This window comes from Letharia lupina (assembly GCF_014066315.1).
Source record: "Letharia lupina isolate WasteWater1 chromosome Unknown contig_11, whole genome shotgun sequence".
Classification (NCBI taxonomy): domain Eukaryota; kingdom Fungi; phylum Ascomycota; class Lecanoromycetes; order Lecanorales; family Parmeliaceae; genus Letharia; species Letharia lupina.
The window spans coordinates 2,963-73,088 of NW_023502980.1; the positions used below are offsets into that span (position 1 = coordinate 2,963).

Here is a 70,126-nt window from a genome sequence, read left to right on the forward strand (position 1 = left end):
AAATTAATTAATATATATAGAAGAATAAGATAGAGTTAATTTAAAAAATCTTAAATTTATATATATAATTAATTATAAATTTAAATTCGCTACGCTCTTTAATTAAATCGACTAAATTAACTTAATAACTCTTTTACGTCTTCTTATTAAAAAAATAGATATAGATTATTTATATATAAAATAACTTTTTTATTTTCTATTAAAATTTTAAGATTTTTATTTTAAATTATAGAATAAAATATAGACTTTTAGATAAAAAAAGAGTTTTTAAATTTAATCTTATAATTATTAAAGTATAAGAAATTTAAATATTACTTATTAAAGTTCGCTCGATAGTTAAATATTTCTAATTAGATATATATTATTTAATTTTAAAATAACTTTTTTATTCTCTATTAAAATTTTAAGAATTTTTTTTTAAATTATAGAATAAAATATAGACTTTTAAATAAAAAAAGAATTTCTAAATTTAGTCTTATAATTATTAAAGCGTAAGAAATTTAAATATTACTTATTAAAGTTCGCTCGATAGTCGAATAGTCTTAATTAGATATATATTATTTAATTTTAAAATAACTTTTTTATTCTCTATTAATATTTTTAATTTTTTTTTTAAATTATAGAACGAAGTATAGACTTTTAGATAAAAAAAGAATTTCTAAATTTAATCTTATAAATATTCAAAGATAGAGAATTTAATTATCGTCTATTAAAAACTTATTTACTTTATTAAGAATACTCTTTTATATAAGCTTAGATAGTCGAGTAATAATAATTTTAATAAATTTCGAAATTATTTCGCTTCGTCCTCGATTTAAATCTATTAATCTCTCTCGCTAAAAAATTATAAAATCGTAAAATCGTAGAATTCGTAGAATTTCAAAAAAATGTAAAATTAATAAAAAATTTATAAGTTATAAAAATAATAATTATTATTATTATAATAAAAAGACTATAATAGATATTAGAATTAAATTCTTATTAATTTAATTAAACTTAATTTAAAGTTAATTAACTTTCTAGAAATCTATCATTAATATAACTTCTCTTTTTTCTATAAAAAACTTACTACTTTTCTTTTAAATTATAGAACTTAATCTACGCTTTCTAATAATTTTAAAATTTTAAAATTCGATCTTATAATTCTAAGTAAATCTTAAATTAAAATATTTTTACTTCTCGAAGTTCGAGAATCGAATTTAATCTCGAAATTAGATTTAAAAATAAATTACTTTCTATAAATTTAATTTATAGACTTAAACTTATAAATAATATTAAGATTAAATATATATAATCGAATATATAATATTAAATTCTAACGTATATAAAGAAGTTTATAATATTAAGTTTTAGTATATATAAATAAGTCTAATATATAATATTAAATTCTAACGTATATAAAGAAGTTTATAATATTAAGTTTTAGTATATATAAATAAATATATAACGTTAAATATTAATATATATAAACGAATATATAACGTTTAATTTTAATATATATAAATAAATATATAATATTAAATTCTAATTAATATATATAATAGAATAAGATAGAATTAAGCTTAAAAATCTTAAATTTATATATATAGCTAATTATAAATTTAAAGTTACTACGCTCTTTAATTAGATTAGCTAAGTTATCGCGGATAAATAAATTAGTATTTATAATTATTAAAATCTCGCTCTATTACGTCTTTCTTATTAAAAAAATAGATATATATTATTAATATATAGAATAACTTTTTTATTTTCTATTAAAATTTTAAGATTTATTTTTAAAATAATAAAACGCTATTTAGTCTTATAATTATTAAAGCGTAAGAAGTTTAAATATCGCTTACTAAAGTTCGCTTATTAAAGATCGCTTATTTACTTACTCGATAGTCTTAATTAAAAATTCTTTTTAAAAAGATCGAAATTTTAAATAACGTTAACGTAAATTTCTAAAATCTAAAGAGATAGAACTTATTATAAGATCTTTAAAAAATAAATTTCTAAGTTTTATTATAATCGAATAAGTCTTAATATTATAATATAAATTTAAATACGTTAGCTATAGAAATTCTACGTAAATATAAACTAATTAAGCGAAAATTCTATTATAATCTTATAAAAGTTAATTTTTATTAGAATTAAATCTTAAAGTAATACTTTCTCTATTAAAAGAGTATATTTAATTAAAATCTAGTCTATTAAATTTATTATTAAAAAGAAATTTATTTAAGAAATTTAATTATTTTCTATTATTATTTTCTAATATCTTATCGAATATAGCTTAGTTTAATAAAAAGAGAATTCTATTTATTAAATTCGTTATTATATAGAGATTTTAAAATTTCGATATACTTAATTTTTTTAAATTTTTATTTATTTTTAATATATGATTTAAAAATAAATAGAAGAAAGATAAGAATAAAAATTAATAAAAAGATTTAGATCTTCGCGTAAGAGTTATAAATAATAATAAAAGAATATTAATAAATATTCTTTCTTTATCTTTATCGAGTTTAAAAATAAAGATTACTAGTCGAAAAGATATAGAATTTTTTTAAACTTAAAGTTTTTTAACTTTTACTTCTTTTCTTTAAAAATTTATATCTTTATAATCTATTTATAGAATCTTATAGTTCTTAAAGCTCTATAGCGAGACTAGTCTATTTTATACGAGACGATTTTAAAATACGATAATTTTTATATAAAATATCGAGTAGAATTAGAAATATTCTATATCTTTTAAGATAATATCTCGAAAATTACTTAAATTCCATATTAAATATTATATCTTTTCGACTATTATAATCTAGATTTATTTATATAGAGCTAAGTTTTAAATATAATAATATATCTTTTATACTAGTATAAAATATTTTTAATAGTATTATTAATATATATATTTAAATATCTATTAAATTTATTAAGATAATAATAATTTATATATAAAATCGATACTTATATCTTTAATTATATCTTTATCTAAATGTTATATATAAGTAACGTCGTTAAGTATATAATTCTAAATCATAGATAATTAAATATTCGATTTCGAAACCGCTGACTGCTGTAGATACTCGCAACATCACTTCAGATAGCGGCAGCAGTGACGTCGTTTACTGTGGTCTTTGTGATAGCCGGGTAGTTCAGAGCGCGTGTTATTCAAAAAATCTGGCGCGATGGTATCTGCTGAGCGAACGTCTTAGCCAGCTCCGAGATTCTCCCTGAGTCTGCGCACATGAACTTCTTGGATGGCGATTGAAGTATCACTGTTAGTAACTGTGGGACCTCTGCTAAGCAAAGTAAGCAAGTGCTTCTGACATTCCTCAAAATCATTGAGAAGCCCGTTGGTCTCTTTTTTTCTGCTGACGCAGGGGGTAAAGATCATGGCACGGCTGACAGCTGTTGGTCAACGCAGGAATTAATATCCGTCAGTGCTCTCCAATCGGTGCTTCCTGGTAGAAGCTACTTTTCGATTCGGCCGAGGATTCTGGCAAAGGCGAGCTGAATCCAAAACTGAGTGAAGTTCATGTATTCCTAGTCATTACGTAAGTCAATGTAACACACCTTCGTTCAGGTGTTGGTTATCGTGGTTGCATCAATCCTTGCCTCGTCATTGACTGCATTATCGCCACTTCTTGTATGCCTGCACACCCACCCGCTTGAAATATGACTAAGTAAACTTCTGTTGAGTTCATCTCAGAGTCGGCCTCAATGACTTTCGTGCAGGTCTAGGCCGTGCTACGGTGATTTGATGGCATGAGGAGCCGTGAGCTGCACCCAGAGTAGTGTTCTGCGACACCATGGAATTTCAGCTTCCGCGATTAGACCGCCTGTTGACCGACGCCCGCCAGTTTTTACTTGTCCTTAATTCACCAAGACTGTACTTGCACGAGCCTGGCCCGGGTCCGAAAGTGCAGCATCCTACTGGATGATTTAAGCGCCCCCCCGAGTAGAAATAAAATATGTGCACACACCCTTTCGGCGATCCTTCAGTGATCAGAAGGACAGTGTGGGAAGACAATCTTCTAGGTCTGCTGCTGCACGTTTATTCAAAGCCACCTGAGATCAATTAGATTCATCCTGAATGGCTACTTTGGTTGCAACTGGCGGTCGCAGCCCGGTCTCTGGCAGTGCATATCCACCCCAGGGTAAGCGCTGCCTGCACAAGCATAGCAATCATCATTTAAGGCTTCACAATGCTGGATTGTGGTATCTTTTGGCCGCTTCACTGCTTATGCGCGCTTCAACTTGGTATGGCAGTCTCTCCGATATGTGGTTTGACATCCAAATGAAGACTTTTATTGTAGCTCTCTGATCATTCCCGGTCCGCAAAAAGGAACCACTTGACCTAGTCAAAGATCTAAGTCGACACACGGACGGATTGAACAGCTTTGTTGAGGTTGCATTATCTCCAAGCGGTGAGCTGTCACACTTAACCTCTGCTTCTCTTTCTAGTATTGATCAGTAATAGTGGTGTCCAAGAAACCTTAGAGTACCGTCTAGTCTTTCCTCATGTTAGATGAGTCTATTCCTCCAGCTACTCTAATGAGTACTCCTCCTTATAGAGTCCGAGCTTTCCCGGCCCACGTGTTCTAAGTCGCAGGTTCGAGAACGGACTTTTAGGTTGCTCCCCACTTCGGGACAGCATTTTAGGCTGCTTACTGTACCCGGCTTACTCACCGAGCATCTCCGAAATCGATGTCTCGCACGATTTTTCAGGGACTTCCCCACAGGAAAGGCACATGCCGTCCCCACATTTCTAACATAATCTCCGAGCGTGATCGCCTCTGTCAGCTTAATAGGTCCTCTTTTGGGCTGTTCCCACACCCTTACATCCACATTATGTGTGTCTAGGCCCTTGTATCCCTGGTGTGTAAGAGCGGTAAGTTGTAGGATTGGTGCTTCCAGATCTGTTCGGCAGGCATCCGCATGCAGAAATGAATCCGGAACTCTGAGATGTGAGACCATCCACTACATCCGGTCTAAGACAGTAATGTCCGAAGCTCGCCAGTTTTTCATTTTCCCTCAACCACTCAGGTCTAGATTCTATGTCTAGGAAATGATGAGGAAACCGCAGACTGACATAAAAGCATCATACCCGCTCACTTTACACAGCAACACAGACAACTTTCACTTACATATAATCTCCAAAAAGTATCATCGAACACTTTTCGATCAAACGACCTCTCATCAACATGAAGCTCACTCTTCTCTCCATCCTGGCTGCCTTCAGCGTCACCACAGCCAATGCCGCGGTCACACTTCCGTGAGTACATTTCAAGTCTTCATTACCTTTTCTCCCCACAGCCTCGAGACATACTCGAATCGCTGAACGTCTCTCAATCTTTGCTTCTTGCAATCAAGGAACAAGGCTAACTCTCCGTAGTTCCACAGTGACCGTGACTTTGACTGAGCCCACCGCTGCCCCTGTCACCATTACGCCACCCACTCTTCCCCCTGTGACGGCCACGATCACCATTCCGACAGTAAGCGTCATTACTGTCTCAATATGCACTGCTAGCATCCCAACTGTGACCGAGACTGTGACGTGAGTAGCGCTACATTCTGATCCAAAACCCCTCTACGCTTCCGTGTAGTGTTGCTGACGTGAGGCGATTAGGCTTTAATTGGCGGCGCACTGGACTGCTTGGAGTCTGCGATTGCTCAGTAGTAGCAGTTGGGGCCAGGAGATCACCCAGAGGAGCCTGTGGGGAGGAATTAATTATTCTAGTCTATTCAACATCAGACCTCAGAATACTAGTCAATAAAAACGCAATTTTTCACGGCGTACAATACTTTCGACCCGTTTGTCAAAGTACAATCCACGCGCTACGGTGTCATCGTTAATTCGTGCGAGTCTTCCAGATCATACTCCGTAGTAAATGTATTGCGAGTTTTTCCTTTGTCTCCGAAGACACTCCTGTGTTCTCTCTCGTGCCCCGAGCTCCTCGACAAACTGAACCTCCGCCCCTTCTCCTGTCTTTTTTTCCGTCACGGAATAACTTATACCTGTAGCGCAAGGCAGTAGACGCTCCTCGAAAGCACTTCATAGGAAACAAATGTATAACTCTAGAGCCCAGTTCTTCAGTCAAGGAAATGATATCAGCAGGACGAGTGCGGCATTTCTGTAGTGGGCGTCGATAAAAATGCCATTGCGACCCTGTACTCCCTCACTAAAGTTGAGGCTGACTACATGCATCTTGGCCGCAACAGAGGAGTTTAGGCACGTCCTCCATTTCAATTTGAAGCTTGCAACGGATGTGCGAAGTCTCAGATAAGCGGAGATACTCCCAACAATGTTAGAGTACAGATTTGACAGGCTCCGGATACTCAAAAGGAGTTTAGCGACAGTGGTCGACGGAAGAGATGCAGGGGACGCACAGATTATTCTGGCGAATCGGGGTTATTGAGAGGCCCGGAAGGAAAGAACGAGAAGGACGATGCGATCGGCGGAAGACGGAAATGTCCACATCGCCTCCACACCTATCGAGCCGTCACTCATCTAGGCTACAACCACAATATTGGTGACTCTCACAAGATTAAGATCGTCTTCGAGCACGACTTCAAGGATCTTTTTGGTCGTTGGCTCAGCCCACCGAGCGACGAATACCTGGTATCGCCTCGGGATGACTGATAAGGTTACGGGGACTAGTTGTCAAGATCGTACCAAGTAGAGCTGGCAGATGATCTAAGTGGAAAGATTCGTAATCGGGAAGCTGTAGCGTATTCGTCGGAAAGGTTACAATAGATAGAGGAACAAGGACGGTTTAAGAGCTGTTGTAGGTGAGTCAAAATCACAGCTGGAGTTGGAGCTGACAATGATGTCAGAATTGAAGACAATCGGCACGCATTGCATGTTTTGAACTACCTCAGGATTCAAGCTGGATATTTTGAATCTCGTTGTCCATCTCTCCTTCATCCTGTGACCCATTCTCCCTTGCTGCATTCTCCTGCTTGGCCTCCATATATGCATTGTGCTGCGTTAAGAAGTTCTGCAAGTTCTCATCCTCTCTCTTTATCTCCTTCTCAGGGAAAATGCGACCAGGTTCGGGGCGGACTCCTGAATTGTAAAAAGATCAGCAACTTTCATTTGGGGAGAGATGGGGAAGGATCTAACTACTACTCAAATCACGGCCAACAAAGTCCCATGCGCTTCCATTGCTCTTGTAATGGTCCAAGGTTTTCTCCATCTCCTCTTTGGCCCCAGCCGCATCTCAAGTCGCTTGAGAGCGGAGCGAAGCACCTCCATGTCATGTTCTCTAATTTTGACCCCACATGCCATCGCGTATGCACCAAGATACACTGCGTACTTATCCGAGTTCTCAGAGAATGGTTCGCCCATCTCGCTCTCGTAGTGCATCAAGATCTGTGAAAGAATCCGTTGTTGAACTTGTCCAGGACATATTGGCGGCTGACTGGAGAGCGGATGTCGAGCTTTAGGTCGCCAGTCATCACGATGGATTGTGCGTAAAGCAAGAGAGAGATCGTATTTGCTGCTCTCGTAAGAGTTAAAGATACAGGAAGACATCTTAAGTGATGGTTCGCTGATTGGAAAGACCGCGGAAGAGAGTCAGCAATATCGTTTGGGTGAAGTGGGCCAGAGATCCATACTTGCAGCGTATGGTAGTGTATCGTCGACGGATGTAGAGTCCAAGTTTAGAGATACTAGTAATGTTCATGAGGTCTTTGGAGAAGTTGGATTATGGATGCTCTTGGGTTCACAAACTAGGAATTGTCAGATCTGTTTCACACCGTGTTGTCGCCCATCCTATAACTTTCTGCCATTTCAGTTGACGCCTAGAAACTTAAGGCCAATAGGATGAGCTGTGACTAGGTGGGGGCAAAAAGGAAAGTCCAATCGGAGTTAGGTCTCCGACTCCTCATTTGGGCGAAGGCTCTTCTTCATTTTATTTGGTAGCTTCTTCTAAAACGCTTCGCCGCAGCAAGTGACGACTGGAAAGCTGGAAGCCAATGAAGTGAGTTGTGATACGATGAGAAATGTCCAGATTTCGGTCGGAATCGGTTCCTTTACTGCTCACGCGCCCCAAATTTATGGTTAACACTTTGGCAAAGGGCGCTAATTCTGTTTCACTTTGCGGTGTCCACTCTCATTAGTCCTGATCTTGAGGCCAAAGTTCCTTGCTTTATCGGCGTTTACAGTATCCTTGGCCCTCTCTCCCAGGCAGTGCGTTCCAAGAGGGCGGCCCACGCCACCTCTTCTTTCCTTTGAGGAAACCCATCTCAAGCCGCCTTTTTCATCGTTTTTACGGCGCTTCCGTTCTAGTGTGCTCTCGTATTTCCGTTCTTGTGTGCGTATATTAGCGCCCGACAGACACCAAACACCCACTAGTAGGTTGCCATGTATAGTACATGTTATCTCGCACTGCCTGCTTGTCAAGCGATCGGCTTCGCACCGCTTGAGGAATCTTCTGCATAGCACAAGGATCGACATGTTCAATTCCGTCCTTTGCTATTAGCCTTACACAACCTACGCTTACCAGGCGTATTTCGTATCAGCAAATCCCCAACGGTCGATTCCGTGGCGTCTTGATAGATAGATTCGCAGTGCTGCCGACGTGTGAATCTTCCGTTTCCTTGGTCTTGCTCTTGTTTCTTCGCCCCGTCGGGTGAGGAAACCCGGTAGTCCAATCGAGTGAGGACAGTTTCACCCCGAGAAGACCTTGCCTGATATGTGAGTCGTCCGCCTCTATCTTTTCATGCACAGAACCTGTCTCACCCGCAAGCTTGACCGAACCCAGTCCTACACCGAAGGCAGAGCATCCATGGCCCAGTAACTATCGGCTTTTTGCTTCTCTCCAGCTTTGCAATTTGCATTGCAATCTGCATTGACAGACCCTTTCTATCTGATGGAAGTTTCAATTACATCCCTGGGTTGTAGCTACATCAACTTGCCATTGCTCAGAATGCAATTGAACTACTTCGACTCGTATCTGTTCAACGCTGTGCTTAAAGTTCCTTTTCGTCTTCACTGTCCCACATCAACTGCATATCATGCGAATTAGATACTCATTCTCCATTCCAACCGTCTGCTGCAACATGACGAGCTCTGAGCGTCTCTATCTTCGGCCAATTCTTTTCATGGCGGCCCGTAGCAGCCGTGAGTGACATATCTCTCTCAGTCTTCAACGACGCGTCTTGTACAGACGTCACTATCTAGTGCGAAGTCTTCATCTTCAGTTCGTAATATCCTATTGTCGTCATGTATCCTCGTGGGAAGAACGATGCTGGCTGGCCAATCGTTGAACACCACTTCAACCTGCAACATTTACCTCAATCATGTGACTAGCCCGACAGACCTAGCTCACGTAAAGGCTGGGATGGAACGCTGGGGTTAAGCTTGGGAGATTCACAAGTTTAGATAGATTTTGAAGGTTACTGGACATGCCACTAATTCAAAGATGTGTCTGAGGATGATGTGCAGAGGAATACTTCCGCTCTCAAGTCCTTCTCCAGCTTGACTCACTTCTTTGAGGCGCTGTAATGGTACGACAGATAGTCCCAAAGACGCCCCACCGACGCTCTTCCGCCTACAATAGCCTCTCCAGGTCATCAACGATTGTTCGAGATCTATGAACGACGCTGCCGCTACTCGTAACTCGATGATTTCGATGCCGAGAATCCTGGCTTTAGCCTTGGCGGATACCTTACCTAAGGTGGACATGCGCTCATTTTCATTTGTGGTCATTATTACCTAGCAGTAGACAAAAATCCCGAGTTTAAGTGCCACCGCAGGCTGGAGACATTTTCACCTTAGATTATGTACTGAAAAGGATGTGTTCTTCGAAAGAGGAGCAGTCCTGAATCTTCTTTTCTCTAATTCTCCCGCGAATGACTGCCCAAATGAACAATTTCATTGCATCGTAATCCTGTCACCACCATTCAAAACCCTTCCAACACCATCAACAGCGTGGTAAGACTTCGACATAATATGTTCAGACACAGATACGAGCACGTTTTCGGAAGCCAAAGCATTCCTCAGCTCGCAATTCTCTAGTCAAGTTAAGAGCGGAACCAAGGAATATTACGACATTGGTGCAACCAATGCGATACCCAGGGGCAGGTTCTAGACTTTGAATAGCAGTTTTCCGACCATAGAGACCAACCTCGCCCCTTTCCCACATCAACACTTCGATTCCAGTCAAAGCTGATCATTCCACCTTATTTCCAGCAAGTCTCTATAGCTGGTGATTTTTTTTAACCCACTAACTGCAGTTGCCATTCAGGGTTACTGCTTAGTTCGCGGCAGCTGGGCGAGAAGGGGCTTTCTGATCACCTGCCAGACTTTGGAAATGCCTAACGCACAGCGTAGCCGGGTCCAATCTTGTCGGAAATCTTGTGCCCGACCCAGGTGGTGCAGGCCTGTGGAACGCGTAGCTACATGATGAAGTGGGTTCAAAAAAGCAAGAATGGCGAAAACCAGTCCGACGTTTGAGTATGATTGTTCACACTTACACATCAAAGCAAGACAGTATCCGAATGCGACTAACCTCTTTCATAGATTGTTTGCACATGTTACCTGAAGCTTTCTGCGGATGATAATTCGACTCTCGTGAGTGGAAGGGTTATTCTTTGAACACAGTATCGTGGCAGGGCATTCAGATGTTGCGATATTAAATTTGTCTCCATGGGTTGTGTTAGATGACATCCAGACTGTATTCGCAAAATCACCAAGACAATTCGAGAGTAGCGACTCAAATTTACGCAACCGAAGTCGGACTCTTCTGTACGGTCTCGCTCCCAGTCGAATGTCCTAGGAGATTTGCCTTATCATCACACAACCGTGCCATGTGAATGTCTTTTGAGGAGAGACCTCGGGGCTCATGTGTCGTCCAGTGATAGAACACGGATTTGTAGCTCTGAGGGGAGGCAGTAAGTCTGTTGAATTTCTAGTAAATTGAGCTGAGATAGGTCTTACATTCCTAAGGTCAGGGTGGTGATTGTACAGTTTGGTTTCTACCCCGATGAGAAGTATGAAGTCCTGCACGAGTTTGAGCTAAAAAGCACGATGATGAAGGGAACAACTGACCAAGGCTTTAGCATAAGTGGGGAAGTTGAAGGTCTTTTCAAGACCCTGCTGAGTCTCGTCCAGCGCCCACTTAGATTCAAGAAGAGCAGCGGTCTCTGCCATCAGCCGGTTCCCATCCTCGCCATCTGAAAATCTAGGCTGCACTATACCTGCCATGCTAGAGAAGTGTACTTGAAAGTTGGGGGGTTGTTTGATGCGACGAGCAATCAAATGCAACGCTTGGAATCTCATGAGTAGCCAATTTCGGTCGAGGTTTTTATGTTGTTTTGTATTCACTATTGAATGTTTTGAGGGTGGCAGAGTAGCAGACACGATATGTTCAGTTTATTACAGGAACATGTTGCAAAGTTGGAAGAGGACGAGTCTAAGGGAAGGGTATGACGAAATTTCGACCCGGAAAAAAGGTTTTTCCGACCTATCACTACCACCAACCCTTCCGAATAGAGTCTGAGTACTGAGACTAGAGGACGAGGGTCAAGGGCGATTGTGACGTACGCCAAGGCTTCTGCATTAGTGATCTACAGAGGTACTTTAGTCGAGCATCATGAAATGGCAAGTGGCGAGAAGGTTCCTCTATTCGTCTCATGATACAAGCGGTTGGGAAAATCTGTCGCTTCGCAACGGGTCAAAAGACTATTCACTCTACGCTATGGACAAAGGGCCGGGTCTACCAACCCAAGGCATCAACAACATTTCATGCGCCAATCTTCTCATCACCTCCAAACTTCATGATCCTACTGACCATCACCGGGTTTATAATAGTATCTCATTGCCTGATAGACTCGAATGAGGACTGAAGAGATCCCGACGATAGTGCTAGGCAGCCAATTTCGACATCCATACTGTACAAGCAGCCGTTCACCGAGACGTTTCCAAAATGCCGCCGCAATTCAAGCCACCTACCCAGCGTACTTGTGAGACACCGCATTTCCTGAATCAGTAAGCCTAACCCAATCTTGAAGCACCAGCGCCCACCTCCCTGCAAGGGTATGTTTGGTCAATACAGGAATCTCCACATGTAGACGCAGGAAAGCCGGCAAGGTTGCAATACTGATAGCCTATGCTAGCGGCGGCGCTACTAGGGCTTTTTCTCTGTTCCATATAATGTAGAGCTCCGCGACGCTTGGAGGATAGGTAACTATAGCCTCAACTGACTCAGGTCTGTCTGCCACATTTGCAAGAATTCCTCTTCCTACCATGCCAAAATGCTAGATCACAACACAAACATCATAGCCAGCCGGGTATTTTCACTCTTTTGTTCATGACAGCGCTCGTGAATATTTTCTTCAGCTCCGCTCGGACACGCGAGACTCTCAGGGATGGTGGAATTTACCAATAGCTCCTGCAGCTGACCTCAAGAATTGCTCGCCCTGCTTTTGCTTTACTACTTGTTTGTAGTATGAAGAAACGCAAATTGTCATCTGCTCCTTCTACTTCGACAAATACAGCAGCCAGCCAAGATTTGATGACGAGACAGGACGCCATACAGGAACCAGTAGACTCCATACTACCGTATCTGCCATCTGAGAGAGATTATTCATTGCTACTCTTATTGCGCTGTCTTGCGTTCTACTGAGATGATTCGTGATTGGGTGATGGGCGGAGTTAAAGTGTTTAAAAGTCATGAGTGAGGTATCTTGCTCAAGCGTGCTCGGTTACCCCAGGGTCTACGAACTAGGAACGCTAAAGTCACAGCACTCAATGCTGGTTTTGGTTATGCCCAAGAGGCTCGACTCACAAAGATGTTTCTTTTGTACAACGCTGGGTTCCGTATCTTTCTGTACCCTAGTATCTGCAAAAAAGCGAACCGATGTAACGAGTAGCTGCTGCAGATGTTCAGCAAGACATGAGATTTTCAATGGCCGCAACATCAGCAGATTTGTCCTCCATCAAAGTTGAAGAAGGTGATATAGGAAGACACATTGACAGACCACACTGAAATCATACCATGGATAAGTTCGTACTGTATCGCATTTTCAGCGGTCGACACGTCTTCGCGTCGCCTGTTGATGTGTTGAAGGCTAGTGGCTTGGCAGGACATATATCTTCCACTACTGCGCGGCATCTTTCTTAGTCAATCAACATCAACATCGCCGTGCCACAAATCGCCCGGAACAACGCCCATCAGCTAAGTGATTCCCACACTGTGAGCTATCAAGGAAATGGCGTACGTCGCGCAGAACTCCGGAGCAGAAGGAAGCGGTTTCGAGTATCCACCCGTGCCCAACGCGTATCCCGATCCGTACTCGACTTTCGACACCATCAACGCGAACAATCTGCATCACGTGCCGGCTCTAAAGGACCGCGCCGAGCCCGAGCCATCTCACGACCATTCTCATGGATACCAAACGATGGCATTTTCCAACCGAGCACCGCCGAATCAGGTCTTCTATCCATATCCTGGATCTGAAGTCCCTCCGCTGAGAAGAATTGCTCCAGCCCCTTCGCCCACGTCATCTCTGGAAAATGGAGTTCCTTCATCTTCCGGATCCATGGATCCTGCTGCCTCATCTGCAGCCGGTACAAACATCAGCTTCGTTTCATACTCAACTAAGGACGGCTACAAGAAGAGGTCGCGCGGGACTACGGGAAGCATTGTCTGCGATAAATGTGGTTACAAGTTTACAGTTGCTTCTTCCTTGTCTCGACACAACAAGACTTGCCGTGGCAAGAAACGAGTTAATCATTCAACCTCAACACAACGCAAGACCATCAAGCCCAAGAATGTCAGCATGGCGTCAGTCCACATCATCGATGCCTTGCCAATTACCAAGCCCAGAGGTGCTTCTTCGGAAGAGCGAAGCCAGTTTGTGGAGTCCAAAGCCAACCTCCATGCCATGCCGTTCACCAGTACGGTAGTCGATTATGCGAATTCTGACAATGCAAGCTTGATTCCGGTCCCAAATACAACAGACCCTGATTCCCAGAAGCCATTTTTGATTCAGTCTTATGTTCCGCAAGGCCCGGACACGTCTGCGGATCACAAAACTTTCTTCTGCGACATCTGTCCCGGAACATTCGCACGTCGAGACATACTGCAAGTACACAAGGCCAGAATCCATGGCTTGACAGAGATTCCTTATATGCCAGAATCAGGAAACATTGATAGACCTCGGTATCTTACTGGTGTGACCTTCAATACAGCCAATAAACACTCACGTCTAGCATTCAAGACCTTCGAAGGCGGAGGACTATCAAGCAGCCCGTGCCAGCCTTGCACCTTGGATGGCCTAGAATGTATTGTCAACCCATTCTCTTCGTCGAAGTGTTCTTACTGCAATCACCGAGACAATGGCAGACCTTGTGGTGCCGCTGGTGTCAAGTATCTGTAAGTCATCAGAGACAATTATGGCATTTTTGTCTTCCTCCTGACCTCTGTTTAGTCAACCTCGAAGGACTGCCGATTATCAGAACTCATTCGTAGCAAACCAGCCAGACTTTCAGGCGGTATACGAAGAACAACTGACAGCAAAGATCACGGATCGGGCAGTGTACAGAATTTCGAATCTATTCATGTTTGACAACTGCTAACCACTGTAGCAGTGCCCCAATGCAAGACAACATTCTCTTGGATCCCAACACTTTCCCAAACGCCACTTCAGACGGATATGCACCAGTGCCATGCTGAATGGAATGGGAATGGCATGCGTCATTGATGTGGACTGAATGTTGTGGGGCAGGAAATCGTCTTTAACCACTTCTGAATGAGTCAATGATAAGAATGAATGGACGCTCCATTTTCCCAAGAGAAGTCATGTAATCAATGTGGCGTTCTAGCTGACTACCACGTCAATGTTCTCCTAATGCACTTGAGCTTATTGCTCTTTGCGAGAGCGCCTCATAGCAGAGTCTTCAAACGCTCTTTCCGCAATGCCCGCAAACGCAGACATTGTCGCTATCAAGTAGTAAACTGCTCTTTTTTCCGACGTAGGACCGACGGCTTCTCTGACGCTTTCGAAAAGGTTACGTTTATATCGTCGCGGAGAAAGGTCATGAAGGCCCTCACGCTGTGTTTTCTTAGCGTTTTCCGTAAAATGAAGTATTGAACCATGCGAGGTAATACACTTCCAGGACCTGGACATCGGGGTGACCGCCAGGCAAGTCTTTAGGAATGCCATTGACTGCCTCGTTGGTGGCAATCCCGGAACCAAACCTCTAATGTCTATCTAGCAATCGCAACAGATGCTGAACCTGTCCCTTTCTGTAAAGTTCCCAGTCCGAATGGTGAACCATCCGCCTCTACCACGAAGTTGCACTCTCGAAAAGAGCTTTGTTTGTACATATAGCTCGGGATCCTCGACAACACGTAGATCACGGCCTTGAGTTCCAAGGGGATGTTCGGTTCTTTCAGGAAAACTATACTGCTTGACCTCTAGAAGGGTGCCGGACTGAGAATCGAGTAGCGAGACTACTTGCGGGATAGCCTCTGCTCGAGGATACCCAGCTACAGCTACTAGGCCGGCGTGAATGGTTATGAAGACGCCGTACTTAGTAATGCGGGTCCCATCAAGATTAATAAAAACATCGAAGGATGGATCCGTTACTCGGCTGGAGTGTTGATAGCGATTGGGTTGACGAGCGAAAGATTGCCGTTATCATAAGACCGTGGTATTTACAAGGACGATGGCCCCAGCGTGTTGTAGCGTCTGATCCGGCTTGCAGTTGAGATGCTTCCCACAATCCCCGGCAGATGAGACCTTGTTCCACTGATATAGATATATCCAACCACTTCTGAGTGCCAAGCGAGATGAATCTTGACAGATGTAAAACTACGTTCCGCCATATGCTTGACCCCATTATACAGACCCCACATTGCGAAGCGAACTTCCACCTTTCCGCCGGGTCTGGTAGCCTGGGATAGGATAGTAACATCTGTGTAACCAGGCCAAGACCAAGTGCTTTGGTGAGTATGGTCCTCGAAGGGTATTGCGAAAGTCTAGCCAGTGTCTTGAGGCCGTTCATATAGGTGGATTTGTCGGAAGAGGTCCTCGCCTGTGTCCTCCACTAAGCCGGTAAAGTGCGGATCGATTTCAGGACTAGACTCCAACGTTGTGAGATTCCGGAGACTGAAGGAGCCATTCTGATTGGGAGAGAAATTGAGAGGTCGAAGGACTTGAGGTTTGAGTCCGGATAGAGGATCGTAAGAGAGGGTGTACCGTTGGTCGCTTGTTGTTCGAAAGCTGTCACGATGGCGTTCAGCTGGCAGTGTGCTGGCACGCCGACCGTGGGAGGTTGATTGTCTACGGCCCAGGGGTTAAAGAAAATGTTGACTACGATGCCGACGGGGTTGACGAGAGTCAGGGCTGGCTTGATTATTCTGTCGTCAAACTGGGCGGAGTATTAAAGAGAGCACTCTAGAAAATCTGATGAATGGGACATATAGCTTACGTCGATATCGTAGGTGATTGCTTTCGAGCTGGCCGATGAGGTTTTGGTCGAGGTGGATGATATTTTGGTGAAGACGGTCGTTGGTATTGTTGTTGTCTTCGGTATGCTAGTGGCGGTTTCGGACGAGCTGATCGAGGCCTTAAACTGAGTGGTGGACATACGAGTAGGGTTTGTGCTTGGAGCACCGGTCGTAAATTCAATCAGGGCTATGCATGACACCAAGAGGACTGTGGGGAACTTCGTTTTGCAGAGGAAAATCTTTGAGCAGGATTGTCGCGCTGTTACTCTTGAAAGTACGTGTTGGATGGGGAGTCCATTTTTTATAGCCATTTGGGTCCAGCAGAACGGAACGATACTAATTAGAAGACAGTATACTACAAAGTCATGACGCTGTGGACCTTGGTAGATGACGTTCAATAAGAGGTAAGGCTGCACTAACAAATATGAGAGGTTGAATCTCCACATGTCGGTCCTGGCGGTAGTTTCGTAAGAGTGGTGAAACAGCAGCACTTCCTACAGACCTCGATAGTGTCGGACATCATTTCCAGCCCATGATATGGTGAAGAAAGGAGGAGCTAAGCTCCACGTCAAAAACCACTAATTGTTTTGGTGTCAGCTCATGATGTTGCCTGGATTCCTAGTCTGGACTAAAATGGTCGAGTCCGGCATCTGCACCAGACCAGGCCTCCAGGCTAGATGTCTGAACCAATGGTGGTCTCGGTCGCGAAACCCTGAGCATCGCCGAGACCAAGGCGCCCGTTGGTTTGAATTTCAGTTTGAAGCCTCAGACTAGTCCAGACTGAAGCTATAGAGTCCGTAGTCTGTCCTGGGCCTTTGAAGTGTAATCTCACAATGACTCGCGGACCTTGAGACTAGAACAAGTTCAGATTAATGGTGCGCTATCCCGTTTCAAACCGCTGGACGCCTGTTACCAGTCCGAGATACTCGGCAGAGATCATTTCTCCGCGGAGTCGAGAAGATGGTACTGATCTAGAAACGCCGACAACAGAGGATGGAATTAGAGCTCATATGTGCTCGAAAACGGACCTTGTGATTGACTTATCCAATGCACGACTAGTACGTGCATTTGGTGAGATCGCTGTTAGGTTTCAGAGCACACTGCATGCTGCATCCCAGATACTCTTAGGCGCTTATTGCCCATGGCGGAAGGGGGAAGTCGCCGATTCCGATGATGATTCGTGGTGTGCTGCGCCTCAGCGGGGACGTATGTAGTGATCGAGATACCATGAGCACATAGCTCTAGATTGGATGAGATGGTCTTCTACTGATTTTTCTTCTTTCGTGTTCCAAGACATCAAGTTGCTTGAACAATTGTCGTTAGGCTTGTAAGGTTGAATATGGCAAGGGCGCGCGCGCTCCACCAGCTCTTTAATTTGATTCTGACGCGTATTGTCCTAACCCATTTCGTATCTACCCAGAGTTGCAACAACTACTCATAAAACCTCCCGAAGCATCCGAGTATAGAAAGTTGTAGACACGTTTGGTACAATGTTGGATTATACAAATGGTATATGCGGGTTACTCTTGTACTTGCCCTTCAGTGTACTTGCTAAAAAGAATTGCGAACCTCCCTTTCATGAGCACGAATCGAGGACTCACAATGAAGGGAACTTGACTTATCACATGAAATATATAATTATCGAAGTGCGACTGGCAGCTGGCTATTGGATATTCTGCGTAGTTCGTACTAGTGCAATTGCCAAGGCAGTCGCGGAAATTGGTGTTTTAGCGTGTGCAGAAAACGTTGGAATACTTGGCACTGAGATTATCACACACACACCACCAAAAGTAGTACTAAATAGATGAATCTTCTCCCATATCGCATTCTACCACCTTTTTTATTATATTTAAAGCTTCTATATATCTCGTTTAATTAATTTCTATTATTTCGAAATACCTCTTATAACGATTAAGTATAGTACTATAGAAGACTATATCTTTAAAATAGATATAAGAGAGTTAAATAAAGCTCTTAATAAGTGCGATATTTAGAGAGATTTTAAAGACTAAACTATATTTACTATTATTACTATTACTTTAGAGTTATTAAGACTTTCATCTATCGCTATTAAAGCTTAAATATCTTTAAATCTATTTTAAAGCCTCTAATTAAAGTATTAAAAACTCTTAATTATATAGTAATACGATATATAGTAGATATAGAATTCTTTATTACTTTCAGATACTTAATTATCTGTATATTTATATCATCGATAGTAAGAGAGAAAACCTCTGACTACGTCGATTAGGAGGTATTTCGAAATACTAAGGCAAAATACTAAGGATCGGCTAAGCGAGATATATAGAAGCTTTAAATATAATGAGGAAGGTGGTAGAATGCGATATGGGAGAAGATTCATCTATTCAGTATTACTTTTGGTGGTGTGTGTGTGATAATCTCAGTGCCAAGTATTCCAACGTTTTCTGCACACGCTAATTTCCGTTGCCGAGGTTTCGGCACTCAGCAGAACATGTAACCTCAAGGTCGCTCCTACGGCGTGCAGAGACGAGCGCTTCCTACGCTGCACGCACAACTCTGACTGCAAGGGCAAAGGCCGGGTAACAATACCCTGGCAGCCTACAAAAACGCTGCCACAAACGCCAGCACTGTCTCTCCTCCCGCCATCGCAGGCGGTGTGTTCATCGATACGACCAACAATTCTATTTCAACCTCGTCAACGTCATCTACCATCAGTCCCACATCTTCAACAATGGCGTAGGCGGAGTAAATGTGAGTTGTAAGATACCTGGCGTCGTTACCCAACGCCTCCCTGCTGGCGGATTTAATTGCAACATTCAATGTCAACCCCGATTTTCCTCTCGCGTCATGTTCAGACCAAGGCCCGTGATTAATATCGTTCATTACTAGCCAGAATTTCGAAATTCCAAGCGGAACGGTCTACTGTTGTTCCACATCTGCAGAACATGACATCTACGAGAAAGGAAAGGTCCCGAGCAAAGATCGCCTCACGAGAAATAAGCCGGGCAAAACATTCATATTGGTAATCAACCAGAAAAACAACTCTCTCCTCAGCATTTGGAAAGTTGTGACTTATAACAGCAAAAAAGAACCTAGTCTTCGTTAGTTTAGGCAGCGGCACCTTTAAGTGTCTCTGTCGCCGGGTCGCCCTGACGAGAAAATGTCTTTAACCTCTCAATTCTGCAAAATTAGAGGACTTATGATGAACATTTGCTGCACCTTCATCTACAATTAAGACCGCTCGCATGATCTGGCATGAATAACAAAAGTAAACCCCCCTAAACTTAGGAGCCTAGCCGACAGTCCTTACTCGTATCAAACTCAACCCGCTCAATAACACCCACAGCATCCGATAACGCCACATTTGGCGGCCCCCCAGACCCACGTGCCATGACCCTCGAACTTCCACCAACCCTCACCACCTCACTATTGTTCAAACGCTTCGTGCACACTCCCCCTCTCACCAGCAAATCCCCCGCCTTCCTCTGCTCAACCTCGATCGTATCAAACTGATGCAACATATCACGCCACTTAGGCTCGACGACGCCGAATCCACCGGGAACGTTCAAATCGTAAGCCGCCACGACGGTGTTCTGCGCGAGGTCTTCATATATGTTACTCTGCGAATACGGATCCGGCACGTGGGAGTCCTTTGCGTATTCCGCGTGCCAATGTTTGGAGGTAGAGAGGGGATTGTCAGGGTAAGCGCCGAGAAGGTCGAGGGAGTGGCCGGTTTCGTGGATGAAGAGGGTCAGGTCGCGGTTGATGCTTTCGAACATTGCAATGTTGCCGGCCCAGTTGTAGGCGCTAGTAAAGTTGGTGGCTGCGAGATGAGTTAGCTTAGCCAGATACAAAGAGCATTTTGGGGGGGAAGGTTTACGATCAGGTAGGTTGACTATGTGGCGGACCCACTGACGCGCTCGCACTGGGACGCGGCCGAAGAGGTCGATCAAATTTTCGAGAGGATCGGGGCTGTCTATGTGCCGGCACAGAAGCCAAGGATCGTTGGGACACTGTCACCATTAATAAACTGATTGCTGATCTCGGAGAACGCGAACGTTGACACTGGTACCTACATCTTCGTATTGAACGCTGAAAGTCTCCACGTGAGCCACAGACAGGTTGGCGTTCACCGTCATGGTCTTGCAGTCGGAAGGGATCCAGCCAGGGGTCCATTTTTTGTATGAGCTCTTCACTGGGCCCAAATACTCCAGAAGTCCCTTCTGAAGATAGTCCAAACCGGTCTCAAGCGGAGGTTTGTCAAGACGTTGCGTCAGCGCCAGCGTAACCAGAGAGCCCGCCAACCCGATGAACGTGGCACGCATATCCTCTTTTGGAGAAGGAACGGATCCCGACTGACGGCGGAGATTTGTAGTAGAGAAAGAGCGGACCGAGTTGAGCGGCTAGAGGAACACAATGGATCATGTGCGAGACGAGGGAGAAAAGAAATGCTGAATCCAAGTAAAGCAGGATGGATGGAGAGCTTTATCCGGGGACAGCGCAAGCGCGCTTTCCTTTCACACCGTGTAGCAGGATTAGGAACCACTAACGGCGAAGGGTGCTCAAACGTGGCCTCGAACAAGCCTGCCAATCATTCCCAATAACACTCCATCGTTCTATACACTTTGAGTATCACAATTGGAGATTGCAGTCCGACACATACTGAAACCATCGACGGGCAGTACAAGAGGCACTGAAAAGCGCAGCTTGATCAAAGCTTGCCTACCATTGCAATTGACACTCCATGGTCGGACACACTCCGAGTATAACAGCCGAGGCTACAGTCCAACACGTACTGATACCATCAATGCGCAGTCTCCGTCGCAAGTTCAGCAATTCGGAGGTGGCTGGGTTGTCAAGGCAACTTCGAAACTGAGAAGTCTGCGTACCTGCAGTGGAAACCAGTGGCTGTGGTAGCGTGTGGTCACGGAGACAGTTTTAAGTTATCTTAAAATAATGTTACTCCAGCCAGTTGACATTGGAGAATTTTTTCAGTCTGTCTCGCCCTACCATCAACTTGTCTCGTTTGCTCTGCTTTGCGCAAGGGGGCTGCACTCCCGAGCGTCGGCCCGTGAGAAGACCATGGGCAAATGGTGATCTGATTGTAGTCGGAGTCCAATAAGAATGTCTAGGCCACCATCTCAATAGCCGAATTCCCTTGCCAGCTCAAGCCAGTGAGACATACCAGGCATCAAACGTGTGTGGGATGACTTTGGTATAAATAGCTGAAATGAGGAGGCGCCGGCGGCCGCAGGTGGCGAAAGTAAACGATTCGACATCAACCGCGCGTTTCTTTTCTGGTGACACTTCAAAACCAAACAGGTTTTAAGCTGTATGAAGCAACATGAAACTCGCCCAGTCAAATGCTGAAACGTGTCGTTTGAGATCACCAAATTACACCTTTTGTTCTGACATAGCTTCTTAAATACGTTTAGCGCAGGATGCGAAGACTGCTGACATTGGTAAAGGCACAGGATACAGGAGGAAAACCGCAAAGGACCACAAGCGCTATGCGATGTCTCAGTAGATTCAACTATGAGCTTAAGCCTTGCCTCCACAACTTTGAGCGACAAAGTTGCAATCATCGTAGACTAGATGCCCGACAGCTTCTTCCCGATCACAAGAGCGTCTTTCTGAGGTCCCTCAGAGTACTCCTGACTGCACCACCAGCTCCTTTTGTTCCATTTGCGCGTCCGCGCTCTAAATTTGGTGGAACTTGCACATCATCCCACCAATGCGGAAACTCACCTTTGCCTCCCTGACCACTCTCCTGATCCTCGTTCGCCTTCCAGACATAAAAGAACCTGTTGGCGAGGACCCCCCAGAATGGCGAGCCATGAGGCAGCCTACCGGCAGCGGCATCTATCCAATCTAAGAGCACTCTTGAGATCACCTTACTCTGGGCGCCCGGTTCGTAGTCAGTGAGCCGTTCGTTTGAATACACCATGGCCGTAATGAAGGTCGTTCCCGTTGCTATCTCGGTCAGTGTGAGATTATGAGGGAGCGGCGCGGGACAAATTACGTATGTCTAGACTTTCTGGGAACCTAGTGCCCGGCTGCACTATCCAGTCGAGGGTCTGCCGAATAGACAAAGTCCCAACACCTCCCCATGGTGTCTGTTGTGATTCTTCTCTGGCTCCAACACACTCCTCGATAATCCGTCCCACCATATCGCGCATAGTATTGCCGGAAATGTAGACCGCAAAGTTAACCTCTTCCGTGGGTTTTCCCGATGCAGACACTTTGATGCGACACTTTTCTACGAGAATGATCTCTATCAGTATCTGGGTCTTCAAGTCAATTACAACGGACCTTCACTAACCATCGCCTCTTTTAATTGGAAGTTGCGATTGGAATTTCCCTGCGGGACTCGACTCGGGATTGGTAAACCATGGGGACTGGTTGCTGCCACGAGGTAAGAGATCCCAAGTACTTCGACATTTATCCCCGTCGAGCAGGCGCTCTCCCGAGAAGAAACTGGAGCAGCGGACAACATCAGGAGCAATTGGAGCTGGGAAAACGGAAAGACCTCCATTATACGCTGACGCGTTGGTTGCAAGTGAGAAGTTTGATGGTAGTAAGACCGACATGTTGTAGTAGTTTGGTGGACCGATCAGAGCTATGACCATCGTCATGTGCAAACTTGGTCTACCAAATGGAACAGCTGAAGACATGCGCTTAACAGTAGGGTGTCGGCAAGCGGCTTGAAGCGGGCATCTAGTCGTTTGTCGCTTGTTTCTGAAACCTTCAGTAGCGGCGCGATCTGACTCAATACATGCCAAGGACTTGGTCCTGTCATCCTCGAGCGTTATTGCCCACTTGACTCCTTGAGTTTCTGTGTCCAAATGTAAGTAATTGCACTGCCTCAAGTAAACTGCTTATCGGTCAAGCTAAAGCGTCTCCTTTCCAACATGTGAACAAGGTACAGGCCCATACAAGTGTAGGTATTCACACACTTGATGATATACAGTGTTCATACGTTGAAACATAGGTTTGGATCTAGGTCGAGTTGTGCGACCTCAGGGCATGGATTTGGGGTCTTACGGAAAAAAAATTAACTCGCATCGTATCGTTCTTCGTTCGCCATGAGGGATGCACAAAAGACATACCTTAATCGACAAGTGGCCACCGTTTGAACGTTAATAATTTATCTCGCTAGGCTGGCAGGTGGTGCTGCTGGTTACCGATAATAGCACCAGTGGCTTGATAACAGCAAAATGTCTTTCCTTTTTTACTCTTAGCCCTTTGTTTCTTGCAAACCTATTTCATCCGAAGTTCTCCCTTGCTTTTATCCACCCGACGTATATCTTTGCAAGTAGTGTTCGTCGAAACGGAGAAACCAGCCCGACAGAGAATGTCTGCCATGAACGGCGAATCTGGCCCTAGTCAGCCCAGAAGGAAGGCTGGAACCCCAACTTGAGTCTAGTGTTCAAGTGACTTGTCATGACTCGCCGCAAAACCTAAGATTACAGACTGACAAGGACTCACTAGGGTACTATTGACGATGATGCTCGTCACACATGATACATTGGATCACTGTGTCACACTGCGGTTGCCAAGATGCTGCAAAACATGTACGAGCTCGATTACCAAGCAGATGGCCAGATTGGAACAGCACCGGATCTTTCCACTCATGCCATAGTCTGGGATGTAGCGCAAGATCTTTACATCAAGGGCTTGAAAATTGAAGCCGCAGACGAATTCATATTGGGTCTCTCAAAATCCAATATATACTATAGGGAGACTTGCTTCACCTTGCCGTACTTCAAAAAACTCGTGACGAATTAGGGGAAATCCTGGGACGCGACATCCGATTCCATCAGCTTCCTCCGCAACCAAGTGTTGACGTAGATCCAGCAGAACATCCAGGAGGGGCTGAAGGAGAGGGTTCTCAATCCCGTGTCCTGGAGGCTACCTACCGCCTCATCTTCCGAGAAATCCCCCCAAAATCCGGACTTTTACGCGCTATTGAAGACCGAGCGAAGTACATGGAGCACCTCGACACGGTGAGTGGAGCCTAATCATTGTTTCGCACCTGTAACCCAGAAGTAATGCCTTCGATCATAGCTACTCAATAATACTTTTTTACAATCATTGGGGAAGGACATTGAAGCTTTAGTCAGCAACAGGGACCAAGTAGATGGGTTCATATTTGAGAAGATCATAGAGCACTTCTGGGTTGACTGAGGATGGAAATATGTTGGCTCATCAAACCAAAAGTACAGGGCAACGTGGAAACTACTGAAGCATGTGAGCTTTCCAGTAATGCTAAGTGAAGCAACAACCCATCATTTCCACCGAAAAATCCAAATACTATGTGATTGTCCCACTTATGAAAAGCACACACGGCACACAGAAACAAAGCACACATAGAATATGAACAAACGATTAGGCCGTCTCAACGCCAAGAATTACAGGTCTGAATAGAGGCCTGATAAGACGTCGTATTCCTGAAAACATCAACGTCATATACACAAAAAGGGGCCACACAGGATGTAAATAAATGATTGGGCCGTCTCACGTCGCGAATAGCAAGCCTATATAGAGGCCTGAACAGGCATCTTCTCGTACTCCAGCGTAAAAGAACTCCGGTGCCTATGGCAAAAACCTGGAGCGAGATGTCTATATGCAGGCGTGAGCGGGCGGGACAATGGTATACAATGGCTTTGGAAGAGTCGAATTCGAATGAGAAGCCATCTGCCGATAGAGATACGATATGTGTATAGCTCGCACTGAACGCGTATCTCCTGCTTTAAACACGGTGTATAAGCTGCTAAAACGGTACAGATTCTCAAAGGCTAGAAGAGCAACATGGTATTGTTCGTCAAAACGCCCATGAGAGCTGGGTCACCTCCGCCTAATCTGCTGTACCTTACTCACAATCCAGATCAATGATCTCAGGCCCAACATGCCCCGCTACCTTGTTCGCCCCTGTCTCAACCGCACCACTTGTTCCCTTCCCCTGCGCCAGATTGCCAAAAGGGCGTCTCTCACCGCTCTCTTCCCTACCATCCTGCATGATACCTCCGAACCCCACAACATCCTCCCATCCCTCCCCCAGCAACCCTCTCAACTTTTCAATTCCGATCTCCTCAACAGTCTTCCATGCAACCTCACATCTCTGCTTCCATTCCTTCATCGCATTCTCCCACTCCAACCCCGTCTTTTTCACAACGAGAGTGTATGGCGTCCGACGCTTTATGGTTTCCGTGCTGCAATAACTTTGTCTCAAGCGCTCTTCTATGTGATCGCGACGCTTGCCATTGAGCGAGAAGTGCACTTGGGCCCTTTGTTGATTATTAAGAAAGGCGTCGAGTTTTACACAGTCATCGCAATAGAGGCTACAGCCACGAGGTTGGCGCTCCAAGCCTGTAGGCTTTTGGGGGGCGGGTTGGACGTAGGTGTTGATGTAGGACGAGAGAACTGTGCGAAAGAGACGCCTATAGCTGTGAGGGTTTGCGATCTTGGATGCTCGTTCGACGGGCGGCGGAAGCTGTTTAATTAGTGGTAGAAGAACACGCTCGAAAGTCACGGTATTCGCGTTGGGAGCGTGCGAGATAATTTTCTCGGCGAGCTGATCGATTTCACGAGAGAGACCCAGCTTTTCACAGCTGTGGAATAGACTCGCCAGTTTCTCTGCGGTCATGGCTCTCGGGCTTTGGTCTTCCGCGGCCTGAGATACGTGCCCATTGTAATCGAAGCGCCTTCGTTTAGCGTACTCATTCAGCAGCTGTTCGTGTCCAACTTCTCGGTACTGAATTTGGAGGTCTGAAATCACATCGCCAAGAATGTCTTGGAAGAGGTTCTGGACGATCTCAAGGCGAAGCTTATCGGCCTCGCTGGCTCGAAAAAGCCCTGTTAGGAATGCAACAATGAATTCTATATCAGAGGTGTGTTTCTTGACCAGTGGAAGGACCACTTGAAACGTGTACTTTTCGCCATACTCTGTAGAGAATTGTATCAGGGTCTGAGCATCAGCCGCCGTCACGACGATCGTCTCACTCTCTGTCGCCGTCATGCTCATGGCCATTTCACGCTCAATGTCCTGCATGTTGTGCATAGTAGCAGCAGTGCTCCCCGTAGCCCCTCGGTAGCTGCTGATGAACAGCTCCACGGCCCTCATACGTTCGGAGATGTTGGGAATGCGGAGTATCGCCATTTTTATTCTTGCGGGAAGTTAGCAAAGTACCAGAGGATGTGATATTTATTTACCCATTCTGCCAAAGGCTTACATCACGATCAGTGAGACCTTTACCCAGCTTCGGAAAGAGGTCGATAGGCAGCATTCGCGATGCCACCCTCGCGACCTCTTCTAGTAGATCTGGCCTATTGAGCCTCAAAGTAGCCTCACCAACGAAAGCCAGCTCCTCGTCAGAAACACGTGAGAGACCCTTGATTTCGGATTCTTCCTTACGCCAACTGAAGCTGTAGGAATCCTCCACAGATCCTTTTCGCGGCTTTTGCGGCGTCTTCTTCGCATCGATAACCATCTCACAGAACTTCTTCAGTTCCTCTCGTGACGCAATGGACAACGCCTCATCTTGCATCTCACTTAGAAGCGTGGCTATATACTCTCTAACATTGATTTCCCTAGCAACTGACACAAAGTTAAGACGGCGAGTCCTGGGAAGTATCACAGCGCAAGTCCTGTGATAGAAATGCGTGGCAGTGCATCCCTCATTGCCAGTCAAGCCATCACATTCCTCCTCATCCGGTTCAATACCCGTGAAGTCGGCATTCTCGAGGATTTCTTCTTCTTCCAAATCGATATCCTCTGCTAATTGCTGGCCATCAGACTGGAAGACAGTCAGGAGTTTCCAATTTGATTCAAGTTCATTGAGAAATTCATGATAGTCCGCATCGTTTAGGTGATCTGCCCAATCGGGATCATCCTCGTTTTCGTCGACAGTTCCAGACTGACTGTACTCAAACTGCGCGAAGAAGAGACAGAAGCCTTGATCTTGACAAGCTTCCGACAAGTAGCGGGTTCGAAGTTGATCTTTTCCTTTGAGATGGTCGAGACAGATGTTGGCTTCGGAGTACTCATGCTCGAGTATGTACACCATCTTTTCGTAGACATAGTCAGAATGAGACTTGATCTCGCGATCTTGCTTGCTCCAAAGTGCCAAGACCTTGTCCAGGTTCTGCTTGTGATCGCTCAAGATTGAAGCTACTCGGCTCGAACCGGATGCTTGGTGTATCAAGTTGTACGTCAAGACGAGTCGATACCCAGACTCTACTTTCGACACAGAGTGATTCACGTCAGCGTACCAGGCAAGGTAAGCGCAGCCAAAATCACACAGACCCTGCGTTTCAAGGGTCTGCTCCTCGTCTCTGAGTTGAACAATGACACGGCCACCAGTATGCTCAGAAGGTAGTGCGATCACAAGAGTGGCGAACATCCCTGGGGCTTTTTCGGTACTGCTAGTGCTCAGTATAATCACAGATGTTGACAGGGTTGGCAGCATACTCTCTGTGTTTGTTGAAGAACGCACCTGGTTCATACAGCAGCAACTTGTGCAACTCAGCACGAATACTGGAAGCGCCATCAACGACGCCAAGTTCCTGAGCGACTTTCCCAACAACCTCGTGTAGTGTCGATGGCCAGGCGGGATTACGCAGCTCGAATTGGCTAGAATTCAGCTCCAATGTCTTGCGTACTGTCGGATCAACAAAGGTCTCACTGCCTTTGCCAAAAGGCGCCTCATGGCTTGCACGACTGAGGTCTGCAGCGTCTCGTTCAGAGAGTGGAAGCCCAACTTTTCCGATTCCCTTGACGAACAAGCCTGGATTACTGGCACCATTCAGTGGCCCAGAGGTTGCAAATTTGCCACTGTCGATAACCTGGAGATAGTTGCAGAGGTCCCCCTTGATGTCTAGCGAGTTACCAGCCATGTCAGAGCCAGCGACGCGTCGCAAGAACAGACAATTGGGTGAATCAATCAGAGCGAGTGCTATTGGTACGGTAGATTATGGGCAGAGACGGCCCCTAAGCAGACCAAAGTGAAAAGCAGCTTGCTGTATATACTTGAAGCGGTTGTGTGTAAGTGGCATGCGTGCACTCGCGTGGAAGACGCGACTTGCCTCGTGCTAAGCTCGCTAAACCCTTCTCGGATTAGCACTTTCCGCATATTCCCAACGCGACGGTTCGGATGCTGCCATCAATTGACTGATGTATCCAGCAATGTCCTCCAGGCCAGTAACGGCATCTACTCGTCTGCTACAACCTCGGTATATTATTACTTGCCTAGAGCGACATAGTATTCTAACCTATTTCCCTTTATCGTGTACATAATATCTTTCACCGCGAATTGAATCCTCAATTTCAACAGAGATATCAAATGTTGTGCTTGACATGATGCATTAGTCTTCAGGGGTTCTTATCACGACTATGAAGGCGTCAAACCCACGCTACGCGAATTGGCCTCCAGATCATCACGCCCACCACGTTCAGCCACCGTGTCTCATTTGAAGTTCTCATCATATCCTGTCTGCACTATCCTAAGAGAAAAGGTTCCCCTCGGGGATGCCTTTCAAGACCATCCGCCACGTCAACCACATCTATGCCATATCGAAAGCTCTCATCACGTTCGCTCTATCCAGTAAAGAAAAGAAAAATCTTTGAGGATCCGCCTCAAGTCCATCGATGTGTCGCAGCCACGCCGCATGGTTTTGTCCCACATCCACCACGTTCAGCCATCAGGTCGAATCACTTGGTCTTGGGCGTCTTGTGTGCCTAGGCGATCCCGGTCGCCTCGGTCTCGGTAGCGGTCTTGGACTTTTTAGCGGCCCCCGACTCGACGGACGTCGTGAAGGCTTGACAGCACGACAAGCTGGGATCGTTGGGGTTGCCAGGCTCCAACTGAACTTTGGCTCGTGAAGAGATCTTGAATCCGAAACCTGGACGCCCAAGATATTCATGGGATGGACGAATCTTGTACTGTCCAGCCTCCAGCCCTTCTTTCCCACACAGACAGTGTATATCGCGCCACCACCGGTAATAGTAGCCTTCCTCTGCCCTTGTCACCACGTTTCCATCGATGTCGACATCCCCCTCTGACTGGTAGGCTTTCGCGGCGAGACCGAGACCCACTCTCGTCGCGCGAACCATCCCATTCAAATCGAACTCCGCCGGCCAGGTTTCATGCAGTGTCTTTTGATCAAACAGAGTAAGAACCAAAGCGACTGCCAGATCATCAAGGCGGACGCCTTTTCCTGGAATATCCGTCGCTTCCTGGACGCCTGGATTCGAGTACAGTGTATAATTATCGTATTGGCGGAAGGACTTGAACGGTCCGTCGACGGATGCACCAGTGTTGCGTCTTTCGGGATCATACAATTCATAGCGGGCTGTGTTATACTGAAGATACCCGGGGGTAGGTGTTCGTGGCAATCCAATCTCGCGCTTGCGCTTCTTCGATGCAGACCCTGTGGGCATCTTCGACCCGTCTTCATAATCTTGTCGATGTTTTCCTTCACCGGTTGCTTTATTCTGGGTCATGCTCGGGTGCTCTGGAACCTCATCGGTGCGATCGTGCTGAAATGCGTTTTCCTCGACACCCTATAACCGTGTTATTACACATGATGAAAGAGAGGATGAATCGAGGTCGTACTGTGCCCCTCATGTTGTATGCACCATCTTTGCGATCGCCCATAGCCTCAATCATAGGCTCTGGCTCGGTCATGATGATTGAGTTGTGGGTGAAGAGGATGAGGTGACGCCAAAGTAGTAGGTGGGGAAACGTCTGTCAGAGATGAAAAAGAGAAATCGGTAGTCCAAGAGTTATTGTTGAAAGTTGAAAGTTTGAAGGCGGAAGCTGGGGGGTGGGGGGTGGGGCCTTTTGAATAGCTGGTGGTATGACTCGATGTGAAACGCAGTGTCATCAAAGGAGTAGATAGGAATGTGTCAGTCAATGCTAGAACAGAGGAATCATGTAGTCCAAAAAATGTTTTTGAAAACTGAAGTTTTTGAAGGCGGTCGGGCCGTGGGAAATGTTTTAAATAGCCGGCAATATGACTCGATATGAAAGTAGAGTGAAGTGCCTAGTTGAATTGTGAGCTTAGATGCCCAAATTTGAGGTTGGTTTAATTCAAATGTGAGCTTAGGTGTCCAAGCTTGAGTTTGATATAAACGTGAGCTTACTTGTTTGGATTTGAAAGGTTGAACTATAACGCTGCTGTCATGGACGAGATGAGGACGACTCTCAACGATCATTTGAAGCCACCTCCCCTTGGGGTCCAAAGTGCCTTTCTAGTTCCTTTACTTACTCCTTGGTAAGCCATAAGGTACAACGCGGCTAAGTTGATGTAGATGGCGCGAGGGCCGTCATAGCCATTATCGCTGTTTCTGTTCTTGTTGCTGTTGTTGTCATTGTTGTTATTGTTGCAGGCATTCACGTTAGCTCTAATCATTGCAAGCGAGTTTTTGATTTCGTTCTCCCTTTCTAAGATACTTCTCCGTCTCTAAAAGCCTTATTTCCTCTTTGACATCTATTACATCTATTCCTCTCACTCTGTGTAGCTAGTACGCCTTATTACCATTCATTATGTCAGCATCTTCAATGTATCTTGAGGCGTTATCGTCTATGGAGATGACGCGAGCCTGAAATATACCACCCAACATAGTTCCACACGTCCAACCTCGCCTTCCCTATTCTCTCCTCTCTCCATCTCGCCCAAGTAGCCCACATACTCGAGCTTCCAATCCTGAACAAAGAGCTCAAACAGCCAGCACCAACATAGTCGTGTCCCCTCCACGAGTCAAAACTAGCCTTTACCAAGAAATTATCACCGGGTCACCGCACATACCTAGAGACCCCCCAATCCCCCTCCTCCCCGAAAAACACATATCTAGTCCCCACCGACTTCAGATCGTGACCCACGGCCTCCGAATTGCCATCATCATCGCTCAAATCACACCCACCATCTCAAAGGCAGACTCGAACACCGTGCCCAGCTCTCGCCGCTCGCCGCTCAGGTTTTCCCCCGCACAGCCTGACCCGAACACCGAAGACCAAGAAAACCGAACGGATGCCCGCGCCCCGCCCGGCTCACCACCGCCTTGGCTTCGTGACTGGGGCAGTGCCTCGGCGTCAGAGAAACCCTGAGCGGTTTCGATCAAAAGGAGTAGATGCGCGGAAACCTATGTGTCAGATACATGACGGCAGACTGGGTCAGTAGCATGCACGCACACCTTTTGAGTAAAGAACTTGGATGTGACTCTTTCTCCTTTTTCGCGACGCTAATACCTTGCCTAGAACTTACTCGGTTACTCTTTACGCGGTGCCGTGGTGGCCTTGATTTGTGCATAAGCATGGGAAACCTAAACCCGAATGCAAGAAACCATGATGTCGATATTGAGCCATACACGCATTCAGTAGTCCTGGGAGATGTCGAAAACGGTGAATTCGATACTGAGGAGGAAAATGACCAGATCATGGGCGTCGTTGAGCCGCGGCACACACGGTCCACATCTACAACCCATTGGAGCAACGCATATTAGAAGCATTCCCTTCCGTCTCCCGCGTTCTGTTGATGGAAATATACTCACGGCATAAAGTACATGGTCTGGATCAATTCATGACATGAGTGCAAAAGGAGCAGGAAGAGGTTGCGTGAGGGTTCCGCAGTTTTGACGAGGACACTCGAATCAAATCGGGTGGCTCACGGCTTGCTGTCCGTACATCCCACAAGTCTTTCAAGTCCTGTGATACTGTAAGGAAAAGAAAGGCGATAGCGAAGGCTGCTTCAAACTCCCAGTATGCGGCCTCTAATGTAATGTCATTTCGGGCTTCCAGATAGATGAAACGAAGTAATCTGCCAAACATTCATGAGCTCAACATGTCATCCACCAAGCTTTACCTTGCATCGTGCATCACACCGTATTCCAATCAGGTCTAGCAGAAGGGTCCAACCATAACATGCCGTCAACTCCTCCACTCGACTTCCTTGTACGTGAGTAGCTTCGGACCCTCCAAGAACCTCCCAACAAGTAGCCACCTTCTAACCTCCGGGTGGTGTTTCGCAGCAAGAAGTGCGCTGTAACACTGCCCGTCTTTCTCATATGATGTCTTTGCACCTCTCGCGACAAGCAATCTGACTGCCGCAAGGCGACCGGTCGCGCAGGCCCCCATCAACGTAGTGCCATACTCGGATCCCTCGGTCTCAAGTTGGGCACCCACGTCAAGCAACAGGTTTATAGTATCAATTTTTGCCAGCACAGCTGCTGTGTATAGTGGTGTGGTTCCAAATAGATCGGGATGGTTCAAGAGCCTGGGCAGAAGGCCGGTCGGTAGTCGCCGTAATAGTTGTCTAACGTCAGTTGCGGAGTGATGAGCAACAGCTGTGCTCAAGATGTTGCATGTTCGAGACTCATAGGCTTCGACCGGGAGCGCCAGGTTCAACAACAAGGTCATTGGAAAGCTTGATCTGCGACTCATGGCTTGATCGAAGAATGATATACCCAATGTGTCCTTTGCACCTAAATTGTGCCCAGTCGGTGTGTTCAGCAGAAACACAAGCACATTCTTTGATCCAGAACCTGCAGCGAGGTGTAGAGCGTTTTGACCATAACTATTTCGTAGTTGGATGTCTGCACTACCTTGCAGTAATGCTCGAATTGAATCAAGTTGGTCGTTGAAAGCAGCAGCCATGCATGGACTTTCGAGTGTCAAATCCACGGCGTTCGGGTTTGCTCCTGAGTCAAGGAGGAGTTTTACCATGGCCGTCTGGCCATTAGATGCGGCATGATGCAATGGTGTCGCGTATTCCCCGTCCACGCAGTCAATAGACGCTCCGTAGTCCAACAACATCAGTACGACATCTGAATTTCCCTCGCTTGCGGCGATGTGTAGTGGCTTTGCTGTTAAGAGTGATTCGGGAAACGATTCACTAGGCTCAGCGTACCAAGACCAACGGAGCATATCGCCCTGCACCTGCATGTTGACCATCCGACCAAGATTTTCCTGCAACGTGCCAAGCCCATCGCGAGTGGTTCTTCCCTCTCCTGTGTTGGTTTTCTCGTTATCATACTAGAGGAGCCAATACGAGGATAAGTGCATACCTTGACTAGCGTGCTCTAACATCAGCTTGACACACTCAGTATTGTTTTCAAGTACAGCATAGTGTAGAAAATGTATCGGATCGTGATTAGCATACATCTCGCTCGGAGCTTTCTCAAGTAGCAATCGAAGCAGCTGCACGGAGCCCCGAGCTGCGGCGTAATGGAACGCAGTGAACCCTCGAGTTGGAAAAAATTCACATGTGCTACCTGCAGTTGGGGCTCCTTGGGAGACCAGGTACTCGGAGATGGCATGTTGATCTTTGTGGAGAGAGTAAAGAAGAGGTGTGCATCCCATGCACCACTTAAAACCAGATCGGAGATCCGCTCCATTCTCAACGAGGCGCGTGCAAAGTTTAAGGTCTCCTATATCTACAGCTATCTTCAATGCTTCCGATGCTCCGTGGGTTTTGCCTGGTCTCTGACTGTCTGTGTGAGTGTTTGGTTCCTCGTCTGCAGAAACACCGAATTAGATTATTCGCACAAGTTCCGTTGGGCAGATTCACAAGACCCACTTTGTTCATGAACATAGTCCATAATGATCTTTGCAAGGCTCTCGTGACCATATTTCCTCGCTACCAACTCGGGGTCCAGTCCAAGGCTGTTTGCCAGCCCCAAATCTGAACCATGTCCTATGAATTCAACAATGACTTCTTCATTACCCCATTTCGCAGCCCGATGAATTGCACTATTGCCAGACGCATCAACAACACTAGCGTCTGCCTTGTTCGACAACAAAAGAGACACATTTCGGGATGCTCGTGCCCGTACGGCCACACTCAACGGCGTTTCTCCACGGTGTGTGCAAGCGTCAATGTTCGACATGAGATCTTCGTTCAGCAAGTATTCGAGAACGCTGCTATCCTTGAATTGGGCGGCGATATGAAGCGCAGTGACATTCTTACGTCGGGAGCCCATGATTGTAGCAGTTGTCTTACTGTTCCAATCTATACCCGTTTCTCTCAATTGAACAAGAATATTTTTGTGATCATTGAAGCAAGCACAATGAACTGCGTTGAGCCCCGAATCATTGATGCACGGGTCGGCTTCGTGGAGTAGCAAGGTGCTTAAAAGAGCATCATTCCCACTTTCTGCTGCAGCCATGAGCGCAGTTCTACCGTTCGAAGAAGGAATGTTGCAGTCGAGACCAAGTTCCAGGAGACCCAAGACGATCTCATTCGCACTATTGAAAGGGTGTGTGCAAGCCAAGTATATCAGCTCAGAGCCCAACCGTAGGTCTGATGCGAGTCTAGGGTTCCCCAGCAGCTTCCTTAGCAGTGTTCGGCTAGCGGTAAAAAGGTGATCAAGTTGATCTGAAGACAAAGAATTATCCCTGATGATCCTCACGAGATCATGAAGGGGTGTGAATCCGTCATTGCGAGCTTTGTGGGGGTCCACACCGTATTCAAGCAGAACATGTACAATTTCTGGAAGCGTTTCGCTGTTCCCACTGATGGCATAATGCAGTGCATTCGACTCATCGAGGGTCACCGCACATGGATCAATAGTCTGTCCAGTGAGGAACTTAACACCTTCCAAGCTGCCAGACTTGGCAGCATAGTGTAGTGCAGAGCATCCATCTGAAGTCGTCTCGGTAAGGCTACTGCCGGCCCGGAGAAGTAAGCTCATGGCTTCTTTAGACCCATTCGCTGAAGCGCAGAGGAAAGCCGTCCTTCCATCATTCGCTTCGATCCCAGTCGTTAATGCTGAAACGACTGGCATACTCAGCAGAATGCTCAGTGCTTGAGCGTTGCCTCCTTGAGCAGCTAAATGCCCTACGGTCATGCCTTCTAAGTCCCGAAGACTAGTATCTGCATCCTGCTGCAAGAGAAACTGAAGACAACGAACCTCTTTTCCCTGGACGGAATGATGTAATGCGGTCCTTCCTAGGCTATCCGGTCTGCTCGAATTGGCTCCTCGATCCATCAATACTTGCGCAACCTCGAGCTGATCGGTCCTTGCTGCATGGTGAAGGGCTGTGAATCCCGTACCTTCATCTGCTGCATCAACATCAAGCTTCTGATTGTCCAGTAAGCGTGTTACGATCTCCACTTGCCCAAATTCAGCAGCAGTACGCAAGACATGCTCGTAGTGCGTGTTTTGACAGGGCAGATCATCATCCTCATGGATTAGGCGAGTCGCGTTGGACGAGGTCTTCGCTCTCAAAGCCAATTGAAGCAAACGACTGTGATTCTCTCGCAGCACGTTATCGTTGCTTGTATGTTCTACCAATTTGCAGATATCTTCAGATCGCGCATGGTTTTCAAGTATGTCCAGGCAGCCACTGTCAAGTAATACACCCCTATCAAGCAGCCTTTCGGCAAGATGCCATCGCCCAAAAATCAAGGCCATGAAGAGAGGTGACCGCTTCTCATCGTCCAGATCATAACAGCAATTTGGATCCGCCCCACACTCTAGAAGGAGGTCAACAGTGTCACCAGAGGTGTCATCGACAAAACCACCTGGTTCTCGATTCAATTGTTTCAATCTCCAGCACCAAGTTTCAGAACTCAAGATCGCGAAGTGAAGTGGTGTACCAAAACTAGTGTTTCGGTTGACGTCACATCCACTCCTGATAAGCCAGCTACACAATTTGGTGAGGGCATGCATGGCGGCGTAATGCAACGTGGTTACTTCAGCTAAGATTGAGCTGAATCTCATCGGTAAATCGTTATATTGAGACTCGTCTTCAAGATATTCTTCAGCCATATCGCGCATCCATGAGACTAACGTGTTCGGTTTAGAGGGACTGAACAGCTTCTGCAGCAATCGAAAAAGTTCAGGGTCATCCATGTTCTTGCGAGCAACGTGATACCATCCTTCACTAGCGTAGCGTCGAAATGGGCACTCATGACGACGCTCTACTACATCTTCGCCAAACTGACCGCCTTGGTCGAAGTCTTCAAAGTTCAGGTATGTCAGGCACACCTCTGTAAGTATGAGCTTGTCGCTTTCAGGATCGATTCGATACGCCCCAAATGAAATATCCCGTCTGGGATCAATTTGCTGGAGGAATTCTTGGACCGTAAAGTGAGCTAACTCCAGCGTGGAGCCATCCGCCGATTTTCGTACAAGGCTGCTGCACCAGTGCAAGATCTCGAACACGTCAGGTATAGCCTGAGAATTTCGCCTTGTACTGCCGAGGTCAATAGATACGGCTTCACACACAGCTTCGGTCGTAATTCTATTCCCGTTTGTAATCCAACGTAGCGTCCTTCGAACCAGCTTCTGCGTTTCTGGGTTACTTTGGTTCACCCGATTTAAGATCCTCTCATACGTCGAAGTCAGGTCGGGTGGCAACGATCCAAGTGCTACGCGGCGGGCGGCATCGTTCGGTAACTCACACAAGTAGTCCATCTGACAAGTAACCCAGCGAAACCTTGCTCAATTGCACTGTCAGTAAAATCCCAACATCCTATAACATGTGTGGGTCATGAAATGTAGCACATACATGCCTTCCGCACCTTCCACCAGCCTTTCCAAGATGTGTTCTTTGAGTGACTGATCCTTGATCCTGAGCCTTCTTTTACGCGTTCTGAGATCAATCTCAGCCCCAACGTAGAGCCTAAGATCGTTACTCCTGGCGGCAATCGAAACCTTTGTGTAATTTTCCAGACGCTCGCGAATTTCTATCTCGTCCCTGCTCAGAAATATTGTCTTGATGGTAGTATCCTCACCGTCATTGAGGGCGGTGAGAGCGTCAACCACTAAGGGCGCATTCGTCCCGCATTCGTCAAGTCCGTCGACAATGATCATAGCACAATCGAAGACTAATGTCATTTTCCTTACAAGACCCCACAAATGGTCCGAGTCATAAGCAAAATGCTGTTGATGCTCTGGGTTATGAGTCTCGTAGAATTGTCGAAGCTTCGCAAAGCTCTCCTCGTCCTGCTTAGCGAACTGCTGAGCCAAAGAACCTAGTATGTTCGACAAGTCTTGCTTGGCTGAATCTTTGTAGTCGCAGTAAAAAAACGCAACTGCGATGCTGGGGCTGCTCATTCGCAAGGCTTCCTCGATCACAGAGGAGGCCAAAACGGTCTTGCCTGCGCCTGGAATTCCGTAAAACCAAAGTCTGCCGTTTTTGGTTTCCCACCATTGTCTGAATTCTTGACCTTCTGTCAACCAAAGACCTGTGCCAGGGCTCCGCAGCTTTCGGCTCATGTCGTGATTGCTGCGAGAATCGACCTTCGCGAAAGATTTCAAGATTTCTTGTCTCTCGTTGTTGATGGCGATGCGCGTTTCAGCTTCGTGTCTCTCCTTGAGCTCGGTCCTCATTCCCTCAATTGTATCGAGAAATTGGTCTTGTCTGGATAGCGCCTTGAGGAGACCGGACATACAGTCAACGTTCAATGCTAGCCCCAATGTTGTCTTGTGACGCTCGATTTCTGTGATTAGGTCTTTGACCTCTGAAGATGTAAATGGCCATCTTAACTTTCTCTTAAGGGTCTCTAGTCGCTGACCGCCTAGCGAAGATGTGTCATCTCTATCCAAAATAGACTTCACATGTTCTAGCGTTTGATAGCATGAGTGGATGTGATGTACTCGTGTAGTTGATTCGAATGTCTCGTCTTCAAGCTGACGAGAGACCAGTTGCAGATTGCTGAGGATTCCGTAGAGGGCGCCTATCTCCGCAGACAAGGCTGATATCTCTTTCGGTGCTTTTTTGACAGCTTTCACGTACTTGTAGGTCCGACGAAAGACTATATCAGCGAGGGTAATCAGGCCAGAGATACTAGCGGAGACGGATAGAGGATCTGCCATCTTGCTAATGTGATGCTAAGTCAACGGGGGATAAAATGGAGAAGATGGAGAGCGAAAGATGAAGATATTCGAGAGCGGGGCTACGGAGCTGATGTGGCGCCTCTGCCTGCATGGACGGCGCTTTGACCGCGGGGCACAAGGCTGCGTTGTGAGGCTGTACCACTTGATTTGTCCAACATGGGTAAGTCATAGCAGAGGATTGCAACTACGAGCACGGCCAGAAATACCATGATGCATATTCTCAGCCTCTTAACAAAGCTTCTCAGGGCCTGAGTCACCAATCAATGCCATCCATTGCGGAAGGCTGAGTCCATCATTCCCCACCGCAGCTTCCAAGCCTTGTAGCGTCGTAGCTGCGCATCTGCAGGCGTACCAGCCGGCTTTTTTCGGCTCCTTGACAGCCTATCAACCCTTTGATCTGCTGCAGCCTCGCACAAATCTAGGCTGCAGCGTCTCCGCCAAGGACGCCGACAGCGAACCGTGTAGCACCGACATTACTGCTATGCGCCATGACATCCTCCTCATGATCAACACTCTCTCCTTCTGACGCACACAGCCCATAAGGAATGCTGTGGATGTGAGAAACAAGGAAGGAGCTCTCCAAGAACAAACTTTGCGATGACTTGATGCGCTAAGCTCGGATTGGCATCAGCTGCTCGTACGAGTATGTCTCGGCGCGGGAGAGCCTTTCTCCCGTCGGTTAGCGCACCCGGTCAAATGTCCCGAAGCCGGGGCCGACCCCATAGGGTCCAACAGGTGACAATTGGCGAAATCCTTTCCCACTATCGTCTCCGACCAACAATGGCCAACAATAGCCCACGACAAGCCATGCTACCAGAGTTGACTAGCTTAATCTATCGTAGCAACTACCCAACCATCGACTGCCAGTCCCAATCACTCTAAAACAAGACAACCGAGTCTCTCCCCTTCCCGACTCGTGCGCTCGACCTCCTTTCGCTCACTTCCACCTGCCGCTGCCAGTCGAACCCTCCCCTTTCACGCTCGTAGAAGTCCCACTTAGAACGCACCACTCTTAGTTGTACACACCACCTTCCGTCCGATACGCCACTCCAGTCGTACCGGATCACTTCCTGTAAGCCCGAATACGGCCGCTCCCCCAAGCCCATACAGTTTGCTCCCAGTGAGTCCCACCGCTAAACTTCAGGTCCCCGTACAAGTCCCGTCGAAGCCTCATTATCGGATCGTAGGGCTATTACCGTCCGGCAAGAATGCTTGGGGTGCCGAAAGCCGACTGGGGAATTCTCTTGTTTGATAGCTAGCCTAGGGGGTAGGTGTATGAGATATCAGTAGCCAAAGGGATACAAGAAAAGTCATAAATATGCTTTCCGCCTTAAGTGACGTGTATGTGAGCTAACATGAAACGCGACAATACTTCGAATTTCGCAGAAGTCCCGACAGCCATCCAGTCTACATTCAGCATGCCCCCCCGCCGCCTTCCTTATCGTCTCCTCGTGAAGAAATAATGCTCGAGATCGCAATCGTCCTCCCCAGCGAAAATCTCCATCTTCTGCTTCAACTGCCCTTTATCCTTATCCTTATCGATCACCTCTTCCGCATTGCTGGCGCCCCATCCCCCTAGATCTTTCTCCACGTCTACATAAAACCCGATGGGCGGGGAGACAGTGTCGGGGAGACCTTGAATGGTGTCGTGTTCGTTGGGAGCATCTTCAGGTGTGGTATTGTTCTTGTCGTCATCAGTGTCTGGATTACACGCCCAGCTTCCTATAATGATGAGCGCGTGGGTGGTGTTAGGTTGGGGTGGGTAGTAGTGCACTGAGCGAGAGCGAGCTGATTCGGGGAGGAGGATCGGGAGTCTGGGGACGGAGACGGCGTTGTATTCGGCAGTTGGAACATCCGGGGCTGGTGGGAATAGGTCGACGCGCACTACCGTGAGTTGGTTTGAATCGCTGCTGCTGGAGAGATAGACTTCCTTCTCAGCCCAGGTCACTTCGACAGGCATTCTGGTAGGGCAGAGAGAGGTGGTGCTTCCAAGAACGGTCTTGACGCGGTGGATGAGGGTTGGCGGGCTTCGGGTTGTTTTCCGGGTTGAAAGTCGGTGGGTGGAGATAAAGGCGGATAGGGCCAGATGCGGTTTGGTGCCAGCTTTTATTTCAGATCTGGATTGCTTCATTTGTTGCGCTTCAAGGGAGGCGATGTGCAGGTATTTGCAACAGGGGGAGAAGTGGAATTTCATAAAGACGTGGCGGGCTTGATGAATAAGTCAGTAAGCACGTCCATTGAAGCTCGGGCTTTCATAAGGTACGAGAGAATAGGAAGGCCTACTTTTGCGCGTTGTGGTTCTGGCTCTCCTGATGAAGTAAGACTTGCCCTCAAAGTCTGCGAATAGAACATCGCCTCCATAGAGCGGCCATACCACGAGCGGCTTTTTCGGATGGATCGCCGGCGGAGAATCGTAGAGCATGACAGGCAGCTGATGCGTAAAGGTGAAAATCTGGGTTGGTGGAGCGGTAGCAAGGTCATAAACTGTGAGTACGCCTTGTTGTACCTTGGCATCACGTTTCCTATCCTGTCTCGAATACGCCATACGCCTGACTAGCCTCTCTTCGTCATCGCTATCAAAGTGAAGGTCTTCCTCCTGATTGTTGTCGCTGCTCCAGTCAGATTCATAATCTCCGTCATAAGACTCTTCTTCAGATCCGCAGTCAAAATCAACGTCTCCACCGTCGCTGTCGGATTCATCGTATAATTGACCATAGCTATTGACAGCAGTGTCAGAAGCGGCGTCATCTTTTGGGGTCTCACTTTCCTCGTCGGTGTCTACATCCGCTTCGCTGGAATTGGAGCTAGACTCATCTGATGAGGTCAAGGGGTTGCCTAGCCCATCGATCTCGGTAGATCCCTCGCTCCAGCTCTCTTCGGCCGAATTCCATTCTGATATCTCTTCCGAAGAATTGGACGAGTCACTGTCATTCTCTTCCTTTTCGCTGGAATCTTTTCCTTTCGCAGGAGAGGTGTCCGAAGCGTGGTTGCTTTTAGAAGGTTCGCGCGAGCAATGCCGGCACTGTGTGGCGCTCAGATCCTTGCCAAAACTCTTGTCTGTGAGTGGGTTGCCTGTACTTTCGAGTGCTTTCACCGTCGGTTGGTCCGCTTTAGCCGCCGCACGACCACGAGGTTCCGTGCTCGCTGGCATCTTTCGTCTTGACGCTACAATTAGAAGCGAATCTCGGCTTGTGATGTCTTCAAAGCAGGCATTTGGATGTTCAAATACTATGTCCAAGCCATCAATTGCGTGGTACTCGCCTCCGCTGTTCACAGAAAACATCTGAGATCCGATCCGCAGAAAATGAAGGTCGGGGGTGAAGGATATTGATTTTAAGTCAGCATCGGCCCACCTTTTTTGATCGAGGCTTGCTGAGATAGTGGTATTAACTTCGAGTAGTGCGGGTACTTCTCGGTCAGGCAAGTTCCAAGTCTTGTGATGGAAGGTGAAGTCTGCTGCATCTGCGGGTTCACCTGACGGCTGGAATACAACAAGTTTGCTACCATTCTGAGATATGGCCTCATGATATGGCATTTTTCCTGATCCACCGTCGCCTTCATCGCACAACATGAAGCTGGTGTACCGGCCAGAGTTCCGCGAGAGGAAGTTTCGAGGACCTAGTGCGCCCCATAGACAGCGGTCGAGCTCCCCTGCAAGCTGCTTTACGGCCGAATGAGGGTAGCAGCGCGGTTCCTCGCAATTTGCGCAGTCGAGCAGATTGTGCCATTCGCTTATGTAGCTTCGATAGTTCTTGGCGAACTGGGAGTAGCCGTCCGAGTCGTGGCTTGCGAACCATTTTGGGAAGACACGCTTGGTGAACTTGTGATTGGGAGAGCAGCAACTGGTAGTATAGAGGTCAAAATGGCCCTGGACGAAAAGGCTTTGAAGTTGGATCGTCGATTGGAAGTTCGAGGATGTGAGGAAGTCTTCAATCTTTTGACGAAGCTCCGGTGTCTCTTCGACGTGGTCAAAATGCTTGTCCCAGTACTTCGCGGAATAGGTAACCAGATGATGGTCTTTTATGTTATCTTTGAAGGTCGTCAACCATTGTCCCGCATCTCTCGTCAGAAGTTGCGCATATTTGTTCTGCGATAAGTAGAGAAGACATGCGTTAGCGATTGTGAGCTCAGATATTGAGTGTATGGTGGGGCTTGGCGATTCTTGCTGGAAGATGCTCTGATTGCGTATCAGGAAGTCCCTGACTGTGCTGTGGAAGAGAAAGCAGAAACGCTCTCCTTGGTTCTCAGGGTCTGATTGCGTTTCAATGAGTGGTGCAAAAATCTTCTCGACAGCTTGTCGCCAGGGAATGTTGCGATTCTGCAATGACCTAGGATTCTCTGAAGAAATTATGCCGATAGCTTCTCTTAATTCGGTCAACCGAAGACGCCGCCTAGCGAACGTAATCAAGGAGAAGATTTTGCTAAACTAGTAAGCACGTTGAGAGAAAACCCAAACAGAAAAAGAGTCTAACCTGGCCAGCTCCCGCTCCCGCTTTTCATATCGAGCAATGATACGTCTGTAGTACGCATCGAGATCTTTTGGCAGACCTTCCTTGATGAACAGCTCCATCTCGTCGAAGCTGCTCACCTCGTTCTCGATGGTCTTCAGCATCAGAGTTGCCCAAAGGAAATTTCCATCGGCACGTTGCTTCAGCTCGCTCAGTATCCACGTTCGGGTATCCTGGTCTACCTCGGGATTGCAGATTCCTGGTACCTTTAGGGAAATGTGCTCGTCGACTGCGACCCTGATTTGCTCTTTAACATTCAGAACCAGATGACTCTCTAGGTATTGCCGGATGATAGGCCTGTCTTGGGAACTATACCAGACTCGTACGGTCTTTGCCGAAGTCTCCGCTAAAAGATTGACAAACTCCACGATCTTACTAGCTTCTTTCCATCTAGCCACAGTGCACTCCTCATCTAGGCCATCGAGGAAGATGTAGACTTTAGGGAGCTTACCAACGAGAATCCGCATGAACTCGAACACGTTGATCAAATCGGCACTACTCTTTTGGGACGTTATTTGTAAATCTTCCGGAACATCTTGATTCAGGAGCCAGTAACGTTCGAAAAGTTGAGTGGCCAGGTTTCGGGCGGTGACGATGGCTGTATGCTCGTTGTCGAATTCATAGAAATGAAGACACTGAGCTTGGGTGTCGCCCAGATTTCTTACGTATTCGATGGCATGGGAACACAACACGCTCTTGCCGGAACCAGGCCCGGCAAATAGCCAAAGAATTGGCTTAGAAGATGTCCCTTTGACCCAGTCTTGGAAGTGCGAGTCCTCGAAGAGCCACTCACATGTCGGAGATCCGGTTGCGTGCCGGTTGACATCGAGGTTATTGCGGTGCCTATGTAAGGTGGATTCGTTGATGGTTTGACCGCCAAGCCAGGACCGAATGCGGTCACTCTGCATTTGCCTTCTCCAAGCAGACCCATCATCTCGCTCTTTTCTATTTTCGCATCTCTCAAGGCTAGCCTCCATGCGTTCTGTCCCGGCGTACTGCCCTTCTATTATCGCCGCAACCTTGTCAATCTGGTCGGCATCCTCTTTCAAGTCATCGACAATGTCCTGCAATTTCTTTATACTGAAAGATGTAGATGCTCGCAACAAGGCATTGAGACCGCACCGGCTGCACTCCTTATCCACTCTGGACCAGAACCTGAAGACATTCTTATACGAGCTGAACAAGAGCTCCTGCATGTCCAGAGACTGGCCGTAGAGCTCATCGTATAAAGTTAATCGCCGCAGCTGCGCTGATAGGGACAGCACTTCGGCCTTGATCTTGTCGATGAGGTCAATGAAGCGACTCAAACCATCGATCGCGACCTTCAAAACACCCCAGAGGACGCATCCCGGTGTCGGATCGGCCTGCGACAGGGTGTCGACGACGCCGTAATAGTCCTTCAGTACCGCGACAACCGGGCCTAGAACTCTCTTCATGATTTTTATGGACGGCTTCTGGGCATGTCTCGTCTCTATTTGGCGAAGAGATTCCTGTATGTCTTCCGGCGTTGGTGGGTTATTGAGATCAAGACGAGCCAGTATTGACCTCTTGCTCTTCTTTTCCGGTAGATTGCGAATGTACTCGTAAAAAGCATGCTCGAAACCCGATGGGGTCCTACCGTTTGACTGATTAGTATAATCGATTGCCTCTTCAAGGAAGTGAGCCGGATACCTTAGCTCTTTCGTGGCACCCATGCTTGGTAGCTATTGGACTGTTACGGGGAAAATGTTGAAGCAGTCCTCAGATAGCCTTCTTGAAGAGCACCAAGGGTTACTCAAATATATTTCTTTCCATTCGGCTTGGGCAGTGTGGAAGCGAGCTTGATACTCATATTGGGCGAGTTACGGGTGACAAGCCACACAGAAGCAGCGGTGAGGTTATTCTTCTAGTGTCAAGGCAACGAGCTGAGATAAACTGGAAAGTAAGTGGGCATTTGATATTTCGACCGGGCGTGCTGATTGGTCAGAAGGGCAAAATCCGCCGGGGGCTGAGCAAACTTTATTTGTAGGCAAACACTCAGCTAAGCACGACACCGCCATGTTTAGTGAACGCTCAAGCGCCTCTATATTGGCCTACTTTATATTGGTCGCCTGATAGTCAATATTTTAAAAGCCGTTCTAACTCCATCTAGACATATAAGCTGCGCGCGAGCCGCAGCTGAGCAGCGGAAAAAAGCAAGCGCACCTCGGGAGTAACTCGCCAGCTGAATGATATTAACGGCGGACGGCGGACCTCAGCCACACGGTCGGTAAGGGTCTGCGCATAAGCTCGCATTGGCTTTTCCCAGCTGATATACTTTAACATCGTTCGCCGTCCAAAGCTTCCATACTCTCCCAATATTGCTCCAGTGTCCGACTGCTAAGAAGAGCGACAATATTGTCGCTCAGAGCCTAGCACCCGAGGGGGCCTTCCGCGAATAACTCGACACGAGAGAAGGGCAATCCCGCTTTGCAGCCATGGGTGAGATCGCAGTCGACGGCGGCGAAAAGGATGTCAAGAAAGAGGTGCAAGTGAGTGTGACAAGTGTGAAGGAAGATGAGAAGGACAAGGCAGAGTCAGGGAAGCCAGTTCCAAACCGCATCTTGCGATACGCCGAAGTGTGAGTCTGGTTCGCTCGCGATTCGGGTTACACGTCCCTGGAATTCTACTGACATCTTGCTTCATAGATTCGATTTGTAAGCTTCTCTGGAGACTTTGCCAGGAAATCGTGCCCCCAATACTGACCCCATCAGGCGCACATACACCACAAAGCTTGTCAAGTCCGGCAAACCAGACAAGAAGCTCGACAGGAAGAAGCCCGTCTTGGTCGAAAGACGCATTATCAACCACAAAGGCCAGCATACCCACACCGAGGTCGATGTCAAAAGCCCAGCCCTACGTGATGTTCTTATCGAGATGAACAAAGATGTGGAGGGTCTATCGCTCCTGAAGGAGCCTCCATTTGTAAGTCACTCTGTATCTTGACGAGCTGGATTGCCACTTCTCCGGGCAAGTTGCCTGTCAGCCGTCATGGAATGCTGCAGCTATCGACACGGGAACTTGCAATACATGCAAGTAGGGTAGCAAATGCACCAGGATCGTCCATTCAATCCAACAACTTCTATGTTTTGGAGAATCGAAAGCTGGCTTTCTAGGCTACTGTACCTACTGAAGTAGAATCTCCTTACTTTGCTAATATTTCTGCGGAACATCTAGGCTGATCCAAGCCTCTTCTTCCATTCTCGATTCGCCCTGAAAGACCGGCTATCACTCGAAGAAAAAAACGAATCTGCGGATTTATCCCTCGTCGCTGACCTCTCTGTTGCCCTGCAGTACGTTGAAGAGCAGCACGGAAGCAGCATCGCCAGCTTGGGAAATATGCTGCCCGCCAACGAGGTCACGTGGTCACTACTCTGGGCTCTATTTACGCCCAATTGCATGATGTACCATTTCCACCAATACACCGAACAACCTCAGGTATTATTGATGCGTCGTATCCGACAGCGTTTCCGAAAAGATGGCACACCCTACTGGCATGTCATGTGCGACATGATCGCAGACGACGGGCTCAAATTCGGATATACCAAAGATCTTGGCATAGCCAGCCGACCCGATCTCCACTCCGACTTGGAGATCGACCAGTACGATGGCGCGAGAAGAATCCAGGATCTCATCGTATATCCTCTGGAATATGCGCCGAACCCGGGGCAAATCCGGAAAGAGGTGACTGAACGAGGCAAGAAGTACGCACGTATGATTGGCAACACATATTGGGAGACCAGCGGGCCGGCCATGCGAGAAACCATGAACGACCGCTACGAGGTAAACCGCTTCAAATTCAGCACCCACGGCCGCGCAATGATCGACACTGCCTCCTTCCGCACGTACAACCCAAACTGGGCTTGCATTCCAACCGTGCAGTCGACGCTCGACAGAACGCAACTCTCAGACGACCAACATCTTATCTGTGCGCCTTTCGTGGGTGGCTTTGGGTTCGGTGACAAGAAATGGGGCGGATTCCCCGTCTCTCGCTTGCAAGAAGTCGTCTGGAGCGACGAGCCATTCCATTCGCTCGTCATTGGTGCGAAGCAGAAGACTCTAATCCATTCGCTTGTCAAGCAGCATTCCTCCAAAGGTACCGGCTACGACGACGTCATTCAAGGGAAAGGTCTCGGTCTCATCGGTCTCCTGAGTGGTCGTCCTGGATGTGGTAAGACCTTGACGGCAGAAGCTGTGGCGGAAGTCACCAAAAGGCCATTGTATGCCGTTAGCGCTGGCGAACTGGGCACTGATGTGGAAAAGGTGGACAAGCAATTGACCCTGATCCTAGAATTATCGCATCGATGGTCCGCTGTGCTACTATTAGACGAAGCGGACGTATTTCTCCAGGAGCGCGACACCAAAGATGTGGCTCGAAATGCTCTAGTCTCGATTTTCTTACGGCAACTGGAGTACTTTCAAGGGATATTGATTCTCACCACCAATCGCATTGGGGACTGCGATCCGGCTTTCGAGAGTGAGTACCTTCCGTTGCACTTTCGGCAACCATTGTGGACTGACAGCGACGCTCATCCAGGTCGGATCCACTTCTCCATCCACTACCCGGACCTCGACGTCGCCGCGCGGCGGACCATCTGGAAAATGTTCATCGAGCGAGCCGACGGGCTTATCACCGACCCGGAGGTATCGAAGCTCGGCGAACACGTCATGAATGGGCGCCAAGTACGTTACCCTTTATCGCCGCCGAGCATCCCCACCAAAGATAGACACTGACCATGCTCAACAGATCAAACACGCCGTCGGGAGCGCGCGAAGCATTGCGCGCGAGCAGAACCAACGATTAGACCTCAAGCACATAGACTCCGTGCTCGAGGTCGTCGAGGCATGGAACGTGGCCAAAGCGCTGAAATAGAAGCCAGAAGTAGCAGTCAGTAGAACAATGCGTTACGGTATCATCTCGTCGTGCAAGATTGCGCCTGTAGTCACCTTGCTCCATCACCGTTCGATACATAGGCCTCGAGCCCGGTCACCGTTGCTCAAGAAGCCCTGTGCCACCCTGCAAAACCGCCACCCATGCCCGTAGGACCGACCGTAGAAGACTCCCACCTCGCTGTACATAGTGCAAAAAAGTTTAAGAATTCAATGCTTCCATGAGTTTCCAGCCAGCTGCATAAGCTCATGATCCCGGGACCAGAAAACACAAGCCAACGTACCTCATCCAACCCCATCTCTTAACGCACCATGACAATTTCCCAACGATGAAACATCCTGCCTGCCTGCCTCCCTCTCTCTCCTGAACAAAATCTCACACCGACCTCCCAACCCCGCCTGGCGCGAACCAAGCGAAGCCGAGTCGCGAAAACCATTCCGTCGAGGCGGCGTCATTGGGTCGTCGATGCATCGAAGCACGATTTACAAAATGAAGACCGCAGGTGCAGCAATTGGCCGGAGTACATACAACGGGAGCCACGGATGTTGAGTTCGCCAGGAAGCAGGACGCACAGAAGTCAGGATCGGAGCCTGGACGTCCTCTCTCCGACTCGTAGATACTGTGGCCACGATCGCATCCCTATCGGTGGGGTGGCGACGAGAGTACGTAGAACTCGTGACTCACAACCTGAGCGATTGGGCAAAGAGGGAGCGGTGGATACGCCCGTGGCGACCCCGGTGCGCCTCGCTGATGCACGCGTGTATGTTGGCCAAAACATGGGGATTGGGACAGAAGTCACGCTTGGTGGGAAGAGCGATGCGTTGCCGGAGACATCTTGCGCGCAGCCAGAGAAAAGCTAGGGACGAGCAGGCGGTGAAGCGATAGGCTCGAGGAGAAGACGGGGACGGGAAGTAATGGCAGAAAGTGGTGATTGCTGAAGCATGCTCCATGATCGTTTGATCGTGGTTGCGCGATGATACAGGTGGTCTGAATTGTATACATAGTCCGTATGGGACGGGACATGCTCATCGGAGCACGGGCGAGGCTATATGTGCCTCAACAGCTGAGACTAATGATCCCGCATTTTAACCCCAGCTCTCCACACGGACGTGGCTCCTCTTCACGTATCCCGAGCGCGTGACCAGAGAACGCGTGGCCATGCTGTAACACTCATCCTCGACCGGCCCATCACAGAGCGGCCAGTGTTCCCTCGTTCCCATATCGCAGAACACGTTCTCCGCATACGAGACAAAGTCCGGACCGTAAGAGTGGTCATTCTCGCAAAGTTGACGGGCGCTATGCCGCCCGTGGACACTCGTGATGAGACGGCCATCGAATTTTGAGGAGCGTCGAGGCGGTAGACTGCGCTTCTTGCGAGGCATGGAGTCTGCGTCTTTGGCATACCAGAAGTGTATCCTTCCCGGGTCAGGTAGTCCGTCGAATTCGTAATCATCGTGGTAAAGTTCGTAGCTGAATTTGCGGCGGAAGAGCATGGCGGGTTCCCGACAGTAGAAACCGGGGTCGGTGTTGTAGTCTTCAGTAAAGTTGGTGAAGGCCTATGACAAGAGGTCAACGCTTGTCTGAAGTATTAGGACAGGGAACGAGGTACCTCCATGTGAATCTGCATTGCCGCTGCTTCAATGTGTTCGAGCTTGTCGCTACCGTCGCTACCGGCATCTCGATTCAGCCAGGTGCAGTCTAAAATGTGTAAGCTTCTGGTGTAACTTCCAGACTTGTCTAAGGACGTCCACAGGTTTTCCAGTTACAATACTTACATGGGCGGTGATCATTGTCTCCGACAACAATATTCGAATAGTAATATCGCTTCCCGCAAGCTTGGCCCATGTCTCCCAACCATCCTCTCGGCGTTCCATCTCCCCAGACTTGAGAAATATAGGCAATACAGATACCATCGTTATGGCCTAGCAGTTGCAGATACGTTGCCTGTCTGCCCGGGCCCTTCTTCTGCGAAACCCAGATATCAGCATATCCACCAGACCCGATAGACCCGAACCCTCGACTCCAATCCGAGGCGCCAATGTAACTTTTGTTTTCGTCGAAAGCGACGACGGCTGGTATGGGTCCATCAGCCTCCGTGAGCCCTTCGACGCCGTTGAGTCCTACTACGACGCGTACCATTGAGTCTTGGGCTTGCTGCTGTCGATCGACCATGTGGATCTCTTTGTTGGGAAACTCATTGGGAAGGAAGCCAGTGAAGCCTACCATTGAGCCGAATACGCCAAGGACGGTAAGAATGGCCTTGCCGGCTGGGTTAGCCATGTTGAGCGATCTGACCTGTAAAGTGGCTACTATAATAGTAGAGAAGAGTATTTAGTGAGCTCAGTGATTCCACCGTGCTGCAAATTTCTGAACAGGTTTTATGAGTCGACGAGATAATGCACTTTTCGTTCAAACATCAATAAAATATTGCTCGTATTTTATGGCCAAGTCTTGCAAGAAAGCCGTTCTTTGTACCAGGTGAAGGGTGAAACTATCGCGAACAAGCTTTGCAGTGACTCAAGTAATCCTCAATTTTCCGTTCTCTATTCAGACTCTAAAAAAAACAGGCAGGTTGCCAATAGCGGCAATGTGAGTCGGGACAGCAGAAAACCCCAACCCCCCGTTCTGAGAACTTTTGAGGCTGCCAATGGTAGGGATGAATCAGAGCAGAATTGGGAATCAATCCTCCGAGAACGTGCATGGTGTCATCGGTACTATATCAGCACTCACATAATCAATAGACCATTGGCGTAATCCTACTGTACGTGTGATCGGGCGAATTACTAATTCATACCCCAAAAGTATGGATCCTTACCGAATCATACCCCTAATTACCGAATCATACCCCTACACCAAATCACACCCAAATATGGGGTATGATTCGGTAATTTGTCATTGCTTGGGGTATGATTTGGTAAGTTGTCAAAGTGGCCTCAAACTACGAAGGAGATAATCCGCGATCTGGCTTATTCGATCATAGAAAGAAGGGAGTTTCTCCGACCGTATTTGATGAGAACTCTGTCGAAATTTGATGTAGGGGTATGTCGAATTTGGTCCCCACGCTTTCTAGCCACCGTGTTGATTAGCCACCTAATTTGTACTGTATTTAGGACTTGGCCCCGGAGAGGTCTGGAGAATTAATCCATCCGTTCTACACATCATATACCCGATATTCTAACAAATTCTATCAGCCTAAAAACATCAGACGAAAGCCGAGTGGGCGAAATTTCGAGCCCGGGGGTGTCCGCACTTCACGCTGCAGACACCCCTATTCGGGTCCCGTAGGCCCCGTAGGGGCCCGTAGGGCCCCCGAAGGAATAATTCCTAACAATACCACTACGCTGCCGAGGCTGCGCAGCGGGGCGAGGCGGGGTAAGCTTCGGGGGTCAAACCCCGCCCCGTTGCGCAGCGTAAATTATACCACCATCATCAATAATCAAGTCGACGACTACTTCCAGACGCTCAGTAAGTCTACCACTACCATTACCTTCATTAAACCCTCTCATATTTTAAGGCTACTTTGAAAACTTACCAAATCATACCCCAAGCAATGACAAATTACCGAATCATACCCCCAAATCATATTTGGGTGTGATTTGGTGTAGGGGTATGATTCGGTAATTAGGGGTATGATTCGGTAAGGATTCGTACTTTCGGGGTATGATTCGGTAATTTGCCCGAAGTTGGCTCCCGCAGCCCATCATATTCGACATTCCTCTCCTTGTACTTTGGCCAAGGACGCTGATGACAGGAGGAGATCTTGATGCTATCAATGACGTGGGTACTAATGCGCATGGCAAGTTCGTGTGAGCTCACCGAGATAAGATTCATACAATGGTTGGATGTTCGACGATGTCTCAAGGACTCTGAGTTCATCGCGCTACTCTCACTGGGTCTAGTGCCTTCACTAGCCACATATGGGTAGAGCGTATGGCTAGCTTTCGCTTCCGCTTCTCAGAGAATGTGGCCTTCAACGGGGTCTGGTAACCGTCCAGGCGCGCCTGGACGGTGACCCACGCTAAGCCCTACGCTAAGCCCTACCCCCTATCATCAAATATCGAAATTCGATATTTTCGCTTTACAAATAGAAGAATATTATAACAGCACCCTCCGTAGGGCCTTCGTAGGGCCCCCGTAGGGGGCTCGTCATCGAGCCCCGAAGCCAGACACCCCTATTTGGACCTAAATAGGGACCCCCGTAGGGGTATTGCTAACAATTTATAAAAACGCGAAGCGCCGCGAATTTTTCGAGAATATTTATTATAGCGAAAAATTCGAGTTTTGAAAACGATTATCACTACTAAGAGAATGGTTATTAACTTATATTAAATATATTCTCTACACATATAAATTTAGCTAGTGAATACGATAAACTTAAATTTAAAGTGGTCTGATAACCGTTCCGAACGGTTACCCTTAACAAAAATTTAAGCGACTCGAAATTTTCGATTTTTTATTCGAAATTATCGTAGCTATAATTTCGATAATTTCGAATAATAATTTTAAACGATAATTTCGAATGATAATTTCGAACGATAATTTCAAACGATAATTTCAAACGATAATTTTAAACGATAATTTCGAATAATAATTTCGAGATAAAAAAAATTTAAATTCTCTAGAAGTAAATATTAATAACTATTCTATATATTAATATATATATAAAATAAGAATTCTTTTCTTTATTAATATACTTACTTATTTTTATTTATTTTTTATTTTTATTTATTTATTATTTTCTTTTATTTTAATATATATAAAGATACTATAAAATTAAATCTACTTTTTTATTTTTATTTTATTTTTTAAAGCTTTTTTTCTTTATTATATAAAATACTATAATCTATTATATAAAATATTCTATTTTTAAAAATATCTATAATTTATAGATATTATAAACGTTATTTTTTTAAATAAATTTAATAACTTAGTTATTTATTATATTTTTATTATATATTATTTTTTTATAATAAATTTATAAATAATTCGAAAAATTCGAGATTTTTTTATAAAAACTCGAAATTTTCGAAATTTAAAAATATTTTAAAGTCTTCGTTATAACTCTATAATTATCTTAAAATTTTCGAATTAATTCTATTATTATTAATTCGAAATTTTCGTAATAATTCTATTATTAATTAAAAAAATTCGAAAATTTTAAGACTCTAAGAGATAATTCGAAATTTTCGCGATAATTCTATAATAAATTTAAAATAATTTCGAAAATACTATTATTAAATTAAAAATTTCGAAAATTTTAAGACTCTAAAAAATAATTCGAAATTTTCGCGATAATTCTATTATTATTAACTCGAAATTTTCGAGACTTTAAAAGATAATTCGAAATTTTCGCGATAGTTCTATAATTAATTTAAAATAATTTTAAAAATACTATTATTAATTTAAAAATTTCGAAAATTTCGAGACTCTAAAAGATAATTCGAAATTTTCGCGATATTTCTATTATTATTAACTCGAAATTTTCGAGATTGTAAAAGATAATTCGAAATTTTTACGATAGTTCTATAATTAACTTAAAATAATCTTAAAAATACTTCGAAATTTTCGAGATCTTTATAAAGTATTATTAAATATTAAATATTTAATATTTATAAGTTATTTAAATCTTACGCGAAGATTTCGCAATTATAATATAAGCGCGGACGCTATTCTACTTCGGAGTGGCTGACTAAGCCAATGTCCCCCGTCCCGCGCCTGGACGGTTACCAACTCACGGGAATAAGAAGCACCGTAACAGCATTGTACCAGCGCCATATACTCTCCAACAACATTCTCAGCAATTGAATATGTTGGCCACTGCTTCAACTGTCATTGTCACTATCACTGCCTTTATCACCGTACCCTACCGAGAACTCTGGTACTATGTAGTCACCCTCTTTGCAGTTGACGGACTTTTGCGCCATAAGTGATAGTATTGTTTCCCAGTCATCCTCCTGACTGACTAGAGCAGTTGGGATGTTGTGTCTCACCTGTCTTTCGAGACCTTAGATGGATTCGCAAGGTCTTCTCACTATTGGAATTAAGAATGAGGTCAAAATAACCAACACAGATAAAGACAAAAAGATGGCACAGGTCAGGTTGGCGTCGGGAGGAAAGTTGCCCGCTAGCTTCGAACCACATACTAAAGACTTTGGCGGACCCCCTATACGACGTCGACCATATCATTGAAATGACCGACTCATGTCGAAAGAACGTCATTATACGTCACTACCAACCAGCGGACGTAAAATCGATACGAAGATAGAGGGCAAGTGATACGAAGGAAGCGGCCTTCCCACTTTTATTTCTTCACAGACTCCATGCTCTCCCAACTTTTCAACGCCGGTTCCAGCGCCGAGAGAAAACCAAACACCGTGCACGTCAGCAATCGAGGAAAGTGCACCAAGGCCCCCATCCCCTCCCCTCCCCCACGGAAAGAATCGTCCCTTCCCAACCGACTCCTCCTCCCCCCTGCAATTACACCCCAACGACACCACTGCCTCCCCTCTAACACCCATTCCTCTCCCTCAACCCCATCCCCCCGGCATTGATGTACGCCACACTCCCCCCCTCATCGCTATACCTCGAGATGCCAAACCGCAACACCAACTGATCCTGACAGACCAACTGATTGAGGAACAGCAAAGCCGGCTCCTCGCTCCCCACCGCCGGCAACTCGAACGTGCCCACCAGGCTGCCCGTCAGCGGCTCGATGTCGTTCCAGGTGGGCGCATCCCCCAGGGCGAGCGTGTCGACGCGGAACATGTTGATCTGGCCCTGGCCCTGGGCGAAGTAGGCCGACTGGGGCTGGAAGTTGAACTCGAAGCTGAAGGGGCCGGGCCCGCCGCAGGGGAGCCCCGCGAAGGCGACGACGAGGTCTTGCTGGTTGGTGTTGCCGGCGTCCTGGGAGACGTAGAAGGTGAAGGGGATGTGGGCGGAGCGGCGGGACTTGGGTCGGGACCTTGCCTTGCTGCGGGAGGAGAGGCGGCGCGTGCTGTTGGTGGTGCCGTTGGTCAGGTTGCTGTAGTTTGGGATCGTGAGGTCGACCGAGAGGTCGGGAAGATCGGAGTAGATTTGGAAGGCTGAGGTCGGCTCGAAGGTGGAGCAGCCGTTGGCGTCGGTGCTTTGTTGGGCGGTGGTGAGGGAGAGGAGGGTGGAGAGGAGGGGGAGGGTGGTGGTGAGGGAGAAATGCATGTTGGAGGTTTAAAGGGGACTGGGGATGTGGGAATTTGGGTGGCGGGAAGAGGATTCGACGAGTAAAGCTGCCTTTCCGTACTGACAACGAAGGTGAGAAACAGTCATTCCAACGAAAGGACGCGAAACATTCGGGAGGAACGTATATATAATCCAAAGCTGCAACTCAAGTCTCTTCCACAACTTGGCGTGTTGAAATTATGAATGTGGCTTAGAGCCGCCAGAAACCGTTATGAGAAGATTTGAGTCGACTTGACATGGTTTGGACAGCCGCAAGTTCCACCAAATAGACGCCATGAAGCGTCACAAATAATGGCGCGGAACACGCAGGAGTATGATTACCATAGAATGGGGAGCCTAAAGCCGTAAAGCGGTTTGTGACAGTTCACGGTGTAAGTTTCGAAAGCGCCAAAAAAACCCGAGGTGTCGCCCAGCCCTGGAGGTACTAAAAATTGTTGCGGTCGGGCATGAGATTGGGCAGCCAACGAAGTCAGATTGTGAAGTAGCTGAAGGAAAGATGGCCAAATAGAAAAAAGTGACTTTCAAGAATAGAGTGACCTTAAGCCAGTGTGCAAAATGAAACCACCACAGGTGCAAGAACTTCCACCTTCAGCGCCTCCTTCAGCTTTCAAGTGCTCCATCTTCCCCGAGCTATTAAACACTTAGCCACTGAAGGTAATGAGCCGAAAGTATAAAAGTCTCCATCGTGGATCCTCGTACAGAGAGCTGCAGGTGCAACGAGCAACACAAAATCAAGACCTACATAGAAACATGAGATTGGGTGTGACGTGAGTAGTCGGCCTGCTTTGTCAATTGTGATTCGTTCTGACGTCTAGCAATATCGAGAGCAATGTACGCATTTAGACCTGTGTGATTCATCTAGGCAAGCTTCAATACTATCTTCAATGCTGCAATCAGGCATAAGCCTTCGGTCCACGATTCACCATGCGTCCATACCCTTCGCGCTTCGTGAGGGGGACCGTGCCTGTGTAGTTGCCCGTCTGGGTGGTGAAATCTCCTGTCTGGCTCAAGGACGAAATTCTTCCCAGCATCAACTCGACAACTCTATACGCAGCCCCTGGTGTATACCCAGGCAATTCTGGGAAACGTCAGCGGGTTTCCCATTATGTTCAAGAGCGCAGAGTTACATACCGTGTCCTGCCAGGTCAACATGGTAGAAGGTCAAGCCTCGTTCAGTTACCCATTGGCCAAGGTCACCGGCTCCCGCAAGGAAACCCAGATTATACTCCGGATGGTAGGGAACGAAGAAGCTGTTTGACGGCGGGGTCTGAAATCCTTGAAGCCCATTCCACGTCATGTTCTGAAGCGCCAACAGGGTACCATTAATTGGAAGCAAATAATCCAAGCCTCCGACACCAATGATGGTATTGTTTGTGGACTCAATAACATGTGCCAGAACTCCATCTTGAGCTGGCCCCAGTGACTCGTCACCTTGAGAATTGTTGCCGTAAGGACCTTCAAAGACGTTGATGTCTGTGCATTGCATCCAATTTGTGCCCACAGGCGCATTGATAGCGGCTTGCACATCACTGCGGTTGAAGTAAACTTGCGCTCCTGGAGGGAAATAGTCACCTTGGTTGACAATGCCAAGAACGTTGAAAAGGTGAGGGCAAGTGTCGAGGATATGGTAGATGTTGAAACATGGGTTGACTTCAAGCGCCGCAGAAAATACATCGTCGAAGAGGTCACAGTCCAGGGAGCTGTTTTTTGGCAATGGCAACGGACCAGGTGGTGGGAAGGTGAGGTAGGTGTTGATGTAGTCGGTGTATCCGCAAGAGTCGGCACGCGCTTGGGCTGCAGCCATGAAGCTCTCGTTCAGGGCGAACGTGTTTTCCCAATGATTCAGATATGGCACGACGGGTACTAAGACCGAGTCAGCAGAGATGCCCCAAAGCATGATGTGAGCGACCCACCCTCCTGCTGCAGGTCTCCATCACCTAGAATAGGATCATTGATTGCCACTCCCGCAAGATTGTAGTACGTCGTGTCATTGGCATTGATGAAAGCGTCTGCTACGTAAGGTACGTAGTACCCTCCGTAGCTTTCACCCGTGACGTAGACCTTGCTGCCTTGGACTTGAAAATCGTCCACCCAGTTCTTGTAGAATCCCATGAATTGTTGCGCAAGTTCCACCTCATTCACGATGTCTGGGGTTCCTTGGGTAAACCCTACACCCACAGGTTGCTCAACCCAGAGCATGTTCGTCAAATTCACCCAGGTATAGGGGTTTTTGGTAGGAGCAAATGTGCCGGCTTGCCACGTGAAGGGACCATTCTCGGTGAGGAGACCACTGAGGGAGCTGCAGCCAGGGCCACCATTGAACCTAGAAGCGATGGATCAGCAAGCGAACCAGAACGAATGAGCTCGGCTGCCTTACCAGATCACAATCTCGTCTGTAGCAGCTGGGTTTGTGGAGGGAAAGAACCTGTATGTCGATGGTAAGCGTGGTACGAAGCATGTTTTTGGATCAGACACACCAAAAGAAGAGCTTCCGAGTCTCGTTGGCGGCGGACGAGATTGGTACCAATCCAGCATAGGACTCGCCAACATCGAACTGTCTGCCTGTAAGCCTATAGCGCCATTTTACTCTGGATCCAACATACATCAACATCTGGGATCTTTGTACCGTCCACAACAAACTCTGGTGCCTAATTAGCATCTGGCGTGGGATTCACATCTGCGGTGCACTCACTCTGTGTGACGTTGTTCAGGTAGGGCGATGCACGCTTCTGCAGTCGCTCATGGCTATGGGCCGGTGCATTGTGCTGGGCGGCGACTCTAGGCTCTAGGACTCTGTCAACTCGTTTGAAGGCATCGATGGCACCAGAAGCTGCAGCTGATGATGCGCATAGGAACGCCGAGAGATAGAACGCAGCACGCATGATGATGCTAAGGAATACCAATACTTGAAGGCCAGGTACTGTAGAGAAGATATGGATATGAGGATGAGGATACTTGAAGAAGGGTACTCTGGAGGAGTATATGAGGTGGGGGGATACGGCTGGTGTCACTCCAAGATGATGGCAGGGTTTCGCTTCTGACCGTCTTGGCACAGGACATGGTTCCGTGTGATAGCCCGACTCCATAGACGAAGACGCAGCCAAAAAAGGAAGGTACTGCCTTCACGGTCCCATGACCTGCCTGATGTTCCATAGAACTGAATATGTAGTGTTGAATTGATCTCATACTGCGTTTGTTCAGACAGGGACGACTTGTTGTTATTGGAGATCGGACGCTCTATCGCAGATGTCAATGCACCATGACAACATGAGGCACATTCGATTCTCTCCATTAGGAAGGTGTCTCAACCCTGATGCTTGTCTCTCCATTTCCGGGCAACGGCCAGGATTCTGGAATGGACTGGCTCAGACAGAGTGCAGTCTCAGCTTCGACACCGCTCTCTCTGCTGAAACCCGAGGCGCACTGTTACTGATGTGGGCGGCAGGAAGAAGAAAAGAATGAGAGAGCGCGTCCTTACAGTAACGAATTGGAGGCTCTTCGGGCCCTCGGTAGATCTCCGTGCGCCAAGATAATCTTAAAGCCGGCCTAAAGTATAATCCACCCCCATGTAACACACTTTAAAATCCGATAAGTCCGATGCAATACCAAAATGCCTATCTCTCACCAGAATTGTTTGGCAAACTAGTATAATAACACTGGTCTTTTATTGCTATCAAGGCTTCGGGTTCGGAGAGTCTAAATCACTATTTTTGGGGTCTTATCGGCCTACTATGTCTTGAAAAAATCGTTATTACCTCTTCTTCAACTACCTCTGCTTCTACTACCTGTTCTTCTACTAGATTCTTGTCTCTTCTATCTCTTTTACCTCTTCCACCTTGCTGTTATTGCTGTAGTGAAGTCTGCGGTGAAGCCTTTAGTGAAGTCCGCCACTGTGATGGAGGCTTGCATGTCGCGAAATGCATCCCCCATTTACGGTTGGTATGCTGGATTTCTTGACCGATGTTTGCTTTTGTGTTCCTGTCATTGAAAACTCGTCGTTCATGCCATCTCATCGATCTGCAGCGCCGCTTTGTAGAGCCAGTGCTTCTGATTTGCGAGACAGCTTGTCCCTACCTCTATTCATTGCTCCTGGCCATCTCTCTCACTTCCTGGCCTAATATCTGTTCCCTTTTCTGGCAAAGCATCACGCCCTCTGCGGGACAAAATACTGCGCTAGTCGGCCTCATAATTTCGCTCGTCAACTAGCAGTCAATGCAGCTCAACCATCCGCACAGGCAATATCGTCCGTAGAGGGTGCAGGTAAATGCTCCAAATCCGTCTCGGGGCCGTGCAGCCAGTCCATGGAGCCGCAGACTATATCACCCTTACTTTTTCAGGATAATTCAGAACATGACTCAATTTCTTCCACTCAGATCGTTTCCCCCCACCGTCATCAAAAATTTGCCCATATTCTCCTCAAGTTGCTTCGGGTGACGCTGGCTGAACTGTTACAATTCTCGAGGTCATCTTCGTTTCATCAAAAGGAAAGAAGCTTGAAACCAAGTCGGCTTCCTTTGTACTTGGTACCAACGATGGCTTGGATATTATTGTTTCATATCGATTTCGAAAAGCGCGGACCCGATAGAATAGGCTGGATCAGCTTTTCACTTTTCTGCGACTAGGGATGAACCAAGCAAATGTTGGAGTTGGCCATAAGGAGTGGAAATCTACTAATACTTTGGAAACTCTCCTCAACGGAATAAAGGCCGGGGACATCCTGCCCCAAAATGTAAGTGGTAGGACTCAGCGGACGGGATTCTTCTTCAGACATTAGTACGTCCGTGGAGGAGCTCTCGAAAGAGCTCAATGAAATGTGCGACCGCGATGGCTCAAATTGGCCTCTGACCGAATACAGAACTATTATGAAGACACACGGAGACAGTTTGGGAGGAGCACAATATCGCATTTGGAGACTTATCGAATAACACTCCTCCAAAGCCAACTTCGCTTGCCATGATGTTGGGAAGCACAATAGAAAGAAAGACGGGAAGAAAAACGATTCAGGTGATACCGGGAAAGAACGTAAGAGAAAGAAAGTTGTTTCTTATATATCGAAATTTGTCCAATTTTGAAGAAGCCACTGTTCCAAATGAATCTCTCCAGTCATGTCCTAAAGGCCTCCGAACAGCGTTGCCGCTTTGCAGTATCCTTCGTTGAGCAAATTCTCTAGCCTCAAGTTCATTACGTAAACGGGACTGCTCTTCTATACGAATCTTGTACTTGCGCAAAGGATCCAGACCAAAAAGGTGATCTAGCTAGAGCTGTTGTTGCTAGTCTACCTGCAGCACAATGCTTGTTTCTCGCAGCACCAGTACCTTTCGATACCTGGAAGCGCACAACTCATCGCTATTACGATATACAACGGCACGCGTGTAGCCGCGCAAGGACGCAACGCAGTATGATTCGCATACGGTAGATAGCATATGGTGCGCCTTTCCAACTCACCATACATAGCAGCGCGGCAGACGATTAATCACTCAGCCGACAAACACTCTACTATGCGCCAACCAGCATACCATCGTGATACGGTTTAACTTTTTCCATCCGGCCGATAAAGGCAGTCGACACCGTTGATCTCATGCACAAATCTTCCTTTTCTCTCGATTAAGGAAATCAGTACGATCTCCTCCAAGCCAATTGACTCCGAAGACGAGAATGTTCTCCAAGTGGATAAGCCTGCTACTAATACCTCTCGTCCTCTCAACCCCCACAACATCAACCGTACCCGCAAAATTCAACAACAACAACACCATCACCATCTACAAAACCAACACCAACAACAACATCAGCTACACGCCCCCAACCCACAAATGCAGCAAACCCGGCTTCTTCAAATCCGACCACCGCCCCTCCTGGCCCGAATGCAACCGCGCCATCCGCGCCCTCCCCACCACCCACGACAGCGCCCCCTTCCACAATAACGGCGCCAACAACGGCTACCGGCTGCCCGCGATGGAGCGCTTCGGGCGGTGCCGCGCGCAGGTGGAGCTCGAGGCGCGCGAGGCGGTGGTGAGCAGCTGGGTGGAAGTGACGGCGGCGTTGGACCATCTCAGCACACTGTGTCGGAGGGCCTCGTCGTACGGGGAGGAGAAGACGGGCGGGTGGATGCTCATGGGGCCGGAGGATCGGATCAAGGTATCGTTGCTTGGGCCGGACGATCCGATTTCTGGGGCAGTGAAGGAGTAACTGGAGGAGCGGGTGAGTGAGCGACGGGTTGTTCAGAGGCTTTGATGTCAAGCGGTCGTTGACGCAGTGCAGGCAGAGAAGAAAGTATTTGAACCTCACGAGCGCGCTTCTAGAGCTACTACCGGTATGGCGAGGCAGCTAAAGCGTCGTGTGCAAAAGATGAAGAACACGCAGGCCGTCGGTGGTTGCATTGCTCTTGTGCGTGCCTACTCTCGCAGCCAAGGAAAAGTAGAGATAGACTAGATTCAACGTTGGCAATACACATTCTCAAATAACAACAACAACAACAAGAAAACAGCCAGTAATGGCGACTCACAGTTGAGCCCTATCAGTCTGAGCTATAGAGCTTCCTCATTGTCCGCTGTCGAGAAAAGTGCTCAGACGATGCACACAATCGTCACAACTTCGTCCGACTTGCAGGGTTTCAGAGTAAATATTCCAGAGTCTATAGTCTGTATCGGGTTAATCAGAAAATCGACGCAATTCAATTTGGCGAGCAACCGACGACGCTGACCTTGATCATCTGTAGTAATAACGTTGAGTGATTACTGCTTCTGGATTCCGAAATTCGCTCAGGGAAAAGGTTGCTAAACCTCCCTATCATCCGCAAGAGTAACCAGCAAAATCGCAAACGCTTTACTCACTGTGCTTAATAAGTCTCTTTGCCTTCATTCGCTCAGGCAGTGGTTTGGATACCTCGAGTTTGCGCGATTCGGGCGATTCCTCCGCGATGGCGTTGTTCTGTATCAGCTCTTGAAAAAGTTGCATCATGTAATTGTGTAAGTGTCTCTAGCTGAACGATCCTTCGTGAACCCTGGATGGACCGTGGGAGAACTTTGCGACAATGATTCGTGGAACTTGGATCTACTCGTGGACTTGGAAACTAATGGGGGCTGCTGATCTTGTGCCAACTTGATGCTGAATGCACGCGGAGCAGTTCGAGGGTGCTCAAATGGCACTCGGCGTATCTTTGATGTTCCCGGTTGGACCGGTATTGCTGTTGGGAGCGTTGTCTGCTGCGGTCTAGCACTTTGGATATGGCTCCGAGGCAGTCTGGTAATAACCAAAATTGCAACGTACATGACCCACAGTAGACTGCAGCGGGGAACGGAAGTGTTCGGCCAACCAGATCATGACGCATCAAAATAACTTCAACGGATCGGAGTATTTTCGTGGGAAGAAAATAAATTCCGGGAAAACGTTTGCAGAGTATATGGCAATGCATAATGAGCGGTCCCAGTGATCTTCTCACATGCGAGATCACGAAGAAGGCAGAGATAGAGTTGCTAGCATTTTTCGAGCGGCCTCGTACAAAGGCTTCGAGTAGTGGAGAGTCACACACGAGCAATGGCACCAAGCCATCAGACTAATACGATTGACAAGGTCTGAGTGGAATGGAGGCTACGGTCTCGATCAATTATAATGGTCGCCTCCCCTGGGCATAAGTATATTTTCCTGGACAATGGCCTCCCTCATAATGAGTACATCCTCGCGTCAACGAGGCTGTTCTTTGGCAGTGACACAGGCAACAAGAGACACCAGCCTGGCGGCAGACAATAATAATAGAACAGTGGCATTGAACCTTGCTACAAGATTGCTAATCTGGAAAATAGCAGTCTCGATCGCCGGTATCTTTGGCTTCACATGCGTTCAAGAATTTCAACCCGAACAAACAAGAAGTGTTCGGTAACTGGTCAGCCGGAGGTTTGACAGCCCGGAATGTGCCTTTGCTTGCTGTCGTTTCGGTATATCCTTGGGATAAGACCATGGTAATCGAGTGCTTAATTGTAGTCTACCATGCCAGTAGGGCCCGGTATCGTAAAAGCAAGATCCTTAAATACCTGATACATCCGGTGTGAACTCTTCCATTATCATTCCGAGACGCTTGATAGCCGATTAAAAAAGATCATAGCACTGTTGCTGTATAATTCTGTAAAACGACATGCACAGGATACGACCAGCTGACTCATCAGTGCCAAGGAGATCGGTCCGAACATCTACCGTATGCCCGTTATTCTCGTGAAATGAAGCTTTAGCTTCAGATCAATATATACAACGCGAGAACATCATTTTTACGTGCTTGTTTAGACTCAAAAAGCCCGCGTCCGCGCTGTACGCGGCGCCTATCTTATATTCATTCGACAACATCACTTATTCCACCATCAAGGCTGCTCAATGAGCTGTTGACAAGTCACTCACTTGGCTCCAAGTTCCGTCTGCTCTCCCCCCCCCAAGCTCTTTCACCCTGTTCACAGTGAGCTTCTACCCCCGACGAGTGGAGGCAATTTCCTGCCCTCTAGCATTGGTTGACTGACTAAAGAATCAGACTTTTGGACATGGCACAGTCTACACCTGAACGTCGCGCTCTTGTTGACCTCCCAGTCAACACGTTCGGCACGCCCTCTAGCATGACCACCGTGGGAAAGGTATCGATAGGTCACAAAAGGCAGATACGAGAAGTGGAGGAGCCGGAATTTGCCCAACCTACATCTCGCGTCCGAGTGTCACCTGCCCGCCCTCAGACTACCCTGATAGACGTTTCGTCGGGACAGGTGAGCCCCGCTTTCCCTTGGTTTCCATGGAGCACCAACTTACATTCTTTACCAGACTCAGCCAGCGCTATCGGGAGCCATGTCTGTCTATCCATCTGCCCCACACATAATACAAGTCGACAATGTCACGGAAGAGCCAGCAGAAGAGATGGGTGAAGGCGACTCGCAAAACAGCTACAAGGACTCTGCCATGTCTTCCGTCATCGACTTTGATCCGGACGATACAATGATTTCTCAGCAGACCGCAGCCACAGAGGTGACACAGCCATTGCGGTCGAGGATAAGTCAGGTGAGCCATCAATACTTCCATTGCAATCCTAGATTCTGCTAAACCATTCCAGCATGCCGAGACGCTGCGACTCCGATTACGGCTTGCTCACTTCAAAGTCCAGACGAACCAGATCAATCTTCCACTGTCGCAACTCCGGATATCACGGCAAGAGGCATTGCCATCTGGAGAGTCCACGACGAAGCGAGATGAGCAGCCGTCATTGCCCAAACTACTCCCAGCGCCGGTCCTACTTCCCACAGCCTTTTCAGCACGAATGATCGCCCATCCCCAAGATCTATCATCACCCCCGTGCTCGCCAGACCACGGTGCTCAGAAAGAAAGTCCAGAGGTCTTCAGGACACCGGCATTGCCACGGCAGAGGGTACAGAATGCTCAGCGACAGCTCAGCAGCCCGCCTGGCAGTGACGAGCGGATATCAAAGAGACGCTACGAGGATGAAGATAACCTGACGAGCAGCGCTGTTCGAGGGAAAGCGGCGATTGGGTTGCTGGGGCTGAGACAAGAGCGATGATTAGGACGATCCAGGAGAACTGGGATTGTCATTCTGTCTGTGTGCTATCAACTTGTTTTCGTCTGATAGAGGGCATCATTGGGGTTGCTACATTGCTGGCGCTTGATCCTATTTCTGGCGCATGCTTGGAATCGAGGAGTCATATTGTAAAAGCTTTTAGATGCTATCCGATAACCGCCCAGGCCGAGGTAATAAATTAATCGAGAATTCTCCGTATATCAATAACGTATCTCTTTCCTATTCTTCTTAATAATTCCACTATATCTACTATAGCTAAAATTGCTACTCTACTTACTTCTAATAAGATTAAAGTAGTTTAAATCTTAAAGCGTTAGAAAAAAGAAGTTTAAGATAAAATAAGAAAGAATAAGCTTAAGAAATATAATAAGCTTCTTAAAGATATATCTAAACTATCAGAGTATTAATTAATAAAAAATTTATATTATAAAACTATTAATTACCTTTTAAAAGATTTAAAAATTATTTTATATTTAATATTTTCTTTTATATAAATTATTATTATATAAAAAATATTTTATAATAATATTAATTTATATATCTCTTAGTAGAGTATTCTTAATTTTATTTAAAAATCTTTTAAGATTTTAAAGTTAAAAATTTTTATTGCTATTATTATCTATATAGAAATTTATTATTTTTCTACTATTTATAATTATTAGAGAAATAATAATATTACTTTAATAGCTTCGATTATTACTAAATAAATAGCTCGAAATTACTATATTCTTTTTTATAGATATATATATTACTTAAATCTCGATATCGAGAAAAATTTTATTATTAAAAAGAGTAGATATAAAAAATCTATATAATATAAAAAGCTTCTTTTATTTATCGATAAGATATAAAATAATTAAAAGAAATTATATATATTAAGTTTTTATTATATAATTAATAAATATATAATTAAAAAGATAAGATATATTTATTATTCTATTATAATTTTAGATAAATTAATTAAAAAGAGATATAAGCTTTTTATAATTAATAATAAGAATTATCTTTATAATTATATATAATATTTATTTATATAAAACCTCGAGAATAAATTAAAAGTTAAAAATCTTAAAGAAATATTAGCTATAATATTTAAATTAATTATTAATATATTATCTCTTAACTCTATTCTTTTTATAAATAATTATTTTATTAAATTAAAGCTTACTAGAAAGTTAAAAATTTTAAGAATTATTTCATATAGCACTATAAAACTAAATTAAATAATTTTTTTAAAATTACTTATAGAGATAAAATAGATTTTTATTAAGAATATTTTATATAAAGTTCTTACTATAGTAATTTAGAACGATATTCTTATAATAGCTTAATAAAATAATAATCTTATTTTAATCTTTATTACTATCTATAATATTAGAGAGATTAATAATACTATTATTAAAAAGAGAAAGCGTTTTAATAAGATAAGTATTAATAATTATATTATTTTATTTACTTTTAAAAAGAATAGAAATAATATTTAATAAAAGAATTTTAATATTTCGAGAATATTCTTTTATTATAACTTATATATAGAGAAGATTAATCGATTTAATATATTAATAGCTATATATACTTCTTAGCGAGCTTATAATTAAATTTAAATATCTCTATTTACTTAATATCTTAATAAGAATCTCTCTAATATTTTTAAACTCTATAAATCTATAGAAAAGAAGTGTTAGAAGTATTAGAGTTTTTTAAAATAAGTAATAATAAATTTAATAAAGGATAAAGTATCTAATCGAAAGATTTTATCTTTATCTATAATTATTATTCTTTTTAAATTATTATAAGATAATTATAATTAATAAGATATAAAAGATAGTAGAACGTATATATAGTATTATATAGATATTAAGAATAGAGATTTTAATAGAGAAATAAGTAGAAATAGAGAAAGTTCTCTTAAAATTAGAGGTGATTATACTATATATAATATCTTTCTATATTATAAAGAAAATTATATAAAACGATTTTATAGTAGAGAGATTATAATAAAGTCTAAAGAGTAGATATAGCGCTTTTTTAATATATTATAATAGAGTAATAGAGTATTATAGTATATTATAGTAGAAAAAATTAAATTTATTATAGTTAAGTCGACTTAAGCGATTATCGAATAAGACGATATAGTATAATTAAACGATTTAGCTAGTATTTATTTAATAAGTTTTACGTCGTTATAAGAAGTAAATATAATCTTTAACGAGATCTAATAATCGTTTAGACGCGTCTAGACGATTACTTACGCTAAGCTCTACGTTACTATTACGAATTTCTTTACTAGACGTTTCGATTAAACTTAATACCTTAATACTATAATACTATAGAGACTTCTTTTACTATAGATCTACTATAATTTATTAATTATTATATTATATATATATATTATTTATATATATAATTTTACTTAGAACTATTTCTTAATAATAATAATAATACTTTAGTTAATTTAGATTTAATACTAGCTATTCTCGTTATATTCGTCTATCTTATCTTTATTTAATATCTATACGAATTCTATAATACTTACTATTAGAGAAATCTATAGAGAATATTACTTTTATTAAATATAGTATCTCTAGAGTCTCTAAGACGTCTATCTCGCCTTAGTCTAGCTCTTAATTAAATCTTATTATACTCGTCTATAGCGATTCTTTTACTAGGCTATTCGTCTTATTATTATAACTTTTACTACTATAATATACGATAGTTATATTTTTAATCTTATATCTAGTTTTATAGTAGAGTAAATAGTCTTTTTATAAGCTATAATTAATACTATAATTAAAAACGTAATTAATTAAACTATATTAGTCTTCGAGATTAAATTAATAGCTTTTAAGATTAAACTAATAGCTATTAAAGTTAAATTTCGCCTTATTAAGTATTAAGTTATCGCTTCTTAATATAGACTATAATAATAATTAATTATAAAGAAAGCTATAAAGAAATCTACGAAGAAAACTACGGAGAAGTAGAGTATCGTTAGTAGTAGCGACTATGATAATACGAGTACGCTCTCTACTATTTTATACCAGGCTATTATATACTACTATAGAGAGTCTTTTTATCGTCTTAACGATACTTTACTTTCTACTTTTATCTCTCTTCTTATCTCTCTTCTTATCTCTTTTCTTATCTCTTAACTCGTCTTCTCGCTTAACTATATTCGATATATAAAGATATAAAGACTATAGATTAAGAATAGATGTATAAATATATAAATAGCGTATACTCTATATAGTCGATTAGAGATTTAGTATTTAATTATAGAAATTTTAGAGAAGAATTAAAAGAAGTAGATTTATAATATCTAATATATCTCTAATATCTTCGTATCTATAGCGAGAACGCTATTATTTTTATTCTTCGATGATATTTATTACGAATTTCTTACTGGCCGGAAAGGTATAATATATCCTATGGGATATTTCATATCAAGTGATATCATACCGTACCCGGGTATGGTATGGGTAGGGTCGGATACCATTCCATTTTTCTGATATGGGTTCGGGATCTTGGCGGGATATCTCACGGTATGATATATCTATAGGATCATATTATGGTATAATATATGTATAGAATATTCTAGTTGAGATTTCTATATTTATAGAATAATCCGATTGAGATATATAGAATATATTTATTCTTCTTTATTGAGAGAGAGGGAATATAAAGAGTAATTTAATATAGCTATTTATCTTTTTATTAATAGTAATAATTAGAATAATAATTAGAACTATAAGTATCTCTATTATTCTTTCTAAAATTATAATATAAAAGAATATTTTAAATTTTAAATCTTTAAATATTATAAGAATAAAATTCTATAATTATCTTTATTTATATATTTATCTTAACGCGTTAGATAAGCTTAATAAACTTTATATTTATTCTTCTCTTAAACTCTATTTTATTCTTCTATTTTACTTTATCTTAATTCTTTTAAATATCTTAAATCTATCTTTATTTAATTAAATTTATTAATTATTTATAAATAGATTTATTTTTCGAGTTATTCTAAATTTCTTTATTAAGATTAAATTTATTATTATTAATTCTCTCTAATTATAAATTTATTAATTATCTTTTTATATATTATAGAGTATTAGTAATATATCTTAATAAATTTATAAATATTAAATTTATTAAAATACTTTTTATAAGCTCGTTATCTTCGTTAATATAATTATTATAATTATTAATTAAGTTTTTATATAAAGTATTATTAGCTCTTTTAATTTAATCTAATATATTAAAATCTTTTTTAAAATTAAATCTAATTTATTTAAACTTATTTTCTCGATACTTTATATAAAAAATTATTATTAAAATATAAAATATCGTTAATAAATAATACTTCTAAGTATTATAATATCTTTTAATTATTAAAAAGTATTATTTATATATAATAGTCTTCGCGAAAGAATAAAGAATATTATAAGCTATTTAAGTAATTATAGCGTATTTAAGCTCTAATTTCTTTTATTATTTTAGAATTAAAAGATTCGCTAGATTATTAAAAGAAGCTTTATAAAGATTAGAAATAAGATTATAATTAGAATAATAATTAGAAGATTTATTATTTCTTCTATATTATTAAAACTAATTATATTTATTTTTATTATCTAAATTCTTAATCTTAGATTTTATTATTTAATTAAATATATTTTTATTTAATTAATTTATTCGCTTAGCTCTTTATAATTAATTACTTATATTAATATTTTAATAATTTTAAAATATTCTTTTAAGCGCTTTTTAGTAGATCTTTATTTATAATTTCTTTCTAATATTAATCTTTTAATTTAATCTCTTTAATTTTATATTATTATAATTTAAATATAAAAGTATAATTTATTTATATAAATAATCTAAATCTAATTAAGTTTAATTATAATAAATAGTTAATTTCTTATAAATCGCTTTAAAAACTTTAAAAAATTCTTTTTTTTAAGAAATCTTCTTTCTTCTTAATTTTCCGAGCTTTTTATTTATATAATTAAATAGATAATTATAGATATTAAAGACGTAATAAATTATAATCTTCTTTTCTCTATTTATTAATTTTATAAACTTATAAAAAAGTCTAATAAGCTAAATTAAATATTAAATCTATTAGAAATTAATTAAAAATTATTTAGACGTCTAGATTATAATTTTTATTTATAATTATTTTTTATTACTTAATTTTAAATAGATAATTAATTTATTTTTTAAAAAGTATATAATATTAATATAAAGAAGTAGAATATAAATTAATATCTAATAAATTAAATTCTAGCGAGTTTTAATATTCTAAAAAAGCTTAAAAGAGCATTTTTAATAATATTACTTTTTTTTAAAAAATTAATATTTATCTAATATTAAAATGTTTTTATTTTAAAGTTATTTAACTTATAATATAAAAAAGATCTTTTTACGCTAGTCGCTAATATTAATATATATAATAATTTTTTAAATCTTAATTTAATTAATAATATAATAATTAAAATAATAATAAGAAATATTATATTTTTATTAGAGTTATCGATAGATTAATTATACTTATTTAAACTTAATTTTTATCTTCTTTATTATTCTAGCTTTTCTAAAATTTCTTATTTATTAAAATAATCTTAATATTATTTAAAAGTTTTTTTAAAATTAATTAAATAA

General features: G+C 44.8%; 15 protein-coding genes across 15 annotated transcripts; 4 read left to right on the forward strand and 11 right to left on the reverse strand.

The window, feature by feature from the left end:
- Positions 1-6,863: 6,863 nt before the first annotated feature.
- HO133_000598 (uncharacterized protein) lies at positions 6,864-7,184 on the reverse strand (the record flags this gene model as incomplete). The annotated part of the gene is made up of 2 exons (XM_037291537.1): positions 6,864-7,054; positions 7,115-7,184. The coding sequence occupies 2 exons, from the start codon at positions 7,182-7,184 to the stop codon at positions 6,864-6,866; spliced, it is 261 nt and encodes an 86-aa protein (XP_037151899.1).
- A 3,528-nt stretch (positions 7,185-10,712) lies between these two features.
- Positions 10,713-11,197, reverse strand: HO133_000599 (uncharacterized protein; the record flags this gene model as incomplete). The annotated part of the gene is made up of 2 exons (XM_037291538.1): positions 10,713-10,901; positions 11,042-11,197. 2 exons carry the CDS (start codon positions 11,195-11,197, stop codon positions 10,713-10,715), a joined length of 345 nt encoding a protein of 114 aa, XP_037151900.1.
- Positions 11,198-13,203: 2,006 nt separating this feature from the next.
- On the forward strand, positions 13,204-14,669 carry HO133_000600 (uncharacterized protein; the record flags this gene model as incomplete). The annotated part of the gene is made up of 3 exons (XM_037291539.1): positions 13,204-14,369; positions 14,425-14,532; positions 14,585-14,669. 3 exons carry the CDS (start codon positions 13,204-13,206, stop codon positions 14,667-14,669), a joined length of 1,359 nt encoding a protein of 452 aa, XP_037151901.1.
- A 5,045-nt stretch (positions 14,670-19,714) lies between these two features.
- Positions 19,715-20,755, reverse strand: HO133_000601 (uncharacterized protein; the record flags this gene model as incomplete). Its single annotated transcript, XM_037291540.1, has 3 exons — positions 19,715-20,253; positions 20,311-20,406; positions 20,503-20,755. The coding sequence occupies 3 exons, from the start codon at positions 20,753-20,755 to the stop codon at positions 19,715-19,717; spliced, it is 888 nt and encodes a 295-aa protein (XP_037151902.1).
- Positions 20,756-22,047: 1,292 nt separating this feature from the next.
- HO133_000602 (uncharacterized protein) lies at positions 22,048-23,020 on the reverse strand (the record flags this gene model as incomplete). Its single annotated transcript, XM_037291541.1, has 3 exons — positions 22,048-22,403; positions 22,453-22,689; positions 22,753-23,020. 3 exons carry the CDS (start codon positions 23,018-23,020, stop codon positions 22,048-22,050), a joined length of 861 nt encoding a protein of 286 aa, XP_037151903.1.
- A 2,282-nt stretch (positions 23,021-25,302) lies between these two features.
- HO133_000603 (uncharacterized protein) lies at positions 25,303-28,325 on the reverse strand (the record flags this gene model as incomplete). The annotated part of the gene is made up of 3 exons (XM_037291542.1): positions 25,303-26,596; positions 26,643-27,851; positions 27,901-28,325. The coding sequence occupies 3 exons, from the start codon at positions 28,323-28,325 to the stop codon at positions 25,303-25,305; spliced, it is 2,928 nt and encodes a 975-aa protein (XP_037151904.1).
- An 841-nt stretch (positions 28,326-29,166) lies between these two features.
- On the reverse strand, positions 29,167-30,115 carry HO133_000604 (uncharacterized protein; the record flags this gene model as incomplete). Its single annotated transcript, XM_037291543.1, has 2 exons — positions 29,167-29,991; positions 30,044-30,115. The coding sequence occupies 2 exons, from the start codon at positions 30,113-30,115 to the stop codon at positions 29,167-29,169; spliced, it is 897 nt and encodes a 298-aa protein (XP_037151905.1).
- A 2,241-nt stretch (positions 30,116-32,356) lies between these two features.
- Positions 32,357-38,250, reverse strand: HO133_000605 (uncharacterized protein; the record flags this gene model as incomplete). The annotated part of the gene is made up of 4 exons (XM_037291544.1): positions 32,357-33,435; positions 33,493-33,942; positions 34,005-36,868; positions 36,941-38,250. The coding sequence occupies 4 exons, from the start codon at positions 38,248-38,250 to the stop codon at positions 32,357-32,359; spliced, it is 5,703 nt and encodes a 1,900-aa protein (XP_037151906.1).
- Positions 38,251-39,709: 1,459 nt separating this feature from the next.
- HO133_000606 (uncharacterized protein) lies at positions 39,710-44,473 on the reverse strand (the record flags this gene model as incomplete). Its single annotated transcript, XM_037291545.1, has 3 exons — positions 39,710-40,479; positions 40,555-42,692; positions 42,744-44,473. 3 exons carry the CDS (start codon positions 44,471-44,473, stop codon positions 39,710-39,712), a joined length of 4,638 nt encoding a protein of 1,545 aa, XP_037151907.1.
- A 762-nt stretch (positions 44,474-45,235) lies between these two features.
- Positions 45,236-47,670, forward strand: HO133_000607 (uncharacterized protein; the record flags this gene model as incomplete). Its single annotated transcript, XM_037291546.1, has 5 exons — positions 45,236-45,378; positions 45,512-45,722; positions 45,975-47,274; positions 47,335-47,480; positions 47,545-47,670. 5 exons carry the CDS (start codon positions 45,236-45,238, stop codon positions 47,668-47,670), a joined length of 1,926 nt encoding a protein of 641 aa, XP_037151908.1.
- A 1,103-nt stretch (positions 47,671-48,773) lies between these two features.
- Positions 48,774-49,968, reverse strand: HO133_000608 (uncharacterized protein; the record flags this gene model as incomplete). Its single annotated transcript, XM_037291547.1, has 3 exons — positions 48,774-49,244; positions 49,298-49,386; positions 49,464-49,968. The coding sequence occupies 3 exons, from the start codon at positions 49,966-49,968 to the stop codon at positions 48,774-48,776; spliced, it is 1,065 nt and encodes a 354-aa protein (XP_037151909.1).
- A 4,227-nt stretch (positions 49,969-54,195) lies between these two features.
- Positions 54,196-54,882, reverse strand: HO133_000609 (uncharacterized protein; the record flags this gene model as incomplete). The annotated part of the gene is made up of 1 exon (XM_037291548.1): positions 54,196-54,882. The coding sequence occupies one exon, from the start codon at positions 54,880-54,882 to the stop codon at positions 54,196-54,198; it is 687 nt and encodes a 228-aa protein (XP_037151910.1).
- Positions 54,883-55,796: 914 nt separating this feature from the next.
- Positions 55,797-57,785, reverse strand: HO133_000610 (uncharacterized protein; the record flags this gene model as incomplete). The annotated part of the gene is made up of 7 exons (XM_037291549.1): positions 55,797-55,981; positions 56,035-56,766; positions 56,817-57,226; positions 57,281-57,328; positions 57,381-57,457; positions 57,507-57,544; positions 57,596-57,785. 7 exons carry the CDS (start codon positions 57,783-57,785, stop codon positions 55,797-55,799), a joined length of 1,680 nt encoding a protein of 559 aa, XP_037151911.1.
- A 2,773-nt stretch (positions 57,786-60,558) lies between these two features.
- HO133_000611 (uncharacterized protein) lies at positions 60,559-61,089 on the forward strand (the record flags this gene model as incomplete). Its single annotated transcript, XM_037291550.1, has 1 exon — positions 60,559-61,089. The coding sequence occupies one exon, from the start codon at positions 60,559-60,561 to the stop codon at positions 61,087-61,089; it is 531 nt and encodes a 176-aa protein (XP_037151912.1).
- Positions 61,090-63,425: 2,336 nt separating this feature from the next.
- HO133_000612 (uncharacterized protein) lies at positions 63,426-64,444 on the forward strand (the record flags this gene model as incomplete). The annotated part of the gene is made up of 3 exons (XM_037291551.1): positions 63,426-63,641; positions 63,697-63,930; positions 63,983-64,444. 3 exons carry the CDS (start codon positions 63,426-63,428, stop codon positions 64,442-64,444), a joined length of 912 nt encoding a protein of 303 aa, XP_037151913.1.
- Between the last annotated feature and the right edge of the window lie 5,682 nt (positions 64,445-70,126).